At 50.1% G+C, this 71,699-nt stretch overlaps 2 long non-coding RNA genes across 2 annotated transcripts; both read right to left on the reverse strand.

Moving 5' to 3' along the window:
• Positions 1–23,874: 23,874 nt before the first annotated feature.
• Positions 23,875–25,820, reverse strand: LOC114814692. Its single transcript, XR_003762466.2, has 3 exons — positions 25,669–25,820; positions 25,107–25,178; positions 23,875–23,992 (listed from the first exon to the last, which is right to left on the reverse strand). It is a non-coding gene; the product is annotated as an uncharacterized LOC114814692 (long non-coding RNA).
• A 21,424-nt stretch (positions 25,821–47,244) lies between these two features.
• On the reverse strand, positions 47,245–50,538 carry LOC114814691. Its single transcript, XR_005660467.1, has 3 exons — positions 50,398–50,538; positions 49,833–49,904; positions 47,245–47,371 (listed from the first exon to the last, which is right to left on the reverse strand). It is a non-coding gene; the product is annotated as an uncharacterized LOC114814691 (long non-coding RNA).
• Between the last annotated feature and the right edge of the window lie 21,161 nt (positions 50,539–71,699).

Genomic DNA, 71,699 nt, shown 5'->3' on the forward strand with positions numbered 1-71,699 from the left:
GAGAAGCCCAGGTCCCATCACCTTCCTCCTGTCCTGACATGGGGTGACACCTTTCAGAAGGGGATGAGATGTGTTTGCGGGGTGAGGGCAGTGCGGACAGGATGGGCAGGGCCTGAACCAGGCAGAACCCAGTAGGGGGTCATCGAGAAGGCAATCACAGGGGCCCCCTTGAGGGAGGTCTTTCTCTGCTGGACATTTCGCTGCCGGCGCTGGACCTCAATGGTGATGCTTGGTCCCCACTGCTAGCCAGCGATGGTGGCACAGGCTTCTGGAGGTGCCATGATAAATGGACTCCACTCTCCTCCTGCCCTACCCAGCGATGTCCATCAAGAGGGGAGCGGTATCCATTTTCTTTTTTGGGGGTAGTATGAGCGGGTTCCAGAAAGGGTTCACGGAGGGGGCAATCGTCTAGGCAACACATAGAGTGTCGGGGGCCTCGGTGTAGTGGGCATCGGTGACAAGGTCAGTCATGGTTGGGGAGGGGCAGCGATGAGGCCAGGGTAAGGATGGGATGAGGCCTGTAGGGGCGAGTCAGGTAAGGAGCAGGTTGCGGAGGGGGCTCTTAGTCGGGACACACCTCATGACCCTCCGGTCTCCCAGTGCAGTGGGTTTGTTTCCTCAAGACTGGTGAAGCCGACGATCCTAGGCTGACTAGGCCCCGTCTGGCAACGGGAGGACCTCGAGCCCAGGCCGCGCCCAATCCTCCCCAGCCCTCTTCCCTTCCACCCCACTCCCTCTCCGGCCAAGTTTCCTCCTGCTCCACTCTTCCCGTCACCTGATTTTTCCACAGACTGAGTGTCCCCTCAGAGTCCTCCCAGCTGTGATCGCCAGGGGGTGGGCAGGGCCTTAGAACAGTGCTCTGCAGCTCAGTATATAAACATACAGATATATTTCATGGTGTTTCATCAGCAGTTACTATGTGCCAGGAACTGAACCCTGGGATTAGACGCAAACTAGTCAGATTGGACGCAGTCCCAGTTTTACATGGAACTCATAGCTTTAATCCCCATTTAACAGATAAGGTAAATGAGGCCCAGAGAAGTTAAGTGACTTTCCCAAAGTCTACGACTACTACTAATAATAAAGAAATTTGTTAAGTGCTTACCATGTGACAAGCACCGTTGTAAACTTGGAACAGCTAAAATGGAGAACTTTGAAGATGGGTTGGGACTGAGTTCTGGAAGAAATTGTGGTATGGCAGGGAAGAGGAGGAAATAGCATGAGTAAGGGATAGGTGGTGCGCAAGATGTGGGGTGGCAGTTAGGAGAAACTGCATGCATCTTATGTATGCATCTTAATACGTATAAACACTTGTAATGTGCAGAGTGCTTTACTGAGTTCTGGCTAAGAATGCACAGGTGGTTAGTAGACATGGCTCCTGGCCTTCTGTGGGAGGTGCGCTTGAAGAGTGGAGGTGGAAAGAGGTGGGTGAAGTACAAGACGGTGGAAGGCCTTGAAGCTCTCCTACTTCATTTGAGATCGCCGAGTCAGTCTGTGGTGATTTGGGGATAAGGAGAGATTCCTGTGAGTCGTCCATTTCATTCATTCCACCGTGAGGTAGTCATGCTGGGAAGGACGCTAAAACCTGGGAGTGGACCTGTCCACAGGTTCATCGAAAGATAATAATAATAGTGGTATTTTTATGGTATCTGTTAAGCACTTCCTATCTTCCAGGCATTGTTCTAAGCACTGGGGTAGATACAAGGTAATCAGGTTGGACACAGTTGATGTCCGACATGAGGCTCATAGTCATTCATTCATTCCTTCAATGGTATTTATTGAGCGCTTACTATGTGCAGAGCACTGTACTGAGCACTTGCAATGCTCTTAATCCCCATTCTACAGATCAGGTAACTGAGGCAGAGAGAAGTAAAGTGATTTGCCCAAGATCACAGAGCAGACCAATGACACTGCTTCAACTACAATTTCTATGCAGATGATACCCAAATCTACAACTCCTCCTCCGGGAGGCAATGGGAACGGAGCCAGAGGCATCGTGCAGTGAGCGAGGCTTGAGGAGAAACCCCGTGTGGGGCTCGGGGCCCAGATCGGAGGTGGCATCCTGACCCCTTGGCATCGGACATCCGTGAAAGGGGCGGTGGTCCTGGGTCCCTGGAGCTGATCTGATCAGGCAGTCGGGCCTGGGACTTGTGGGTCCTGGGGGGGTCACTGCGAAGAGGCTGGGGGTCTGGGTGCTCTGGGATGAATCTCTGTAGGAGCAGCAGCTCCGTGTGAAGGCCTTTCGGGGGTGCTGCACATAGGCGAGCAGGGGGAATAGTGGAGCGGGGGGACGATGATACAGCTACCCCGATGACATGGGTATCAGCGGGGAGAAGAGAGGGATGAGGAGATGGACATGGCAGCTCGTGGTTGTAGGGCTGTCCCCGGAGAGAAGACAGGGGTGAGGAAGATGTCCTACGCAGGCAAGGACCACCCTGTGGCAACAGCAACTATCTATACATGAGGCTCCGTGGCCCCGAGGTGACAAGCGAATCCTAGGCTGCAGGGTGTCCGCGGACCCGGGTTCCCCTCGAGGAAGGCGAGTGCAGCAGCAGTGCTGCCAGGGGTTGGATGCCGGAAGGAAAGGCCAGGAGGAACTACCTGGTCGGATTCTGGGGGAACCGGGACACGATACCTAGCTGTTTCCCGAATGCAGGACACTCACTCCCGGTCCCAGGGCTGCACCTTGTTCTTCCGCTGGAAGGGATTTTTCATCCACTTCCAGATTCTCAATATGCAGGTCCTCTTTTGTCTCATTGGTCTGCCACCTACTCCCTCTTGGGCCATATTAAATCTCGCCTGAGGATGAGAGCGCCCAACCCGCAGTACATGGATGTGGGCATGGGGACTGTAAGGGAGGGCATGCTGGGTGGCTCCATCTCCAATTTCTCATCGTCGTCGTCCTCGTCGTCGTCGTCCTCCTCCTCCTTCTTCCTCTTCTCCTCTGTTTCCTCTTCCTCCTTACACTCCTGCTTCTTCTGCTCCTCCACCTTCCTCTCCATCTTTTCTTTCCTCTCCACCTCCTCCTCCCTCTCCACCTCCTCCTCTTTCTCTTCCTCCTTCCGCTCTTCCTCCTCCTCCTCCTCCACTTTCTTCTCTTCCTCCTTCTGCTCTTCCCCCTCCTCCTCTGGTTTCTGTTGCTCCTCCTCCACATTCTTCTCTTCCTCCTCTTTCTGATCTTCCCCTTCCTTCTCCTCCTCCTTTTCTTCCTCCTTCTGCTCTTTCCCCTCCTTCTCCTCCTCCTTCTGCTCGTCCTCCTCCTCATTCTTCTCTTCCTCTTTTTGCTCTTCCTCCTTCTCCTCCAGTCTCTTCATTCTTCAGCTCCTCCTCTTTTTTCTCTTCCTCCTTCTGCTCTTCCTCCTTCTCCTCTTTCTTTTCTTCCTCCTTCTGCTTTTCCTCCTCCTTTTCCTCCTATTTCTTCTCTTCCTCCTTCTCCCCATCCTCCTCATTCTCCTTTTCCTTCCTCTTCCCCTCATTTTCCACTTCCTCCTTAAACTCCTCCTGCTCTTTCTCCTCCTCCTCCTCCCTCTCCTTCTCCTCCTCCCTCTCCACCTCCCTCTCCACCTCCTCCAAATTCTCCTCCTCTCTCTCCTCTTCCTCCTTTGTCTCTTCCTCCTTCTCCTCTTTCCTCTCTTCCTCCCTCTGCTCTCCCTCCTTTCCTACTTCTTTCTTCTCTTCCTCCTTCTTCTCTCCTTCCTTCTCCTCTTTCCTCTCTTCCTCCCTCTGTTCTCCCTCCTTTCCCACTTCTTTCTTCTCTTTCTCCTTCTCTCCTTCCTTCTCCTCCTCCTTCCCCTTCTTCTCCTCCTTCTCCAGCTTGTCCTCTTCCTTGTCCACATCCTCCAATTTCTCTTTCTCCTCCACCTTTTCTTCTTTTCCTTCACCTCATTCCTTCTCCATTCCACTCCCTCCTCCACCATCTCTTTCTCCTCCTCTGCCTCCTCCTCCTCCACCTATCCCTCTTTTGTCTTCTCCTCCTCCGCTGGTACAATTCGGCATATTCCAAAGTTTTGATTTACATTCCTCATGGCCGCCAGACGATGGAAACTGAGGAGGCTGAAAGAATGGAGAATTAGGTTCCAGGGTCCATAGTAAGCCTTAACCAATTCCAACATTATTATTACTATTAAAGTCAAAAACAGTCAATCGATCAATGATATTGAACGCCTACCAGGTGCAACGTACTGTACTAAGCCATTAGAAGAGTACAATATGACAGACTTGGCAGACATATTCACTGTCCAAAATGAGCTTAGAGGCTCGATGGGGAAAAAGACATTAATTATGAAAAAATAAGTAAATTATGATATATAATTTAATATGCATGCATAACTTAAATATAGACAAAATCCTTGCCCTTGAGGTGCTTAAAATTTCACAGGGGAAACAGCATTATAAAATAATACACAGGTCGGGGGACGAGACATTGCTGAGAGAAGGCGAAAAAGGACCAGTGGACTCTCTTAGAGCCGTCAGAGAAGGGGGCTTCTCCCAATCGGGATACAGGAGCAATAGTGAAACCTGCCAATTAACCTCATATGCCTGAAACATTATTCCTGATGGTTCAGGGTTCCACATTTAGGAGACAGACTGACTGATCAAGGATGCTTTCTGAGTAACGAGGATATATATGCAGTCACAGACAAATGATCAAAAATGAAGCACCTACAGTTCAGTTATTAGGAGATGTGAACAGTTTGTTCAAACGTCAACAATATTTGACCAATCATCAGGTAGAAAAAGTCAAAAAGTCCAAGCCCACTTTCCATCGGTGATATTCCGCTCCCCTCCAATGGATTGATCGGGCTGCCCAATTGCTAGAGCTCTCTGATTTCTCTGCCCCTGGCCATTTGGAGCAAGTGCCTGAAAGATCTTGGAAATCTGTGGCTGAAGTCAGATCTAGACCAGGCGAATTGGCATCCAACTCTATTGTTTGTGGATATGCCATCAACAGACGGGTAACCCTAGAGATTGATGGTGCCAAAATATTGACAAGGACTGTAATGATCAGTGGCCACATCCGCCAGTTGGAGAGAGAATTAACTAAGAATGGGCAGGTCTGCTTCGCTGAAGGTGTGGATTCTATGAAATGTCTATTGATACACCCTATGAAACTGAATTCAGTTTTTGACATTTAATTATTGACTTTTCATTGGGAAGTTTCTCAGCAAAATCTTTGGGAATGGGGATTCTAGGGAAGCAGCATAGCTTGGTGGAAATAACACGTACTTGGGAGTCAGAGGATGTGGGTTCTAATCCCGGCCCTGCCACTTGTCTACTGTGTGACCTTGGGCAAGTCGCTTCACTTCTCTGGGCCTCGGTTACCTCATCTGTAAAATGAGGATATGAGTGCGAGCCCACGGGGGACAACCTGATTGCCCTGTATCTCCCCCGGTGCTTAGAACAGTGGCTAGACACACTGTAAATGCTGAAACAAATACCGTAATCATTATTATACACTTCTTAAAAATGAGTGGCTTGGGAAATGAAATCAGCAGACATGACCATGTCACATTCCTCCTGTGTAGTCTTCCCAGCCACTTAAGAAAGTGTTCTGTACACAGCAAATACTTAATAATTACTATCACGTTTTCTGTTACAGAAACATTTTTGAAGATGAGTAGATTTTTCCATCAAACCCATCTTCAAAGACTGAATGGACTTTTATCAAATTGGCCATTTTTGAGGTCTCCGGTGTTCTAGAAGTACTAATGGCATTTATTGAACACCCACTGATCACAGTGTGCTGTATTGAACACTTGGGCATGTCCAAAAGATCCAAAGGAGCTTTTACTCTAATGGGGAAAGTAGGTATACAGATATTTATACAGACTCAGGCTAATTAATTGAAAGTACCATTCATTTTACATGCATATAAAAGTGCTGAGCAGAGATATAAATGTATATGTTGCATATATGTGCATATATCTGTATGTACACCTATATGTGTGTGTATATGTACATAGTGTGTGTGTATATATGTATATTATATATATATATATGTGTGTGTGTTTGAAACACCTCCTCTAGACTGTAAGCAAAAACTCCTCACTCCTGGCTCAAAGCTCTCCCTCACCTTGCCCCCTCCTTTCCTCACCTTGCTTCTCTCCTTCTCCATCTCAGCCCACACACTCGGCTCCTCTGCTGCTGCTAACCTTGCACTGTGCCTTGACCTCACCTATCCAGCCGTTGACCCTGGCCCACGTCCTACCTCTGACCTGGAACGCCCTCCTTCCTCAAATCCTCCAATCACATCTTTACCACCTCAAAGCCCTACTGAAGGCTCACCCTCCTCCAGGAGGTCTTCCCAGAATAAGTCCCCCTTTTCTCTATTCCCTCACCCCTCCCCATCACCCCAACTTGCTCCCTTTGCTCTACCCCCCCTCCCAGCCCTCACAGCACTTGTGTATATATGTGTATATTCATAATTATAATTCTATTCATTTTTATTAATGATGTGCCTAGATCTATAATTCTATTTATTTATAATGATGCTACTGATTTTCATTCACTTTTTTTGATGTCTGCCTCCCGCCTTCCAAACTATGAGTTTATTTCGCAGTTGTATGGCTTTTACCTCCTCTCTTGACTTAATTTGCTTCATTCCCATCTTTCATTACGTGTAGGTCTTGATCACACTTTCTCCCTGCCTAGAAGTCCTTGCCACTTCACTCAGCCAGACCACAGCTCTCTCCATCTTTAAAGCCTTCTGAAATCACATCTCTTCAAGACAGCCTATTGATTAATTTCTAATCCTCTAACATTTATCCCCCAACTGTCAGAGTACTTGAATCACCTTGCCCCTCCTACCTCTCCCACTACCCTCCTACTACATCCAGCCTGTGCATTTTGCTCACCTAATGCTAAAAGCTAACCTCTCTGGGCCTTGATCTCGTCTATCTCACCATCGTCCTCTTGCCCACATCCTCCCTCTGGCCTTGATCCCCCTCCTTCCTAAAATCTGAGAGACAGTTACTCTCCCCAACTTCAAAGCCTGATTGAAGGCACATCTCCTCCAAAAGGTCTAAGTCCTAAGTCCCCCTTTCTGCTTCTCCTACACCCTTCTTTATCGCCCTTACTTGTTCCCTTTGTTCATCCCTCTTCCCAGCCTGCGATCTTATGTACATACCTGAAATTTGTTTATTTGTATTAATATCTGCCTCCCCCCCATAAACTCATTGTTGGCATGAAATGTGTCTGTTTACTGTAGTATTGTACACAGTAAAACACATGTAAATGACATGAATAAATTAAGCACTTCTGTACCACTTAGGCATCAATGTACTGATATCCTCCCAAAATACTAATCGGACACATCTTCAAACCCTGATGACCTCAGCAGTAACTCAATTGCAATTGCCCTTTTCCTTCTTTGTCAGTCAATCAGTGCTATTTACTGAACATTTCAAGTTTGCAGAGCGCTGTACGGAGCACTTTTCATTCATTCATTCATTCAATTGTAATGAGCACTTAATATGTGCAGAGCACAGTACTAAACACATCATTAAGTGCCGTCAAGTTATTTTCCGATCCATAGTGCTCCATGGAAATACTTTTTCCGGAACGTCCTGTCTCTGCCATAATCGGCATCTTTCTAACCGTTTTTCCGTTATAGCCGTAACGGTCTCTAGCCATCCAACTGCCGGTCTGTCTCTTCCAAATTTTCCCTGGACTTTTCCTAGTGTTAGTGTCTCCTCCAGAGAATCGGTCCTCCCGATTATGTGTCCAACATATGCTAATCTAAGTCGAGTCATTTGGCCTTTGAAAGATCACTTTGGTTTAATTTGCTCCAAAATCCTTTTTTTTTTTATAGGTAATCCGTGGTATTCGCAAAAGCCTTCTCCAAAACCGCATTTCAAAATAATCGATATTCTTTCTTTCCTGTTTCTTCACTGTCCAGCTTTCAGATCCATACATTGTTAGGGGAAACACCTTAGAGTTGACAATTTGTATTTTTGTGGCAATTGTTACATCAGCACATCTCATAACTTTTTCCAGGCTCTTTGTAGCGAGTCTCCCTTACCTTAATCTTGGGCGTATTTCTTGGTTCCTAGTTTCTTTATTATTGATTATCGATCCCAGGATAGAAAAAATGTCATCTATTTCAAGCTCCTCTCCATCGACTCCCAATGTCTTCAAAGTGGCAGTTGTCATAATTTTTGTTTTCCTGACATTCAAATATAGCCCCATCTTTTTGCTCCATTCCCAACTTTTAATATAAGCCGGCTTCTCTCATTCGGTATTCAGTGTTTAAAGGATGAACAGAAAAGGCGTGGAGATACATCCTTGCTTACAGCCTTACTGATGGGAAACCAATCTGTTTCTCCATATTCTGGTTTTATTGTAGCCCTCCTGTTTGACATACAAGTCCGTTTAAATGCGATTAAATGGTCTGGTATGCCCACTACCCAAAATGTGCCCCAGAGTTTCTCTTGATCCACGGAGTCAAAGGCCTTACTGTAATCAATAAAGCACACGCTGACTTCCTTTTGATATTCAATATATTCCAAATATATTGGAATTTTCACTTCAGTTATCCAACGGACCTCAGCAAAACATCTCACGTCCCTGTCTTTTTCCGGAATCCCGCTGAACATCTGGCAGTTGGGGTTCCCTGTAGACCTCCATTTGACGCTGTATAACATTTAGTTGTACACTGCAGGCATGGAGGTTCTTGAGAAGTGAAGAACCATGGGCAGAACATTTCTGTAGAAAAATGATCGGGGCAGCAGAGTGACCTATGGACTGGAGAGAGGAGAGACCGGAGGCAGGGAGGTCAACGAGGAGGGTGATATAGTAATTAAGGCAGGACAGGATAAATGCCTGGATTAATGTGGTAGCCATCCAGAACAAGTTTGTAACCTTCATTTTACAGATGAGGAGACTGAGGCATGGAAAAGTTACGGGGCTTGCCCAAGGACACACAACAGACAGGTACTCACCCATGTGCTGAGCACTGTGTTCTGCACAGACAGCAGATTGTCAGCTCCTTGAGGACAGGGATCTTGTCTAATCTCTAGCTCAGTGATCACCAGGCTTGGTGATTCCCATTTGCTGACTTTCCTCCTGCCCGGTCATTTCCTCTGCCCTATGGAATGGGAAATGAGTAAGGGGAAGGGGTAAAATCAATCTATCAATCTCATTTATTCAACACTTACTATTTGCAGAGTGCTATACTAAGCACTCAGGAGAGTAATGATAATAATAATAGTGCTATTTCCTAAGAGCTTACTATGTGCCAAGCACTATACTAATTGCAGGGGATGATACAAGTTTATCAGGTTGTCCCAAGTGGGGCTCACAGTCTTCATTCCTATTTTACAGATGGGGTAACTGAGACACGAAGTTAAGTGACTTGCCCAAAGTCGCACAGCTGACAAGTGGCAGAGCCGGGAGTAGAACCCATGACCTCTGACGCCCTAGCCCGAGATCTTTCCACTAAGCCACGCAGCTTCTCTACTAGGGCTTAGTACAGTGCCTGGACATAGTAAACACTTAATGAATTATTACTATTATTATTATTACACGTGGACCACGCCCGTATGAGTCACTACAGAATTCAGATCTGGTGTCCATCGGGACCATGGTCGGCCCAGAGGGTGGGTGTGGTCAGGAGCAGAAATCCCTATCCTGGGACTGGACATCACCCAGCGGGTAGGCTGGAGTCTTGGCTCCAATGGCAGTGGTCCTCTGGTCTCTGCACCGGTGGAAGGGTGAGCCTGTAAACTGCGATACTGTGGACCTTGTGACGTGTCATCTCGTTCTCGTATTAATTATTCCAGGGCGACGGAAGGGTCCTTTCCCTTTCCTAGGGATGTTCTCTAATCAGGAATGCCTCTGGCTACTGATGGGAGGTGGTTGCTGGCTATGCTGGGAGTCACAGGACCTGGGTTCTATATCTGCCTTTACAACTTGCCAACTGTAGGACTTCAAGGTTTAGCTTCTCTGGGCCTCAGTTTCCTCACCTGTATGAATGGATGAGTGAATTAGCTCTCCTCCCTTTCAAGTAGACTGTGAGAGCCATGTGGGATGGGGACTGTAGGTAATCCTGAAATAAATCTTCTCTACTCCTGCATTCAGTACAAGCATGAGACACTTAGGAAAGTGCCGAACAAATGCCACATTGTATTATTTTCAATATATTTTGAATGACGATCATTTCATGTAAATGATTGCATGTTTAAACAACATTGTAAGGACACGGAGGAGCGGTTCAGTTTAGCTGCCGTAGGACTTTGGTGAACCCAGGTCTCTTATTCAATAGCCCATCTGTATAATGATGAAGACGGAATGGCACGGCCGGCTCGGATGACCACAGGGCTCTTTGTTCTAGGACTCATCAGTGGGACTGGCCTCGGTCCGGGCCGAAGATCAAAGTGATGAGGCGGGAACTTAAGCAGGAAAGGAGGTGGGGTCACTGGGGATCATCGCAGATCTGGGAGAGGTGTTTTGGATGGTTGGACCGTGAGGCAGGGCAGGCCGTGCCTTGGGCAGGAGGCAGGGAAGATGGGGCCAGGGGTCAGGGCAAGAGGATCTCTCCCATGTGATGATGAGGGGTCCAGAAGTGTCCTGTGGTGGCAGCAGCTTGAGGAGATGACGTAGGGGAGGCTCTATGGTTGGTGTAGGGATCACATGGAGGTCTCTCAGCATCACGGGTGTGCAGAAGTCGCGGTTGTCCTGGGATGCTGGAGCCGGTCTGACCGGAAAGTTCGGCCTGGAGCCCGTGGTAGAGTGGGAGGCTGGGTGGGAAGCCGAGAGGTGTTGCACATGGGCTGTGGGTCCAGCGCCCTGGAGAGAGTCTCCATAGGGCCAGCTGCTCCGGTGTGAGGCCCATAAGGATTGGTATAGAAGAGTAGGGCAGAGGAATGGGGAGCCAGCAACAGAACACAGGGACAAGGATGCAGTACAGGGTCCCCACACATGGCGAAGTCCCACCTAGCCCACTGGGACAAACCAGGAGGAAAAGAGGGAGGTAAGGAAGATGGCAGCCACTGCTCAGCACCAAAGGGATGATGCCAGGATTAAGAAGGGGGTGAGGAGGATGTCAGTGAGTTTGACGAGAAGAGCTGGTCTGACCAGAAAGTCCAGTCTGGGACTTGTGGGGTCCTGGGGGGGCACAGAAAAGAGGCTTGGGGCCCGGTGCCCTGGGTTGAATCTCTGTAGGGGCAGCAGCTCTGTGTGAGAGGCCTTTTGGGTGACGCCGCAGATAGGGGAGCAGGAGGAGTAGGGAAGAAAGGGGATGTGGATACAGCACATTGCCCCTGCCTATGGCGGGGCTCACGCTGGGCCACGGGGGCAGTGTGAAGAAGAAAGGAAGGGTCGGGAAGCTGGCAGTCACCACGCGGCACCACTGGGACACACCAGGGAAAAGAACTGGGCCAGGAAGATGGCAGTTGTTACTACCCTTGGCCAAAGGGATAACACCGGGGAGAAGGGAGGGGTCAGGGTGAAGGCAGCCACCACCCTCGGTGACAAGGGTGACATCAGAGAGAAGAGAGGGATGAGGAGATGGATATGGCAGCTCGAGGTTTTAGGGATGTCACTGGGGAGAAGAAAGGGGTGAGGAAGATGGCCTAGGCAGGCAAGGACCACCCTGTGGCAACAGCGATTATCGATACCCGAGGCATCGTGGCCCTGAGGTGACAGCAGAGTCCGGTGTAGGCTCCAGTGTGTCTGTGGCCCTGGGTTCCCCTCGATCTGAGTCCGAGGAAGGCGAGAGCAGCAGCAGTGCTGCCAGGGGTCGGATTCCGGGAGCAAAGGCCAGGAGGGCTGCCTGAAGTCAGATCCTGAGGGAGCCAGGACACGATCCCTGGATGTTCCCCGGTTCTAGGACACTCACTTCCGGCCCCAGGGCTGCACCTTGTTCTTTCTTTGGAAAGGATTTCGCATCTACTTCCAGAGTCTGGATATGCAACAGATCTCCTTTGTCTCATGGGGCCTTCCGCCTGCTCCCTCTTGGGGCCATATAAATGCTCGCCTGAGGATGAGAGCGCCCAGCCTGCAGTACATTGATTTGGGCATGGGGACCCTAAGGGGGGTCATGCTGGGTGGATCCATTTCCAATTTGTTGCCGTCGTCCTCCTTCTCCCCCTTCTCTTCTTTTGCCTTCTCCTCCTCCTCCATTGGCAGAAGCAGACAAATTCAAAAAAACTGATTTTGATTCCTCATGGCCGCCAGATGATGGAAACTGTGGAGGCCCAAAGAACAGAGAATTAGGTTCCAGGGTCTCATGGGTTGTCTTCTCCCCATCCCTCCGCCCCTGGCTCCAGCCTGATCTGGGCAGGGTCTCTGACCAGCTCAAGGACCATCGGACTGCACCTCTGCCAGCCCCCCAATACATCCCCATCCTGTGCCCCCTTGAGGGAGGTCTTTCTCTGTGGGACATTTCGCTGCAGGCACTCGGCCCCCACATTGCTGCTATGTCCCCATTGAGAGTTGGCCATGGCGGCACAGGCATCTGGAGGTGCCATGTTAAATGGACTCCACCCTTCTCCTCCCTAACCCTACCCAGTGGTGTCCATCAAAAGGGGAGGGGTACCCATTTTTTTGTCAGGGGGTGGTATGGACAGGGCCCAGAAAAGGTTCACGGAGGGGGCAATCATAGAGGCAACACGCAGTGTCAGGGGCATCGGTGTAGGGGGCATCGGTGACAAGGTCAGTCACGGCTCGGGAGGGGCAGCGATGAGGCCGGGCTAAGGATGTGATGAGGCCTGTTGGGGCGAGTCAGGTAGAGAGCAGGTCGCAGAGGGGGCTCTTAGTATGGAAAAAACCTACTATCATTGGGATGGCGGTGGGCCCTTAGTCTCCTCCACTTTTTGTCTCTCTGCTGTCCGCCGACCCCAGCCCACTGATCAGCCTCCACCAGGGCTGCCCTGTGTTTGTGTTTTATCATTGCATCGCTCCAGAGTGTCTGCCCCAGGCCTTGCCCCCACTGACACACTGTAGACAAGGAGATTCTGGGGGGAGATTGCTAGACCTGATTCCCAGCTGGAAGAGCTCTCTTAGAACTCAGTACAGTGCTTTGTTCACAGGAAGGGCTCAGTCAATGCCCTCCCCATCCTGCCACTCCTGCAATGGGATCACTGGCCTTGGGAAAACCCGTCAGGTCTCTGGACCCTTTTCTGAGCTTACATCCTCCATTTCCATCCTCCCCACGGGCCCCCCTCCTCCCTGGGGGATGCCCCCGTCCACATGGTCACAGAGACTCCCTTCACCTGGGGGACAGAGACACGGTCACGGACACTCTGAAGGAACTTTGAGGACTTCTCACGCAGTTTGCCTATTCAAATGATTGAGGTCTTGGAAACAACCTCTTGCATCCTTGGGTCCTCGGGGTCAGACAGGGTCCAGGGGGGAGGGGCCAATGTGGAGATCTCAGTTGCCATGGAGACGACTGTTGCTGAGAAGGTTGTTGGGGTAGGGTCGCATCTTGGGGGAGATATTCTGAAGGGGTGGAGCTCGTCATGACGTGAGTGGCCTCAGGCTAGCTTGGCTTGGAAGGGGCCATGGACATCACCCACCCAGGGCTCTGTGAGGAGAATGTAGAATTCCCCGTCTTTGTCCCTATGTCCTCTCTCTTTTTTCTGATTGGTAATTTTAAGCTATTTCTATGTTGCGGGGCGATATTCTACCCACTGATGTAGAAACAACTGATTGGCGTTGGACCCATTTAAACCCCATTTTACCGATGAAGTAACTGAGGCCCAGAGGAAATGAAGTGATTTGCCCAAGGTCACACCAGCGGACAAGTGGGCAGAGCTGGGGTTAGAGGCCAGGTCTTTCGGCCTCCTAGGCCTGTGCTTTATCCACTAGTCATGCTGGCCTTCATTCATTTATTCAATTGTATTTTATCCAGCACTTAATGTGGGCAGAGTACTGTACTAAAAGCGTTTCCCCAACCTCCCATCCACACCCCACTGCTCAGAATATACAAAAGATCAAAGCACAAACAATCGTTATATCTTGTGGGGGTTGGTAAACTCTTACAGGGTGCTGCATACTGCACTAAAATTGCTAGGGCAGATGATAATAATAGTAATGAGGGTATTTGTTAAAAACTTACTATGTGCGAAGCATAGTGATAGGAATTGCGGCATTTGTTAAATGTTTTACTGTGTGCCAGTCATTGCTCTCAGAAACGGGGGTAGATATAGGCAAATCGGGGTGGACCCAATCCCTGTCCAAAATGGGGGCTCGCAATCTTAATCCCTGTTTTCGGATGAAGTAAGCGAGGCACAGAGAAGCCAAGTGACTTATTCAAGGCCACAGAGTAGACAAGGGGTACAGCCGGGATCAGAATCCCCATTCCTCCTGACTGCCCAAGCCCAGGGTTTATCCGCCAAGCCGTGCTGCTTTAACAGTAATATGGGTTGGCTGTTCCCATGAAGGATTATCACATTTTGAGCTACTACCTATCGGGCCGAAATCTTCAAAATGATCCTACGTGTGTCTGCTGTAGCTCAGCATCTCATCCATCGTCTCATTGGTTAAAATTGTTCTTCTCCCTGTCAGGGTGGAAAGAGCCGGTACTGGGGATGAGGGAAGGGGCCCAATTCATGTGATCCCTGCTTCTTAGACTGTAAGCTCACTGTGTGCAGGAAATGTCTGTTTATTTTTATACTGTACTGTCCCAAGCATCAATACAGTGCTCTGCACACAGTCAGTGGCTCAATAAATCCAATCAACTGACTGACCAACCGAGTCCTCCCTCAGTGACTCGGCGCCCTCTAGTCCCCCCGTCTCCTCGCTGTTCATTGGAGGGGCGGGATGCAGGGGGCCGGGAGCACGGGGATAGACAGACCCCCTCCAGAGGAGTCAGAGCACTGTACTAAACACTTATTTTAAGTGCTATCAAGTCGTTTCTGATTCGTGTCGAACTCCATGGAAATACTTTTTCCAGAATGTCCTGTCCTCTGCCATAATCCCTAATCTTTCTAATGGGTTTTCTGTTATTGTTGTTATGGTCTCCAGCCATCCAACTGCCATTCTGCCTCTTCCACATTTTCCCTGGACGTTTCCTGACATTAGGGTCTTCTCCAGAGAATCAGTCCTCCTGATTACGTGCTCAATGTACTCTAATCTCAGGTGAGTTTATTTGGCCTTCCAAAGAACCACTTTGGTTTAATTTGCTCCAAAGTCCATCTGTTTTTGTTTTTTAACAGGCAGTCCTGGTATTCACAAAAAGTCTTTCTCCAACACCACATTTCAAAGAATCATTGTTCTTTCTATCCTGTTTATTCAACTGCCCAGCTTTCAGATCCGTATATTGTCACTGGAAACACTATAGAGTTGACAATTTGTACTTTTTCCAGGTTCTTCATAGTGAGTCTCCCTAACCTTAATCTTTGGTGTATTTTGTGGCTTCTAGTTCCTTTATTATTGATTATCGATCCCAGGAGAGATAAATTGCCAACTATTTCATCCTCTCCATCCTCTACGAATGAGTTCAAAGTTCCAGTTGTCATGATCTTTGTTTTGCTGACATTGAAATATAGCCCCATCTTTTGCTCTGCTCCTTAACTTTTAATATTAAGCCCTTCAAATCTTCCTCTCTCTCTGGTAGTAGGGTTTGTATCATCAGCATAACGAAGGCTGTTATAGTCCTTCCTCCAATCGTTATTCCACGTTCATCTTCATCCAATCCGGCTTCTCTCATTAGGTATTAGATGAAAGGATGAAGGAATAAGTGATGAGATACATCCTTACCTTAAACCCTTTCTGATGGGAGCCCAATATGTTTCTCCACATACATGGACAGAAACATTTCTGTAGAAAAATGCTCCAGGCAGCAGAATGACCTATGGACCGGAGTGGGGAGAGACCAGAGGCAGGAAGGTCAGCGAGGAGGCTGATAGAGTAATTAAGGCAGGATAGGATAAATGCTTGGATTAACGTGGTAGCAGCATGGAGGCTGGAGAAATTAAGGAGTTTGGCCAAGGTCACACTGCAGAGAAAGCAGCAGATTCGATTAGAATCCAGGTCTCTGGACTCCCAGACCCTTGCTCTTTCTGCTAGGTCATGCTATTCCTAGAAAAAGAAGCCGAAACCCCCAAGAGATTAACAAAATTCATTCAATCGTATTTATTGAGCGCTCCCTGTGTGCAGAGCATTGTACTATGCAATTGGAAAGTACAATTTGACAACTGATAGAGACAATCCCTACCCAACAATGGACTCGCAGTCCAGAGGGGGGAGACAGACAACAAAACAATACAAGTAGACAGGCATCAATACTATCAAAATGAATAAATAGAATCATAGATATATACACACCATTAATAAAATGAATAGAATAATAAATATGCACATATATACGTAAGTGCTGTGGGGCAGGGACAGGGGATGACCAGAGGGAAGGAGTAGGGGCGATGGGGAGAGGAGGAGGCGTAGAAGAAAATCAACCTCCTATAGGTGGACAGATAGACTACCCAGGTGAGATGGTTGCTTAGCTACTATGAAAATGTTTGAAAATATAACAAAAATGGTAAGATTATGGCAGTTCCATTTAACTAGTGTCATCAGTTCAACTAATAGTCACAGGAGAAGAAAGGCATCAGAATGGGACAAGGACAAAAATTGGATTTGCCTATCCCTGTCCTAGAGAGAGAAGCAGTGTGGCTGAAGCAATACATCAATAATATTCACTGAGCACATGCACTGTGTTAACCGAACCCCTAAATCTGCCCATTCCCCTCGACCCTAACTGCTACTGTGTTAATCCAAGCAATTATCCTACCCTGCCTTGATTACTCTCCTCTCAGGACCACATGCAGAGTTTCCAGTACTCTTTCATTCTCAGATACAAGAGGGAGAGTCAAGCAGGGGCCAACCCATTCCACTTCTAACTTGGGCAGTGGCTAAAGAGTGGAAGGCAATCAGCTACAAGTCAAAACTCACCAGGGCTGGGCCACAGCGGCATGGGAGAGAGTTGAGGGTGGAGAGTCATGTAGTGGATAGAGCATGGGCCTGGGAGTCAGGTCATGTGTTCTAATCCCTGCTGCGCTACTCGTTTGCTGTGTGAGCTTTGGCAAGTCACTTCACTTCTCTGTGCTTCAGTTACCTCATCTGTAAAATGGGTAATTGATAAAGTGAGCCCCAAGTGGGACAAGTGAGAGTGTTCAATTCGATTTGCTTTAATCCATCCCAGTGCTTAGTACTGTGCCCAGCCCTTAGTAAGTGCTTAACCAATACTATCATTATTATTATGGTTATTATTACTACTGCCCAGAAGAAGGCAAAGGTAAACCATTGCCAGAAGGATTGCACATGGAGGTAGGATGTTATAGGAGAGATGTGTCCATGAAGCTGCTGTTGGTTGGAGATGACTCGACAGCATAAGACTACTTGATTACTGCTTCAGCCTCCTTGTTGACCTCCCTGCCTCCGGTCTTTCCCCATATCAGTCCACGTTCCCTGACTCCTCAAGAAGCTCCAGTGGGTTTGCCCATCCACCTCTGCATCCGACAGAAATATTCTTACCATTATCGTGAAAGCAGCACTCAATCACCTTGCCCTCTCCTAGCTAACCTTGCTTCTCTCCTACTGCAATCCAACCCGTCTGCACTTTGCTCCTCTAATGCCCAATTACTCACTGTACCCCAATCTCATCAATTTGCTGCGGATCCTTCCCCTCTGGCCTGGAATTCCCTCCCCGTTCATATCCAACAGATTATCACACTCCTCACCTTCAAAGCCTCACTGAAGACGCATCTCCTTCGAGAGGCCTCTCCCAACTAAGTTCTTATTTCCTCTTCTCCCACTTCCTTCTGCGTCTCCCATGTACTTGGTTTTGTTCCCAGTGAGGGGAGAGTCCCGGACGTGAGGGGTGGAGAAGTCCTCCAGACCCTGTACTCCATCTCTTGGTGAAAATCCCTGCTGTGGGAAGCCAAGTGAGAGCTGAGGGAGAGGGCCCCAGGGAACCCAGCTCCAACCTTGTGTCACAGCAACCTCCACCAAGGGGACTCAATTGTTTTGACTTCTGGAGAGGGAAGGTGCTCCGAATAGGGCCGTTTTAGGTGACTCACCGTATTGTTCTGTTGGGATTGAATTTATTGACGGTGACTCATTCTGCCCAATTGCCAACCTAACTGCTTCAGCACTTGGGATGAGAGAACGAGTGAGCCATCATCTGCCGAGCCCAGGAGTGATGAGGTTTGAGGGGCCGGTCCCGGACTGGCGTTGGTCCTGGGCCCTGAGATGACCCTTCCCTCCAGGCCCGAGGGGTGGGCTTGTGTGGGGCACAGTCAGCGCCCCGTGGGTTTCCAGATGAGGCAACTGAGGCACAGAGAAGTTGGGCAGCTTGTCCAAGGTCACACAGCGTGCTTGTGTTCTGCACAGGTAGTAGATTTTCAGCTCCTTGAGGACAGGGATCTTAGCTAATCTCTAGCTCAGGGGTCTCCAGACTTGGTGATATCCAGTTAATGGCTTTCCCTCCTGCCCGGTCATGTCTTCTGCCCCAAGGAATCTTGCCAGGGGAATGGGGAATGAGGAAGGAGAAGGTGGAAAATCAATCAATCAATCTCATTTACTGATCACTTACTATGTGCAGAATGCTATACTAAGCACTTAGGAGAGTGATAATAATGAAAATGACGGTATTGGTTAAGTGCTTACTATGTGCCAAACACTGTTCTAAGCCCATGGGGAGATACAAGTTTATCAAGTTATCTCAAGTGGGGCACAGTCTTAATTCCCATTTTACGGATGAAGGAGCTAAAGTACAGAGCAGTGAAATGACTTGCCCGAAGTCACACAGCTGACAAGTGGTGGAGCCGGGAGTAGAACCCACGACCTCTGACTCCCAAGACCATGCTCTTTCCACTAAGCCATGCTGCATCTCTACTGGGGCTTAGTACAATGCCTGGCACATAGTAAGTGCTTAACAGATTATTACAATTCATCAGAATTAGCAGACATATTCCCTGCCCATGATGAGATAGCACGCTAGTTGGGAGACAGACATTCTTGTCCTGTCTTATGCTGCCGAGTCATCTCTGACCCAAGTGGTGCCAGGGTCATATCTCTCCCATAACGCCCCACCTCCATCTGCCATCGTTCTGGTACCAGATCCATAGAATTTTCTTGGTAAAGATCCAAAAATGGTTTCCCGGTGCCTCCGTCTGAGCAGTCAACTTGAGTCTCTGCCCTCAACTCTTTCCCACGCCACTGCAGCCCAGCGTAGGGGAGTATTGACTTGTAGCAGATTGCCTTCCACTCACGACCCAGTGACCAAGTTAGGAATGGAACAGGTAGGCCTCTGCTTGACTCTCCTTCCCTTAGTCAGAATGGTGGCGTACTGGGACCTCTCCAGATGCGACCCCAGGAGGGGAGACAGACATTAATATGAATAAATAATGAATTCATAATATATGGGGGCAAGGGGAGCAGAAAAGAGAAGGAAAAAATGAAACATGGTCGGAATCCACTCGTCCCTGCAACGGTGTATGGGTGAGCCAGTAAACTGCAACACAGTGGACCTTGTGACGTGTCATCTCGTTCTTGAATTGGTAATTGTTCCAGGGTGATGGATGCGTCCTTTCCCTTTCCTAGGGATGTTTTCTAATAGGAATGCCTCTGTGCTGCTGATGGGAGGTGGTTGTTGGCCAAACTGGCAGTCAGAGGACCTGGGTTCCATATCTGCCTCTACAACTTGCCAACTGTAGGATTTCAGGCAAGGGGTTTTGCTTCCCTGGAACTCACTTCCCTCACCTGTAAAATGGAGGGTTGAATTAGCTCTCCTCCCTCCCAACTAGACTGTAAGACCCCATGTGGGATGGGGACTGTAGGTAATCTGAATAAATCTTCTCTACTCCTGCATTCGGGGCAGCATGAGACGTGTAGGAAAGTGCCAAACAAATACCACAAGTATTATTTTCAATATATTTGAAGAGCATTGATTTGGAGTAAATCATTAAATTTTTAAACAACATTGTAAGGACATGGAGGAGCATTGCAGCTTAGCTGACGTAGGACTTTGGTTAACCCAGATCTCTTATTCCATAGCCCATGTGTATAATGACAAAGACGGAATGGAGCGGCCGGCTCAGATGACCACAGTTGTCTTGGTCCTGGAACTCGTCAGCGGGACCAACCTCAGTCCGGGCCGAAGATCAAACGTGACTAGGTGGGACCTAAGGCAGGAAAGGAGGTGGAGTCACTGGGGGTCATGCCAGATCAAAGTTCTACGGTCTCTTGAATGGTGGGGCCATGAGTCAGGCCATGCCCCGGGCAAGAAGCAGGAATGACTGGGGCTGAGGGTCAGGGCAAGAGGATGTCTCGCATGTGGTGATGAGGGGTTCGGCAGTGTCCCGTGGTGGCAGCGGCTTGAGATGCCATAGCGGGGGGTTCTGTGCTTGGTGCGCGGGCCACATGGAGGTCTCTCAGCATCGCGGGTGTGCAGAGGTTGCGGTGGTCCTGGGCTACTGGAGCGGGTCTATGCAGAGTTGGGCCTGGAGCCCGTGGTCGAGTGGGAGGCCGGGTCGGGGGTCGAGAGGTGTTGCCCATGGGCTGGGGGTCCAGCGCCCTGGAGAGAGTCTCCATAGGGCCAGCTGCTCTAGTGTGAGCCCCATAAGGATTGCTATAGAAGAGTTGGGCAGCCAGCAACAGAACACAGGGACAAGGATGTAGTACAGTGTCCCCACACATGGCAAACTCCGCCCTGGCCCACTGGAACAAACCCAGAGGAAAAGAGAGAAGGAAGGAAGATGGAAGCCACTGCTCTGCACTAAAGGGTTGATGTTAGGATTAAGAAGGGGGTGAGGAGAATGGGGATGTCAGCGAGTGTGACAAGAAGGGCGAGGACGATGGCACCTGCTGCACCGCATCACGTGGCCGATGCAAGAGAGAGGTATGGGGCGAGGAAGAAGGCTGCAGGCACCGGAGACAGTAGAGACAATGCCGGAAGATGGTCTTTAATGCCCTCTACCACTGGGATGATATGAGGGAGAGGAGGGCTGAGGAAGGCGGCCTTGGCGGCCCAAATCCGACAGGTGTAGGGTCCTGTGGCTCCCGGGAGACAGGGGCAGGAGGGTGGGGGACAGATCCCAGGTCATCTCCAATGTGGGAGCAGCACGGTGCTCACCTCTCTGCCCCGCGGCCCGAACCCGAGGAAAATGAGCCTAGCATCTGTGTGGCTTGAGGTGGGATTCTGGGGGTGATCACTGGGAATGCAGGCTGAGGTCAGATGTGGCAGAAATGGCAACGGAGGGGCTGGCTGGGGGTGATGGCCAGGAGGTCTGGCTCTAGTCATATCTTGAAGCAAGGTCAGGCATGGCAGGCTGTCGTCGGATCACAAGGCGATGACCAGGATGGGAGGCCGAGGCTGGGACTTGGGGCGATGGCAGGGAGAGCAGGATCATGTTGGATCCTGGAGGTGCTCCCTGGAAAGGCCTGTTCGGCAAAGGTGGTGGGATGGGCCTTCCCGGCGGTCAAGGGACATGGGGTGTGGATGGGGCATCGGCAGGGACCCTGGTGCTCCCATGAGAGTTCTGGATTGTATTGACTTTCTGCCCTTGAAGTGAATCCTGGTCTCCCCACAGAGGCAATTTCCAAAATATCATCGGGAACTGTTCACCCATACGGATACCACTCTCTTCTGCCTCTGCCCACCATTCTCTTCCCCTTTGCCAAACCTTCCCTGACCACAGAAACAGGGTCCCCATTCCACAGAGAATCAGTAGCACTTCTGGGACCAAAGCCCCCGTCCCTCCACCTTCCTCCAGCCCCAAGGGAGGACATCTGTCAGGAGAGGATGAGACGTGATTGTGGGAAGACGGCGAAGCGGGCGAGATGGGCCAGAACCGGTAGGGGGTCATCGAGGAGGCCATCACAGTCTCCTGTTGAGTTGCACGGAAGCTGAATGACGGCGACATTTTTGGGGGTCTGGCTGGATTGACTCCAGTATCCTTGGGCTGGGCTGACCTCTATCGGGGCTTAATGTCCAATGTGGTGATGTGGGACTTTGCGTGGGAAGGCAGACGGCATCCCTGGGATTCGTCCCGGATCGGGGATCTGTCGGGCGGTGGGGCCACAGGGCAGAGTAGGAAGAACTCGTGGTGGGAGGCAGGCAAATTTGGTGCCAGGGGTCAGGGCCGGAGGACCACTAGGTTCCCTTCCGGGAGGCAATGGGAACGGAGCCAGGGGCATCATGCAGTGAGCGAGGCTTGAGGAGAAGCCCCGAGTGCGGCTTGGGGCCCAGATCAGGGGCGGCATCCTGACCCCTTGGCATCGGGCATATGTGAAAGGGGCGGTGGTCCTGGGCCCCTGGAGCTGATCTGACCAGGCAGTCAGGCCTAGGACTCTTGGGTCCTGGGGGTGGGGGTCACTGCGAAGAAGCTGGGGGTCTGGGTGCTCTGGGATGAATCTCTGTAGGAGCAGCAGCTCCGTGTGAGAGGCCTTTCGGGGGGCGCGGCATATAGGCGAGGAGGGGGAATAGTGGAGCGTGGGACGATGATACAGCCACCCTCGATGACGGGGTGTCAGCGGGGAGAAGAGAGGGATGAGGAGATGCACATGGCAGCTCGTGGTTGTAGGGATGTCGCCGGGGAGAAGAAAGGGGTGAGGAAGATGTCCTATGCAGACAAGGACCACCCTGTGGCAACAGCGACTATCTATACATGAGGCACCGTGGCCCTGAGGTGACAAGCGAATCCTAGGCTCCAGGGTGTCCGCGGCCCCGGGTTCCCCTCGAGGAAGGCGAGCGCATCAACAGTGCTGCCAGGGGTCGGTTGCCGGGAGGAAAGGCCAGGAGGACTGCCTGGTCGGATTCTGGGGGAACCAGGACATGATACCTAGCTGTTTCCCGAATGCAGGACACTCACTCCCGGTCCCAGGGCTGCACCTTGTTCTTTCGCTGGAAGGGATTTTTCATCCACTTCCAGATTCTCAATATGCAGCATGTCCTCTTCTGTCTCATTGGTCTGCCACCTGCTCCCTCTTGGGGCCATATTAAATCTCGCCTGAGGATGAGAGTGCCCAACCCGCAGTACATGGATGTGGGCATGGGGACTGAAACAGGGGGCATGCTGGGTAGCTCCATCTCCAATTCCTCATCGTCGTCGTCCTTGTCATCCTCCTCCTCCTCCTTCTTCCTCTTCTCCTCCGTTTCCTCTTCCTCCTTACACTCCTGCTTCTTCTGCTCCTCCTCCTTCCTCTCCATCTTTTCTTTCCTCTCCACCTCCTCCTCCCTCTCCACCTCCTCCTCCTTCTCTTCCTCCTTCCGCTCTTCCTCCTCCTCCTCCTCCAATTTCTTCGCTTCCTCTTTCTGCTCTCCCCCGTCCTCCTCTGGTTTCCGTTCTCCTCCACATTCTTCTCTTCCTCCTCTTTCTGCTCTTCCACCTCCTTCTCCTCCTCCTTCTGCTCTTCCTCCTCCTCATTTTTCTCTTCTTCTTTTTGTTCTTCCTCCTTCTCCTCCAGTCTCTTCAATTCATCCTTCAGCTCCTCCTCCTCTTTCTTCTCTTCCTCCTCCCCGTCCTCCTCGTTCTCCTCCTCCTTCTTCTTCCCCTCATTTTCCACTTCCCCCTTAAACTCCTCCTTCTCCTTCTCCTCCTCCTCCTCCTGCTTCTCCTTCTCCTCCTCCCTCTCCACCTCCTCCAAATTCTCCTCCTCTCTCTCCTCTTCCTCCTTTGCCTCTTCCTCCTTCTCCTCTTTCCTCTCTTCCTCCCTCTGCTCTCCCTCCTTTCCCACTTCTTTCTTCTCTTCCTCCTTCTTCTCTCCTTCCTTCTCCTCCTCCTTCCCCTTCTTCTCCTCCTTCTCCAGCTTGTCCTCTTCCTTGTCCAGATCCTCCAATTTCTCTTCCTCCCCCACCTTTTCTTCTTTCTCCTCCACCTCATTCCTTCTCCATTCCACTCCCTGCTCCACCATCTCTTTCTCCTCCTCTGCCTCCTCCTCCACCATCTCCTCTTGTGTCTTCTCCTCCTCCTCCGCTGGTACAATTCGACATATTCCAAAGTTTTGATTTACATTCCTCATGGCTGCTAGACGATGGAAACTGTGGAGGCTGAAAGAACGGAGAATTAGGTTCCAGGGTCTCCTGGTTCGTCTCCTCCCCATGCCGCTGCCCCTGACTCCAGGCTGACCTGAGCAGGGTCTCTGACAAGCCCAAGGACCATCGCACAGCACCTCTGCCTGCCCCCCACTACATCCCTCACCCTGAGCCCCCTTGAGGGAGGTCTTTCTCCGTGGGACATTTCGCTGCAGGCGCTCGTCCCCAACGTTGCTGCCATGTCCTGATGGATAGCCGGCCATGGTGGCACAGGCTTGTGGAGGTGCCATGTTAAATGGACTCCACCCTCCTCCTCCCCTCGGAAGGGTAAATCATCGAGGCAACGCTCAGAGTGTTGGGGGGATTGGTGATGAGGTCAGTCACGGCTGGGGAGGGTCAGCGATGGGGGCCGAATAAGGATGGGATGAGGTCTATGAAGGCGATTCAGGTAGAGTGCAGTTCACAGAGGGGGCTCTGAGTGGGGACACACTTCATGACCCTACGGTCCCCCAGTGCAGTCAGTTTGTTTCCTCTGGACCGGTGAAGCCGACGATCCAGGGCTGACTCGGCCCCGTCTGGGCCCCGGAGGGCCTCGAGCCCAGACCTCCCATCGATTCTCCCCGCCGGGTCCACTCCCCACCGGCCCTATCCCTTTCAACCCACTCCCCCTCCGGCCCAGTTCCCTTGTGGTCCACTCTTCCCGTCACCTGATTTTTCCTGCAGACTGACTGTCCCCTCAGATTCCTCCCGGCTGAGGCCACCAGGGAGTGGAGCGGGGCACAAAACTGAGCTCCTCATCTTCCCTCCCAAGCCTTGTCCTCTTCCTGACTTCCCTGTCGCCGTGGATGGTACTACCATCCTTCCCGTCTCTCAGGCCTGCAACCTCGGTGTCATCTTTGACTCGTCTCTCTCTTTCACCCCATACATCCAATCCGTTCCCAAAACCTGCCGGTCTCACCTTGATAATATCGCCAAGACCTGCCCTTTCCTCTCCACCCAAACGGCTACCTTACTGCTACAGGCTCTAGTAATATCCCGACTAGATTACTGTGTCAGCCTTCTCTCTGATCTCCCTCCCTCCCTCCCTCCCTCCATTACAGGCCTTCCTTCTCTTTCCCCTCATACTTACAGTGCTCTGCGCAGACCCTTCCAGAATCCCCTCTGGGTGGGAGGCTGCCTGCTCCCCTCTGCCATGGTGGCTCTGAAAAGAAAGCCATTGGGCAGGAAAACTACAGTCAATGAGGATGGCCGTCCCCCTCAGTCTCCTCCGCTTATCTCTCCCCCGGCCCCAGCCCCCGCCCACCGCATCGGGGGGCTACCTGTGTTGTGTTTTATCATTTGGTCACTCCCGACGTGTCTGCCCCAGGCTTTGGCCCACTGAGCAGAGATCCTGAGGGGTGACCTGATTCCCAGCTCGGGGAGCTTTCCCAGAACTCACTACATTGGTCTGTCCACAGGTGGTGCTCAGTCTATACCCCTCCCATCTTACCACTCCTGCAGTGGGATCACTGACCTTGGAAAACACACCGCAGCATTTCAGGGAGTGAGACCATTCCTCTCCCTCCCTTTGCTGGGCGGGTCTGGCCTCTAGGACCATTAACTGAGCTTGTGTCCTCAATTTAGAGCCTCCCCGTAACCCATTTCTCCCTGGGGGATTCCCCTGTCCTAATGCCCACGGAGACTCCCCTCACCCAGGGGGCGGCAGCAGGTCACAGATGCTCTGCCTGCAGTCAGGACGTCTCACACAGGTTTGGCCGATTCACACGTTTGGGGTCTGGAGAATAACCTCTGGCTTGGTTGGTCCTCGGGATCAGACAGGGACCCGGGGGAGGAAAGGGCCAATGTGGTTATCGCAGTTGCCATGGAGATGACTGTTGCGTAAGGAGATGGGTAAGGTGGGGGCCGGGCCCAGGGGACCTATTCTGAAGGGGCGGAGCTTGTCTTGATCGGGTGGCCTCACGCTAGCGTGGCCTGAGAAGGGGCCATGGACATCACCCAGCCACTGTCGAATTCCCTCCTGGTCCCTTTGTCCTCTCTCTTTCTTCTGATGGTATTTTTAAGCTATTTCTATGTGTCAGACGATGTTCTTACCGCTGGGGTAGATATAAGCTGATCGGGTTGGACCCGTTTAAACCTTATTTTACCAATAAGGAAACTGAGGCCCAGTGAAGTGACTTGCCCAAGGTCACACAGCACACAAGTGGCAGGGCCGGGATTAGAGACCAGGTCATTCGGGCTCCTAGGCCTGTGCTCTATCCACTAGGTCATGCTACCCTTCATTCATTCATTCAATCATATTTAGTGAGTGCTTACTGTGTTCAGAGCACTATACTAAGCGTACTTCTCTCCCCAACTTCCCGTCCACATCCACTACTCAGAATACAGAAAAGATCAAAGGACCAAAGAATCGTTATAATATCTGGGGGATTTGGTAAACTCTTACAGTGTGCCCAACGCTGCACTAAAAGTCCCAGGGTAGGTAATAATGATAGTGCTGGTGGTATTGGTTAAGCGCTTACTATGTGCAAAGCATAATGATGGTAACTGTGGCATTTGTTAAATGCTTACTATGTGCTGGGCACTGCTCTCACAACAGGGGTAGATACAGGCAAATCGGGTTGGACACAGACCCTGTCCAACATGGGGCTCACAATCTTAATCCCCATTTACAGCTGAAGTAACTGAGGCACAAAGAATTCAATCGACTTGCCCGAGATCACAGAGCAGACGGGTGACAGAGTAGGGATTAGAACCCACGAACCTCTGATTCCCAGACCCGAGCTTTATCCACTACACCACGCAGAAAGCAATCAATCCATCAATGGTATACGTTAAGCGCTCATCTGGACCGCAGGAGCCAAACGCCTGAAGGAATGATCGGGGTTTCCCTTTCTATAGCCTTTGCTTGATTTCCAAAGCCTTTTGCAGCTTTGGCATCCATTTGACCTGGAGGTGAAACATGAATGTGCCCAGATTTGGCCTTTGCTGATGGGATATCCATCACTTCATTATTTTCATTTCTATCTCCCCTTCTTAACTGTAAGCACAGTGTGAGCAGGGAATGTGTTAGCCAACTCTCTTGTAGAGTACTCACCCAATTGCTTAATTCAGTACTCTGCAGGCAAGAGGCACTTAACAAACAGCATTGATTGATCCATTGATTAATATTGATGGGTGGGTCCAATATCCTTTTCTTATCTTTGACTCCACTCTCACGCGTTCCCTCGGAATAACCTGCTTCTCATTCAGATGGCATTTGACTCCTTCTGGGAATCCCAAGATCTTCCTAACCTCAATGCCACTGGATCTAGATGGGATTCAGTCTGGCCTAGTGCAAACTGCCCTGGCCTGGGAGTCAGAAGGACCTGTGCGGCGATCGTCGTTCCACCACTTGATCGTTGTGTGACCTTGGGCAACTCACTTCTCTCCCCTATGCCTCAATACCCTCAACTGCAAAATGAGGATTCAGTATCTGTTGGGCCTCCTTCTTAGACTGTGAGACCCATGTGGGACCTGCTTATCTTGTATCTACCATAGCACTTAGTACTGTACTGTAGAGCAAGTAGTGCAGTCTTTGGAATATAGAAGGAGTTTAACAAATACAATTTTTATTATTATCATCAGTATTATAATTAATTTTTGACTTCGTTCCATGTGAACAGGCCCTTTCCTGAACCCTATCCGATTGCATTTATCGGTCTTATCATTGTAATGTGATGGCCAAGGCCAGTGGAGTTAGTAGCCATGACCCCTGCCCTCAGGCCACTTGCAGTGTACTATGTAGACTGTGCTTAGTACTGTGCTCTGCACACAGTAAATGCTCGATAAATACGATTGAATGAATATGTAGAGGGTCCAGGTCTGATGTACTCACTCCACCCTCAGCCCCACAGCTCTTATGTAACATGGCATAGTGTATAGAGCATGGACCTGGGAATCGAAAGGTAATGGATTCCAATCCTGGCTCCTCCTCTTGTCTGCTGTGTGACCTTGCGCCAGTCACTTAACTTATCTGTGCCTCGGTTACCTCATCTGTAAATGGGAATTGAGACTGTGAGTCCCATGTGGGATGATGGATGGCTTGTCATTCATTCATTCATTCAATAGTATTTATTGAGCGCTTACTATGTGCAGAGCACTGTACTAAGCGCTTGGGATGAACAAGTCGGCAACAGATAGAGACAGTCCCTGCCGTTTGACGGGCTTACAGTCTAATCGGGGGAGACGGACAGACAAGAACAATGGCACTAAACAGCCTCAAGGGGAAGAACATCTCGTAAAAACAATGGCAACTAAATAGAATCAAGGCGATGTACAATTCATTAACAAAATAAATAGGGTAACGAAAATATATACAGTTGAGCGGACAAGTACAGTGCTGTGGGGATGGGAAGGGAGAGGTGGAGGAGCAGAGGGAAAAGGGGAAAATGAGGTTTTAGCTGCGGAGAGGTAAAGGGGGGATGGCAGAGGGAGTAGAGGGGGAAGAGGAGCTCAGTCTGGGAACGCCTCTTGGAGGAGGTGATTTTTAAGTAAGGTTTTGAAGAGGGAAAGAGAATCAGTTTGGCGGAGGTTAGGAGGGAGGGCATTCCAGGACCGCGGGAGGACGTGACCCAGGGGTCGACGGTGGGATAGGCGAGACCGAGGGACGGTGAGGAGGTGGGCGGCAGAGGAGCGGAGCGTGCGGGGTGGGCGGTAGAAAGAGAGAAGGGAGGAGAGGTATGAAGGGGCAAGGTGATGGAGAGCCTTGAAGCCTAGAGTGAGGAGTTTTTGTTTGGAGCGGAGGTCGATAGGCAACCACTGGAGTTGTTTAAGAAGGGGAGTGACATGCCCAGATCGTTTCTGCAGGAAGATGAGCCGGGCAGCGGAGTGAAGAATAGACCGGAGCGGGGCGAGAGAGGAGGAAGGGAGGTCAGAGAGAAGGCTGACACAGTAGTCTAGCCGGGATATAACGAGAGCCCGTAATAGTAAGGTAGCCGTTTGGGTGGAGAGGAAAGGGCGGATCTTGGCGATATTGTAGAGGTGAAACCGGCAGGTCTCGGTAACGGATAGGATGTGTGGGGTGAACGAGAGGGACGAGTCAAGGATGACACCGAGATTGCGGGCCTGCGGGACGGGAAGGATGGTCGTGCCATCCACGGTGATAGAGAAGTCTGGGAGAGGACCGGGTTTGGGAGGGAAGATGAGGAGCTCAGTCTTGCTCATGTTGAGTTTTAGGTGGCGGGCCGACATCCAGGTGGAGACGTCCCGGAGGCAGGAGGAGATGCGAGCCTGAAGGGAGGGGGAGAGGACAGGGGCGGAGATGTAGATCTGCGTGTCATCTGCGTAGAGATGGTAGTCAAAGCCGTGAGAGCGGATGAGTTCACCGAGGGAGTGAGTGTAAATGGAGAACAGAAGAGGGCCAAGAACTGACCCTTCACTCCAGCGCTTAGCCCAGTGCTTGGGAGGTAGTAAGCGCTTAAGAGATACCATCGTTATTATCATTCTAAAGATAAACAAATATATTTAGGAGCAAATTAAACCAAAGTCTTCGCAAGGCCAAATGACTTGATTTTGATTAATGTATTTTGGACACAGTCAAGATGACTGATTCTCTGGAGAAGACACTAATACTAGAAAAAATCCAGGGAAAAGATGGAAGAGGCCGGCCTACAGCTAGATGGATAGAGACCGTAATAACGATAACGGAATAACCGTTAGGTTGTAGATTTTGGTAGAGAACAGGGCCCCCTGGAGAATATATATCCATGGAGTCGCTATGAATGGAACCCGACTCGGCGTCACTTAAGAATTATTATTATCTGTGATTCGTTCACTTATACTAATATCTGTTTGCCCCTCTAGACTGGAAGCTTGTTGTGGGTAGGGAATGTGTCTGTTATATTGTTACAGTGTACCTTCCCAAGCGCTAAGTACAGTGCTTTCCATACCGTAAGCATTCCATAAATAGGATTGACTGGCTGACTGACTGACAGAAGAGGAATCGGGTGGAGAGATGATTGAGCTTATCTCCAGGATTCCGTGATCTTGGCTCTCTCTTCTCCTTGCCTGCCATCGGCTAGACAGCCATCTACTCTGGACAGAGAGTGAGGCACAGTTGCCTACAGAGGACAGGTCTATGCTGAACTAGTGGGGAGATAACATCTTGGGGCTCTACAGGATGGACCACACTGCCTTGTGAAAAAGAACCATCGCCATTGTAATCCATGTCAAGTAATAATAATAATGATATTAATAATAATACTTGTGGTATTTATTAAGTGCCTACTCTGTGCCAGGCACTCAATCAGTCATTCGATCTCTGCTAGTTACTACGTGCCCAGCACTGTGCTGTGTGAGGGAGTTCAGTAGGGTTAGGAAGCACGATCCCTGCCCTAAAGAAATTTACGGTCTATTGTGTGCGGACCACCATGCCAAACGCTTGGGACGATCCTGTGGGGTTGGTAGACATGATCCCTGCCCTCAGGGAACTAACAGGCATCTGTGTGGCCTGAGTTGGGATTCTGGGCATGATTGCTAATAAGGCAGGCTGAGGTCAGGGCAGATCCCGGGACAATGACCGGGAGGGCAGGCCCTGGTCGCTTCTTGGAGCGAGGTCCCGCAAGGCAGGCTGTGGTCGGATAGCGGGGCGATGGTCAGAAGGGAAAGCTGAGGTTAGGTTTTGGTGCAAGGGCAGGGAGGGCAGGCTGAGTTGGGGTCCTGGAGGTGCTCCCTGGGAAGGCCGGTTTGGGGAAGGTGGCAGGTGGGCCTTCCTGGCAGTCGAGAAGAGGGGGCATGGGGTGTGGGCCGGGTAATGGCAGGGACCCTGGCGCTTCCAGGAGATGTATGGATTGTGTTCACTTGCTGCCCTGGAATTGAATCCTTTGCCATACCTTCCCTGACCTCAGGAACAGGGTCCCCACTCCACAGAGGATCAGTAGCAGTCTTGCGAGCGAAGCCCAGGTCCCATCACCTTCCTCCTTTCCTGACACGAGGTGACACCTGTCAGAAGGGGATGAGACTTGTTTGCGGGGCGAGGGCAGTGCGGGCAGGATGGGCAGGGCCTGTACAAGGCAGAACCCAGTAGGGGGTCATCGAGGAGGCAATCACAGGGGCCCCCTTGAGGGAGGTCTTTCTCTGCTGGACATTTCGCTGCCGGCGCTGGACCTCAATGGTGATGCCGTGTCCCCACTGCTAGCCAGCGATGGTGGCACGGGCTTCTGGAGGTGCCATGATAAATGGATTCCACTCTCCTCCTGCCCTACCCAGCGATGTCCACCAAGAGGGGAGGGGTACCCATTTTCTTGTCAGGGGGTGGCATGGGCGGGGCCCAGAAAGGGTTCACGGAGGGGGAAATCATCGAGGCAACACACAGAGTGTCGGGGGCCTCGGTGTAGGGGGCATCGGTGACAAGGTCAGTCATGGTTGGGGAGGGGCAGCGATGAGGCCAGGGTAAGGATGGGATGAGGCCTGTAGGGGCGAGTCAGGTAGGGAGCAGGTTGCGGAAGGGGCTCTTAGTCGGGACACACCTCATGACCCTCCGGTCTCCCAGTGCAGTGGGTTTGTTTCCTCAAGACTGGTGAAGCCGACGATCCTAGGCTGACTAGGCCCCGTCTGGCAACGGGAGGACCTCGAGCCCAGGCCGCGCCCAATCCTCCCCAGCCCTCTTCCCTTCCACCCCACTCCCTCTCCGGCCAAGTTTCCTCCTGCTCCACTCTTCCCGTCACCTGATTTTTCCACAGACTGAGTGTCCCCTCAGAGTCCTCCCAGCTGTGATCGCCAGGGGGTGGGCAGGGCCTTAGAACAGTGCTCTGCAGCTCAGTATATAAACATACAGATATATTTCATGGTGTTTCATCAGCAGTTACTATGTGCCAGGAACTGAACCCTGGGATTAGACGCAAACTAGTCAGATTGGACGCAGTCCCAGTTTTACATGGAACTCATAGCTTTAATCCCCATTTAACAGATAAGGTAAATGAGGCCCAGAGAAGTTAAGTGACTTTCCCAAAGTCTACGACTACTACTAATAATAAAGAAATTTGTTAAGTGCTTACCATGTGACAAGCACCGTTGTAAACTTGGAACAGCTAAAATGGAGAACTTTGAAGATGGGTTGGGACTGAGTTCTGGAAGAATTGTGTATGGCAGGGAAGAGGAGGAAATAGCATGAGTAAGGGATAGGTGGTGCGCAAGATGTGGGTGGCAGTTAGGAGAAACTGCATGCATCTTATGTATGCATCTTAATACGTATAAACACTTGTAATGTGCAGAGTGCTTTACTGAGTTCTGGCTAAGAATGCACAGGTGGTTAGTAGACATGGCTCCTGGCCTTCTGTGGGAGGTGAGCTTGAAGAGTGGAGGTGGAAAGAGGTGGGTGAAGTACAAGACGGTGGAAGGCCTTGAAGCTCTCCTACTTCATTTGAGATCGCCGAGTCAGTCTGTGGTGATTTGGGGATAAGGAGAGATTCCTGTGAGTCGTCCATTTCATTCATTCCACCGTGAGGTAGTCATGCTGGGAAGGACGCTAAAACCTGGGAGTGGACCTGTCCACAGGTTCATCGAAAGATAATAATAATAGTGGTATTTTTATGGTATCTGTTAAGCACTTCCTATCTTCCAGGCATTTTTCTAAGCACTGGGGTAGATACAAGGTAATCAGGTTGGACAAAGTCGATGTCCCACATGAGGCTCATAGTCATTCATTCATTCAATGGTATTTATTGAGTGCTTATTATGTGCAGAGCACTGTACTGAGCACTTGCAATGCTCTCAATCCCCATTGTACAGATGAGGTAACTGAGGCACAGAGAAGTAAAGTGACTTGCCCAAGATCACACAGCAGAGCAGTGACACTGCTTAACTACAATTTCTATGCCGATGATACCCAAATCTACATCTCCTTCCCTGAGCTCTCTCCCTTTCTCTAGGCTTACATCTCCTCCTGCCTACAAGACATCTCTACTTGGATGTCCTCCTGTCACGTCAAACTTAACGTGTCCAAAACAGAGCTCCTTATCTTCCCCCCCAAACCCTGTCTTCTCCCGGACTTTCCCATCACTCTAAATGGCACCATCATCCTTCCCATCTACCGCGGCCATAACCTTGGTGTTATTCTTGACTTCTCTGTCTCATTCAACTTATATACTTAATATCACCAAATCCTGTTGTTCCCAGCCTTCACAACATCCCTAAAATGTGCCCTTTCCTCTCCATCCAAACTGCTTCTGGGTTGCTACAATCACTCATATCACGCCACCTACATTACTGCATCAACCTTCTTGCTGACCTCCTAACCTCAAGCTTCTTGCCACTCCAGTCCATACTTCATTCTACTGCCTGGATCATCTTTCTACAGAATCGTCGAGGGCATATCAACCCGCTCCTCAAAACTCTCAAGTGGTTGCCTATCCACCTCTGAATCAAACAAAAACTCCTTGCCATTAGCTTAACATCTCTTCATTATCTTGCCCCCTCCTACTTCACCTCATTTCTCTCCTTCAACAACCCAGCCCGCACACTTCATTCCTCTGGTGCTAACCTTCTCACTCTGCCTTGTTCTCACCTGTCTCACTGCCAATCCCTGGCATACATCCTACTTCTGGTCTGGAACGCCCTCCCTCCTCAAATCTGCCATAAAATTACTCTCCCCCGTTCAAAGCCTAATTGAAAGCACATCACCTCCAACAGTCCTTTCCAGACTAAGCCCCACTTTTCTCCATCACCTATTCCCTACTGAGTCACCCTGGCTTGCTCCCTCTGCTCTTCCACCTCTCTCCCTACCTCACAACACTTTTGTATATATCTGAAATTATATTTATTTATACTGATGTCTTTTTATTTGCATTGAAGTCTAACCCCGCCCCTCGCCTCCCCAGCCCCTGGATTGTAACTCGTGGAGGACAGGGATTGTCACCCTTTTTTTCTGTGTTGTAGTTTCCCAAGCAGTTAGTACAGTGGTCTGCACATAATAAATACATTTGCATGAATGAATGAATGAATGAAATGACCTAAGCAGTAACTCAAGTGCAAATTCCCTTTTCCTTCTTTATGAATCAATCAATGGTATTTACTGAAGACTTCAAGTGTCCAGAGTGCTTTATATTCATTCAATTAATTCAGTTGTATTGAGCTCTTAATGTATGCAGAGCACTGTATTAAACACTTATTTTAAAGTGCAGTCAAGTCCTTTCTGATTCGTCGACTCCATGGAAATATTTTTTCCAGAACGTCCTGTCCTCTGCCATAATCCGTAATCTTTCTAATGGGTTTTCTGTTATTGTTCTTATGGTCTCCAGCCATCCAACTGCCATTCTGTCTCTTCCCCATTTTCCCTGGACGTTTCCCGGCATTAGTGTCTTCTCCAGAGAATCAGTCCTTCTGATTATGTGTCCAACTAATCTTAGTTGAGTTTATTTGGCCTTCCAAAGACCACTTTGGTTTAATTTGCTTGAAAGTCCATTTGTTTTTTGTTTTTTTTAACAGACAGTCCTGGTATTCACAAAAGTCTTCATCTGAACCACATTTCAAAGAATCACTGTTCTTTCTATCCTGTTTATTCACTGTCCAGCTTTCAGATCCGTACATTGTCACTGGAAACACTATAGAGTTGACAATTTGTATTTTTGTGGTAATTGTTACATCAGCACACCTGATGACTTTTTCCAGGCTCTTCATAGCGAGTCTCCCTAACGTTAATCTTTGGTGTATTTCTTGGCTACTAGTTCCTTTCTTATTGATTATCGATCCCAGGAGAGAAAAATTGTCATCTATTTCATCCTCTCCATCCTCTACAAATGAGTTCAAAGTTCCAGTTGTCATGATCTTTGTTTTGCTGACACTGAAATATAGCCCCATCTTTTTGCTCTGCTCCTTAACTTATAATAATAAACCCTTCAAATCTTCCTCTCACTCTGGTAGTAGGATTGTATCATCAGCATAACGAAGGCTGTTTATAGACCTTCTTCCAATCTTTGCTCCTCCTTCATCTTCATCCAATCCGGCTTCTCTCATTAGGTATTAGGTGTAAAGGATGAAGAAATAAGGTGATGAGATACATCCTTGCCTTAACCCCTTTCTGATGGGAACCCAATATGTTTCTCCATATACATGGACAGAACATTTCTGTGGAAAAACACTCCAGGCAGCAGAATGACCTAATTGAACGGAGTGGGGAGAGACCGGAGGCAGTGAGGTCAGCGAGGAGGCTGATAGAGTAATTAAGGCAGGATAGGATAAATGCTTGGATTAACGTGGTAGCAGGCCAGAATAAGTTTGTAACCTTCATTTTACGCATGAGGGGATTGAGCAATGGAGAATTAAGGGGCTTGGCCAAGGTCACACTGCAGGGAAAGCAGCAGAGTTTATTAGAATCCAGGTCTCTGGACTCCCAGACCCGTGCTCTTTCTGCTAGGTCATGCTATTCCTAGAAAAAGAAGTCGAGACCCCCCAAGAGATTAACAAAATTCATTCAGTTGTATTTATTGAGCACTCCCTGTGTGCAGAGCATTGTACTATGCAATTGGAAAGTACAATTTGACAACTTATAGAGACAATCCCTACCCACCAATGGACTCGCAGTCCAGAGGGGGGAGACAGACAACAAAACAATACAAGTAGACAGGCATCAATACTATCAAGATGAATAAATAGAATCAGATATATACACATCATTAATAAAATGAATAGAACAATAAATGTGTACATATATACCTAAGTGCTGTGTGGCCGGGACAGGGGATGACCAGAGGGAAGGAGTAGGGGCGATGGGGAGAGGAGGAGGAGTAGAGGAAAATCAACCTGCTGTAGGTGGACAAGATACTTAGACTACGGGTGAGATGGTTGCTTACTTACTATGAAAATACTTGAAAATATAACAAAAATGGTAAGATTATGGCAGTTCCATTTAACTAGTGTCATCAGTTCAACTAATAGTCACAGGAGAAGAAAGGCATCAGAATGGGACAAGGACAAAAATTGGATTTGCCTATCCCTGTCCTAGAGAGAGAAGCAGTGAGACTGAAGCAATACATCAATAATATTCACTGAGCACATGCACTGTGTTAACCGAACCCCTAAATCTGCCCATTCCCCTCGACCCTAACTGCTACTGTGTTAATCCAAGTATTTATCCTACCCTGCCTTGATTACTCTCCTCTCAGGACCACATGCAGAGTTTCCAATACTCTTTCATTCTCAGATACAAGAGGGAGAGTCAAGCAGGGGCCAACCATTCCACTCCTAGCTTGGGCATTGTCTAGAGAGTGGAAGGCAATCAGCTACAAGTCAAAACTCACCAGGGCTGGGCAGCAGCGGCATGGGAGAGAGTTGAGGGTGGAGAGTCATGTAGTGGATAGAGCATGGGCCTGGGAGTCAGAAGGTCATGGGTTCTAATCCCTGCTGCACTGCTCATTTGCTGTGTGAGCTTGGGCAAGTCACTTCACTTCTCTGTGCTTCAGTTACCTCATCTGTAAAATGGGTAATTGATACAGTGAACCCCAAGTGGGACAAGTGAGAGTGTTCAATTCGATTTGCTTTAATCCATCCCAGTGTTTAATACTGTGCCCAGCCCTTAGGAAGTGCTTAACAAATACTATCATTTTAATTATTATTATTACTACTGCCCAGAAGAAGGCAAAGGCAAACCTGTATTTTTATCAGGAAAATTCCATGGATACACTGCCAGAAGGATTGCACATGGAGGTGGGATGTTCTAGGAGAGATGTGTCCATGAAGCTGCTGTCGGTTGGAGATGACTCGACAGCATAAGACAAGACTTGATTACTGCTTCAACCTCCTTGTTGACCTCTCTACCTCCGGTCTTTCCCCATATCAGTCCACGTTCCCCGACTCCTCAAGAAGCTCCAGTGGTTTTGCCCATCCACCTCTGCATCAGACAGAAATATTCTTACCATTATCATGAAAGCAGCACTCAATCACCTTGCCCTCTCCTAGCTAACCTCGCTTCTCTCCTACCACAATCCAGCCCGTCTGCACTTTGCTCCTCTAATGCCAAACTACTCACTGTACCTCAATCTCATCAATTTTGCCGCCGAACCTTCCCCTCTGGCCTGGAATTCCCTCCCTGATCATATCCAACAGATGATCACTCTCCTCACCTTCAAAGCCTCAATGAAGGCGCATCTCCTTCGAGAGGCCTCTCCCCACTAAGTTCTTATTTCCTCTTCTCCCACTTCCTTCTGTGTCTCCCATGCACTTGGTTTTGTTCCCAATGAGGGGAGAGTCCCAGACGCGAGAGGCAGAGAATTCTTCCAGACCCTGTACTCCATCTCTTGGTGAAAATCCCCGCTATGGGAAGCCAAGTGAGAGCTGAGGGAGAGGGCCCCAGGGAATCCAGCTCCAACCTTGGATCACAGGAACCTCCACCAAGGGGACTCAATTGTTTTGACTTCTGGAGAGGGAAGGTGCTCCAAATAGGGCAGTCTTTAGGTGACTCACCGTATTGTTCTGTTGGGATTGAATTTATTGACGGTGACTCATTCTGCCCAATTGCCAACCTAACTGCTCCAGCACTTGGAATGAGAGAACGAGTGAGCCACCATCTGCCGAGCCCAGGGGTGACGAGGTTTGAGGGGCCGGTCTTGGACTGGAGTTGGTCCTGGGCCCTGAGACGACCCTTCCCTCCAGGCCCGAGGGGTGGACTTGTGCGGCCATGGTCAGCGCTCGCTGGGTCCCAGAATGGCCATGGCAGACATGGTGGGTCCCGCGTCGGCCAGATGCACTGTCGCTGAGGGCGGAGGCTGGTGGGGAACCCGGTGACCGGGCCCTGGTCTGACGAGGCCTTGGGCGGTGGTCCCGAAGAACTGTCCCGGGCCGCGGACCGCAGGGCAGTTTGAGGCATCTGGCCCTCTTGTGGATTAGGTTGGCCTGTTACTATATGTCCTCTCCTAAGTGCTCAGTATAGTGCTCTGTAGGCAGTAGATTGTCAGCTCCTTGCAGAAAGGAATGGTATCCTTTAACTCTATTGTACTTTCCTAAATGTTGGATACGGCGTTCTGCACACAGCAGACTCTAATGTCTTAGAGGGAAAGGATCATGCCTACTATCTCTACCATAATCTCCCAAATGCTTAGTACAGAGTTTTTCAGCCACTAGACTATAGGCTCCTTGAGAAGCAGCACGGCATAGTGGATGGAGTCAAAAGGTCATGAGTTCTAATCCCGACTCCACCAGTGGTCTTCTGTGTAGCCTTGGGCAATCAGTTCACTTCTCTGGGCCTCAGTTCCCTTATCTGTAAAATGGAGATTAAGATTCATTTATTCAATAGTATTTATTGAGGGTCCTCTATGTGCAGAGCACTTTACTAAGCACTTGAGTCCTAAGATGATGAGTCCTAGGTGGAACAGGGACTGTCTCCAGCCCTATTTCCTTGCATCCTCCCTAGTGCTAAATACAATTCTTAGCGCATAGTAAGCGCTTAACATATACTACAATTTTCATTATCAATTATTGATGAAAAGGGTCATGTTTTTTAACTCTATTGTGATAATGATAATAATGATAATTACGGTATTAGTTAAGTGTCTACTATGTGCCAAGCACTGTTTTAAGCACTGGGGTAGATACAGGGCATTCAGGTGGTCCCATTCATTTATTCATTCAATAGTATTTATTGAGCGCTTACTATGTGCAGAGCACTGTACTAAGCGCTTGGAATGAACAAGTCGGCAACAGATAGAGACAGTCCCTGCTGTTTGACGGGCTTACAGTCTAATCGGGGGAGACGGACAGACGAGAACAATGGCAGTAAATAGAGTCGAGGGGAAGAACATCTCGTAAAAACAATGGCAACTAAATAGAATCAAGGCAATGTACAATTCATTAACAAAATAAATAGGGTAATGGAAATATATACAGTTGAGCGGACGAGTACAGTGCTGTGGGGATGGGAAGGGAGGGGGGAGGAACAGAGGGAAAGGGGGAAAAGAGGGTTTAGCTGCAGAGAGGTAAAGGGGGGGTGGTAGAGGGAGTAGAGGGAGAAGAGGAGCTCAGTCTGGGAAGGCCTCTTGGAGGGGGTGAGTTTTAAGTAGGGTTTTGAAGAGGGGAAGAGAATCAGTTTGGAAGAGGTGAGGAGGGAGGGCGTTCCAGGACCGCGGGAGGACGTGGCCCGGGGGTGGACGGTGGGATAGGCGAGACCGAGGGACGGTGAGGAGGTGGGCGGCAGAGGAGCAGAGCGTGCGGGGTGGGGGGTAGAAAGAGAGAAGGGAGGAGAGGTAAGAAGGGGCAAGGTGATGTAGAGCCTTGAAGCCTAGAGTGAGGAGTTTTTGTTTGGAGCGGAGGTTGATAGGCAACCACTGGAGTTGTTTAAGAGGGGGAGTGACATGTCCAGATCGTTTCTGCAGGAAGATGAGCCGGGCAGCGGAGTGAAGAATAGACTGGAGCGGGGCGAGAGAGGAGGAAGGGAGGTCAGAGAGAAGGCTGACACAGTAGTCTAGCCGGGATATAACGAGAGCCTGTAACAGTAAGGTAGCCGTTTGGGTGGAGAGGAATGGGCGGATCTTGGCGATATTGTAAAGGTGAAACCGGCAGCTCTCGGTAACAGATAGGATGTGTGGGGTGAACGAGAGAGACGAGTCAAGGATGACACCAAGATCGCGGGCCTGAGAGACGGGAAGGATGGTCGTGCCATCCACGGTGATAGGGAAGTCTGGGAGAGGACCGGGTTTGGGAGGGAAGATGAGGAGCTCAGTCTTGCTCATGTTGAGTTTTAGGTGGCGGGCCGACATCCAGGTGGAGACGTCCTGGAGGCAGGAGGAGATGCGAGCCTGAAGGGCGGGGGAGAGGACAGGGGCAGAGATGTAGATCTGCGTGTCATCTGCGTAGAGATGGTAGTCAAAGCCGTGAGAGCGAATGAGTTCAACGAGGGAGTGAGTGTAAATGGAGAACAGAAGAGGGCCAAGAACTGACCCTTGAGGAACTCCAACAGTTCATTCATTCATTCATTCATTCAATAGTATTTATTGAGCGCTTACTATGTGCAGAGCATTGTACTAAGCGCTTGGGATGAACAAGTCGGCAACAGATAGAGACAGTCCCTGCCGTTTGACGGGCTTACAGTCTATTCGGGGGAGACGGACAGACAAGAACAATGGCAATAAACAGCGTCAAGGGGAAGAACATCTCGTAAAAACAATGGCAACTAAATAGAATCAAGGCGATGTACAATTCATTAACAAAATAAATAGGGTAACGAAAATATATACAGTTGAGCGGACGAGTACAGTGCTGTGGGGATGGGAAGGGAGAACAGTTAAAGGATGGGAGGGGGAGGAGGCGCCAGCAAAGGAGACCGAGAGTGACCGGCCAGAGAGGTAAGAGGAGAGCCAGGAGAGGACGGAGTCCGTGAAGTCAAGGTGAGATAAGGTATGGAGGAGGAGGGGATGGTCGACAGTGTCAAAGGCAGCAGAGAGGTCAAGGAGGATCAGAATGGAGTAGGAGCCATTGAATTTGGCAAAAAGGAGGTCATGGGTGACCTTAGAGAGAGCAGTCTTGGTACAGTGGAGGGGACGGAAGCCAGTTTGGAGAGGGTCTAGGAGAGAATGGGAGTTCCATCCCACATGGGGCTCACAGTCTTAATCCCCATTTTCCAGATGAGGCAACTGAGGCACAGAGAAGTTGGGCAGCTTGCCCAAGGTCACACAACGTACCTGTATTCTGCACAGACAGTAGATTGTCAGCTCCTTGAGGACAGGGATCTTATTTAATCTCTACCTCATCGGTCTCCAGACTTGGTGATATCCAGTTATTGGTCATGTCCTCTGCCCGAAGGAATCTTGCCAGGGGAATGGGGAATGAGGAAGGAGAAGGGGGAAAATCAATCAATCAATCTCATTTACTGATCACTTACTATGTGCAGAATGCTATACTAAGCACTTAGGAGCGTAATAATAATAATGAAAATGACGGTATTGGTTAAGTGCTTACTCCCAAGCACTGTCCTAAGCCCATGGGGAGATACAAGTTTATCAAGTTGTCTCAAGTGGGACACAGTCTTAATTCCCTTTTTACACATGAGGCAGCTGAGGCACAGAGCAGTGAAGTGACTTGCCCGAAGTCACACAGCTGACAAGTGGTGGAGCCGGGAGTAGAACCCACGACTTCTGATTCCCAAGACCATGCTCTTTCCACTAAGCCACGCTGCATCTCTACTGGGGCTTAGTAATGATAATAATGTTGGTATTTGTTAAGCGCTTACTATGTGCAAAGCACTGTTCTCAGCGCTGGGGTAGACACAAGGGAATCAGGTTGTCCCACGTGAGGCTCACAGTTAATCCCCATTTTACAGATGAGGTCACTGAGGCACAGTGAAGTGACTTGCCCACAGTCACACCACTGACAAGCGGCAGAGCTGGGATTTGAACTCACGACCTCTGACTCCAAAGCCCTGGCTCTTTCCACTGAGCCACGCTGCTTCTCTACAGTGCCTGGCACATAGTAAGTGCTTAACGGATTATTACAATTCATTAGAATTAGCAGGCATATTCCCTGACCATAATGAGATTGCACGCTAGTTGGGAGACAGACATTCTTGTCCTGTCTTATGCCGCCAAGTCATCTCTGACCCAAGTGGCGCCAGGGTCATATCTCTCCCATAGCGCTCCACCTCCATCTGCCATCGTTCTGGTACCGGATCCATAAAATTTTCTTGGTAAAGATCCAAAAATGGTTTCCCAGTGCCTCCTTCAGAGCAGTCAACTTGAGTCTCTGCCCTCAACTCTCTCCCATGCTGCTGCAGCCCAGCGTAGGGGAGTATTGACTTGTGGCAGATTGCCATCCACTCACGACCCAGTGACCAAGTTAGGAATGGAACAGGTAGGCCTCTGCTTGACTCTCCTTCCCTTAGTCAGAATGGTGGCGTACTGGGACCTCTCCAGATGCGACCCCAGGAGGGGTGACAGACATTAATATGAATAAATAATGAATTCATAATATATGGGGGAAAGGGGAGCAGGCAAGAGAAGGAAAAAATGAAACATTAAAAAGGAGGGTCATGAAGAGGATAGGGGCCTTGATGTCCCCTGGAGGCAAAGGGCAGTTATCGGGTTTGATGCCTTGCATAAAATTCAGTTCCACCTTGTCTGCCCTCTTCCAAGGCCGGATAGGATGCCAGACATTTCATACCTGGTGTTTTCTCCAATCAGACCCAGCCCCAGCTGCCGGGATCTGCGGTTCAACCCCAACAGGCATTTTCAGTATGACCAGGGAGGGATGTGACTGGAGAAGAAGAGAGGTGTGGACCCCTCCCCCTCCCCCCAAACCCAGCCCCACAGAGAAATGGGTTACATTGGGCGGAGCCAGGGTATTCCATCTGTCTGTCGCCCCACGTAGCTGGCACCGGTATGTGTCATTATGGAAGTCAGATCTGGTGTCCACCGGGACCATGGTGGTCCCAGTGGGCTGGGTGTGGTCAGGCAGAGAAATCCCTACCCCGGGCCTGGGCATCTCCCCAGCGGGGTAGCCTAGAGTCTTTGCTCTGCGGGTCGGAGTCCACTCGTCCCTGCAACGGTGTATGGGTGAGCCAGTAAACTGCAACACAGTGGACCTTGTGACATGTCATCTCGTTCTCGAATTGGTAATTGTTCCAGGGCGATGGATGCATCCTTTCCCTTTCCTAGGGATGTTCTCGAATAGGAATGCCTCTGCGCTGCTGATGGGAGGTGGTTGTTGGCCAAACTGCCAGTCAGAGGACCTGGGTTCTATATCTGCCTCTACAACTTGCCAACTGTAGGACTTCAGGCAAGTGGTTTTTGCTTCTTTGGGCCTCACTTCCCTCACCTGTAAAATGGAGGGTTGAATTAGCTCTCCTCCCTCCCAACTAGACTGAGACCCATGTGGGATGGGGACTGTAGGTAATCTGAATAAATCTTCTCTACTCCTGCATTCGGGGCAGCATGAGACGTGTAGGAAAGTGCCAAACAAATACCACAAGTATTATTTTCAATATATTTGAAGAGCATTGATTTGGAGTAAATCATTAAATTTTTAAACAACACTGTAAGGACATGGAGGAGCATTGCAGCTTAGTTGACGTAGGACTTTGGTTAACCCAGATCTCTTATTCCATAGCCCATGTGTATAATGACAAAGACGGAATGGAGCAGCTGGCTTGGATGACTACAGTTGTCTTGGTCCTGGGACTCATCAGCGGGACCAACCTCAGTCTGGGCCAAAGATCAAATGTGACTAGGCGGGACCTAAGGCAGGAAAGCAGGTGGAGTCAGTGGGGGTCGTCCTGGATTGAAGATCGGAGGTCTCATGAATGGTGGGGCCATGAGTCACGCCGTGCCTCGGGCAGGAAGCAGGAACGCCTGGAACTGGGCGTCAGGGCAAGAGGATCTCTCGCATGTGGTGATGAGGGGTCCGGAAGTGTCCTGTGATGGCAGCGGCTTGAGGTGATGCCATAGCGGGGGGTTCTGAGGTTGGTGTGGGGGCCACATGGAGGTCTCTCATCATCACGGGTGTGCAGAAGTTGTGGTGGTCCTGGGCTACTGGAGCGGGTCTATGCAGAATTGGCCCTGGAGCCCGTGGTCGAGTGGGAGGCCGGATCGGGGGCTGAGAGGTGTTGCCCATGGGCTGGGGGTCCAGCACCCTGGAGTCTCCATAGGGCCAGCTGCTCCAGTGTGAGCCCCATAAGGATAATAATAATAATAATGTTGGTATTTGTTAAGCGCTTACTATGTGCCGAGCACTGTTCTAAGCGCTGGGGTAGACATAGGGGAATCAGGTTGTCCCACGTGGGGCTCACAGTCTTAATCCCCATTTTACAGATGAGGGAACTGAGGCACAGAGAAGTTAAGTGACTTGCCCACAGTCACACAGCCGACAAGTGCCAGAGCTGGGATTCGAACTCATGAGCCCTGACTCCAAAGCCCGTGCTCTTTCCACTGAGCCACGCTGCTTCACTATAGCATTCTAAGGATGCTATAGAAGAGTTGGGCAAAGGAATGGGCAGCCAGCAACAGAACACAGGGACAAGGATGTAGTACAGTGTCCCCACACATGGCAAAGTCCGCCCTGGCCCACTGGAACAAACCCAGAGGAAAAGAGAGAAGGAAGATGGCAGCCACTGCTCTGCACTAAAGGGTTGATGCCAGGATTAAGAAGGGGGTGAGGAGAATGGGGATGTCAGCGAGCGTGACAAGAAGGGTGAGGATGATGGCACCTGCTGCACCGCATCACGTGGCCGATGCCAGGGAGAGGTATGGGGCGAGGAAGAAGGCTGCAGGCACCGTAGACAGTAGAGACAATGCCGGAAGATGGTCCTTAATGCCCTCTACCACTGGGATGATATGAGGGAGAGGAGGGCTGAGGAAGGCGGCCTTGGCAGCCCAGATCCGACAGGTGTAGGGTCCTGTGGCTCCCGGGAGACAGGGGCAGGAGGGTGGGGAACAGATCCTGGGTCATCTTCAATGTGGGAGCGGTACGGTGCTCACCTCTCTGCCCCGCGGCCCGAACCCGAGGAAAATGAGCCTAGCATGTGTGTGGCTTGAGGTGGGTTTCTGGGGGTGATCACTGCGAATGCAGGCTGATGTCAGATGTGGCAGAAATGGCAGCAGAGGGGCTGGCTGGGGGTGATGGCCAGGAGGTCTGGCTCTAGTCACATCTCGAAGCAAGGTCAGGCATGGCAGGCTGAGGTCGGATCATGAGGCGATGGCCAGGATGGGAGGCCGAGGCTGGGTCTTGGGGCGAGGGCAGGGAGAGCAGGATGAGGTCGGATCCTTGAGGTGGTCCCTGGAAAGGCCTGTTCGGGGAAGGTGGTGGGATGGGCCTTCCAGGGAGTCGAGAAAACGGGACATGGGGTGTGGACGGGGCATCGGCAGGGACCCAGGTGCTCCCATGAGAGTTCTGGATTGTATTGACTTTCTGCCCTTGAAGTGAATCCTGGTCTCCCCACAGAGGCAATTTCCAAAATATCATCGGGAACTGTTCACCCATACGGATACCACTCTCTTCTGCCTCTGCCCACCATTCTCTTCCCCTTTGCCAAACCTTCCCTGACCACAGAAACAGGGTCCCCATTCCACAGAGAATCAGTAGCACTTCTGGGAACAAAGCCCCCGTCCCTCCACCTTCCTCCAGCCCCAAGGGAGGACATCTGTCAGGAGGGGATGAGACGTGATTGTGGGAAGAAGGTGAAGCGGGCGAGATGAGCCAGAACCGGTAGGGGGTCATCGAGGAGGCCATCACAGTCTCCTGTTGAGTTGCACGGAAGCTGAATGATGGCGACATTTTTGGGGGTCTGGCTGGGTTGACTCCAGTACCCTTGGGCTGGGCTGACCTCTATCGGGACTTAATGTCCAATGTGGTGATGTGGGACTTTGCGTGGGAAGGCAGACGGCATCCCTGGGATTCGTCCCGGATCGGGGATCTGTCAGGCGGTGGGGCCACAGGGCAGAGTAGGAAGAACTCGTGGTAGGAGGCAGGCAAATTTGGTGCCGGGAGTCAGGGCCAGAGGACCGCTAGGGTCCCTTCCGGGAGGCAATGGGGAGCCAGAGGTATGGTGCAGTGAGCAAGGCTTGAGAAGCCCTATGTGGGGCTCGGGGCCCAGATCGCGGGCGGCATCCTTACCCCTTGGCATTGGGCATCTGTGAAAGGGGAGGTGGTCCTGGTCCCCTGGAGCCGATCTGACCAGCCAGTTGGGCCTAGGACCCGTGGATCTTGGCGGGGGTGGTCACTGCGAAGAGGCTGAGGGTCAGGGTGCACTGGGATGAATCTCTGTAGAGGCAGCAGCTCCGTGTGAGAGGCCTCTTGGGGAGTGCTGCAGATAGGCGAGCAGGGGGAAATAGTGGAGCGGGGGGATGATGATACAGCCACCCTCGATGACAGGGGTGTCAGTGGGGAGAAGAAGAGGGATGAGGAGATGCACATGGCAGCTCGTGGTTGTAGGGATGTCGCCGGGGAGAAGAAAGGGGAGAGGAAGATGGCCTAAGCAGGCAAGGACCACCCTGTGGCAACAGCGACTATCTATACATGAGGCACCGTGGCCCTGAGGTGACAAGCGAATCCTAGGCTCCAGGGTGTCCGCGGCCCCGGGTTCCCCTCGAGGAAGGCGAGCGCATCAACAGTGCTGCCAGGGGTCGGTTGCCGGGAGGAAAGGCCAGGAGGACTGCCTGGTCGGATTCTGGGGGAACCAGGACACGATACCTAGCTGTTTCCCGAATGCAGGACACTCACTCCCGGTCCCAGGGCTGCACCTTGTTCTTTCGCTGGAAGGGATTTTTCATCCACTTCCAGATTCTCAATATGCAGCATGTCCTCTTTTGTCTCATTGGTCTTCCACCTGCTCTGTCTTGGGGCCATATTAAATTTCGCCTGAGGATGAGAGCGCCCAACCCGCAGTACATGGATGTGGGCATGGGGACTGTAAGGGGGGGCATGCTGGGTGGCTCCATCTCCAATTCCTCATCGTCGTCGTCCTCGTCATCCTCCTCCTCCTCCTTCTTCCTCTTCTCCTCCGTTTCCTCTTCCTCCTTACACTCCTGCTTCTTCTGCCCCTCCTCCTTCCTCTCCATCTTTTCTTTCCTCTCCACCGCCTCCTCCCTTTCCACCTCCTCCTCCTTCTCTTCCTCCTTCTGCTCTTCCTCCTCCTCCTCCTCCTCCACTTTCTTCTCTTCCTCCTTCTGCTCTTCCCCCTCCTCCTCTGGTTTCCGTTCCTCCTCCTCCATATTCTTCTCTTCCTCCTCTTTCTGATCTTCCCCTTCCTTCTCCTCCTCCTTTTCTTCCTCCTTCTGCTCTTCCTCTTCCTTCTCCTCCTCCTTCTGCTCTTCCTCCTTCTCATTCTTCTCTTCCTCTTTTTGCTCTTCCTCCTTCTCCTCCAGTCTCTTCTCTTCATCCTTCAGCTCCTCCTCCTCTTTCTTCTCTTCCTCCTTCTCCCCGTCCTCCTTGTTCTCCTCCTCCTTCCTCTTCCCCTCATTTTCCACTTCCTCCTCAAACTCCTCCTTCTCCTCCTCCTCCTCCTGCTTCTCCTTCTCCTCCTCCCTCTCCACCTCCTCCAAATTCTCCTCCTCTCTCTCCTCTTCCTCCTTCGCCTCTTCCTCCTCCTCTTTTCTCTCTTCCTCCCTCTGCTCTCCCTCCTTTCCCACTTCTTTCTTCTCTTCCTCCTTCTTCTCTCTTTCCTTCTGCTCCTCCTTCCCCTTCTTCTCCTCCTTCTCCAGCTTGTCCTCTTCCTTGTCCAGATCCTCCAATTTCTCTTCCTCCTCCACCTTTTCTTCTTTCTCCTCCACCTCATTCCTTTTCCATTCCACTCCCTGCTCCACCATCTCTTTCTCCTCCTCTGCCTCCACCTCCTCCACCTTCTCCTCTTTTGTCTTCTCCTCCTCCTCCACTGGTACAATTCGACATATTCCAAAGTTTTGATTTACATTCCTCATGGCCGCCAGACGTTGGAAACTGTGGAGGCTGAAAGAATGGAGAATTAGGTTCCAGATCTCCTGGTTCGCCTCCTCCCCATTCCGCTGCCCCTGGCTCCAGGCTGACCTGAGCAGAGTCTCTGACAAGCCTAAGGACCATCGGACAGCACCTCTGCCTGTCCCCCACTACATCCTTCACCCTGAGCCCCCTTGAGAGAGGTCTTTCTCTGTGGGACATTTCACTGCAGGTGCTCGTCCCCAACGTTGCTGCCATGTCCCGGTGGATAGCTGGCCATGGTGGTACAGGCTTGTGGAGGTGTCATGTTAAATGGACTCCATCCACCCTCCTCCTCCTCTCGGAAGGGTAAATCATCGAGGCAACGCTCAGAGTGTCGGGGGGATCGGTGATGAGGTCAGTCACGGCTGGGGTGGGGCAGCGTTGGGGGTGGGGTAAGGATGGGATGAGGTCTGTGAAGGCGAGTCAGGTAGAGTGCAGTTCACAGAGGGGGCTCTGAGTGGGGACACACTTCATGACCCTCCGGTACCCCAGTGCAGTGGGTTTGTTTCCTCTGGACCGGTGAAGCAGATGATCCAGGGCTGACTGGGACCCGTCTGGGACCCGGAGGGCCTTGAGCCCAGACCTCCTGGCGATTCTCCCTGCCGGGTCCACTCTCCACCGGCCCTATCCCATTCAACCCACTCCCCCTCTGGCCCAGTTCCCTTGTGGTCCATTCTTCCCGTCACCTGATTTTTCCTGCAGACTGACTGTCCCCTCAGAGTCCTCCCAGCTGAGGCCACCAGGGCGTGGACCGGGGCACAAAACTGAGCTCCTCATCTTCCCTCCCAAGCCTTGTCCTCTTCCTGACTTCCCTATAGCCGTGGATGGTACGAACATCCTTCCCGTCTCTCAAGCCCGCAACCTCGGTGTCATCTTTGACTCGGCTCTCTCTTTCACCCCCCACATCCAATCCGTTCCCAAAACCTGCCGGTCTCACCTTTATAATATCGCCAAGATCCACCCTTTCCTCTCCACCCAAATGGCTACCTTACTGCTACAGGCTATAGTAATACCCCGGCTAGATTACTGTGTCAGCCTTCTCTCTGATCTCCCTTCCTCCTCTCTCTCTCCGCTCCAGTCTATTCTTCACTCCGCTGCCCGCCGGGCTCATCTTCCTGCAGAAACGCTCTGAGCATGTCACTCCCCTTCTTAAAAACCTCCAGTGGTTCCCTATCAAACTCCGCCCAAAACAAAAACTTCTTACCCTAGGCTTCGAGGTTCTCCATCCCCTTACCCCCTCCTACCTCTCCTCCCTTCTCTCTTTCTACTGCCCACCCCGCACACTCCTCTCCACTGCCACCCACCTCCTCACCGTCCCCCGTTCTCGCATATCCCGCCATCTTCCCCGGGCCATGTCCTCCCGTGGTCCTGGAATGCCCTCCCTCCTCACCTCCGCCAAACTAATTCTCTTCCCCTCTTCAAAACCCTACTTAAAGCTCACCTCCTCCAAGAGGCCTTCCCAGACTGAGCTCCCCTTTTCCCTCTGCTCCCTCTACCCGCGCCTTCACCTCTCCGCAGCTAAACCCTCTTCTCCGCCCCCTCCCTCCGCTCCTCCCCCTTTCCCGTCCCATCCCCTCAGCACTGTACCCGTCCGCTCAACTGTATATATCTTCATTACCCTATTTACTTTGTTAATGAGATGTACATCTCCCTGATTCTATTTATTTGCTATTGTTTTAATGAGATGTTCTTCCCCTTGATTCTATTTATTGCCATTGTTCTTGTCTGTCCGTCACCCCCATCCAAGGGCAGGGACTGTCTCTATCTGTTACCAATTTGTACATTCCAAGCGCTTAGTACAGTGCTCTGCACATAGTAAGCGCTCAATACATACAATTGAATGAATGAACAAAACAATGCTCTGCAGTCAGTATTTGCTCAATCTATTTCATGGTGTTTGATTGACAGTTACTATGTGCCAGCCCCTGCACTGAGCACTGGGATTGGATGCAAACTCATCCGATCGGAGGCAGTCCATGTCTTACATGGGACTCATAGCCTTCATCCCCATTTTACAGATAAGCTTACTAAGGCCCAGAGAAGTTAATTGACTTTCCCAAAGACAAAGGGCAGATAAGCAGCAGAAATTGGAGTGGAACTGGATTCTCTGCCTCCCAGGCCCATGCTCTATCCCCAAAATTACACGGCTTTTATTTATTTTAACTGATGACTGTTTACTTGTATCGATGTCTGCCTTCCCGCGCTCTAGACTGTGAGCTCGTTGTGAGCAGTGATCTACTCTCTTTATTGCTGTATTGAACTTTCCTAAGCACTTAGTACGGTGCTCTGCAAATAGTAAGCACTCGATCACTATGATTGAATGAATGAAAATAAGGGAAGAAAGTGAAGCCATCCCCCTTGACGCTCTCTTTCCCCCTCATCTCCCCGCCACGTCCTTTCCTCCCTCCCTCTCTCCATTCCAGGCCTTCCTTCTCTTTCCCCTCATACTTACAGTGCTCTGCGCAGACCCTCCCAGAATCCCCTCTGGGTGGGAGGCTGCCTGCTCCCCTCTGCCATGGTGGCTCTGAAAAGAAAATCACTGGGCGGGAAAACCTACAGTCAATGGGGATGGCAGTGACCCCTCAGTCTCCTCTGCTTTTTCTCTCCCCCGGCCCCAACCCCCACCCACCGCATTAGGGGGCTACCTGTGTTGTGTTTTATCATTTCATCACTCCCGACGTGTCTGCCCCAGGCTTTGGCCCACTGAGCGGAGATCCGGAGGGGAGACCTGATTCCCAGCTAGGGGAGCTTTCCCAGAACTCACTACATTGGTCTGTCCACAGGTGGTGCTCAGTCTATGCCCCTCCCATCTTACCACTCCTGCAGTGTGATCACTGGCCTTGGAAAACACACCGCAGCATTTCAGGGAGTGAGACTGTTCCTCTCCCTCCCTTTGCTGGGCGGGTCTGGCCTCTAGGACCATTAACTGAGCTTGTGTCTTCAATTTAGAGCCTCCCCGTAACCCATTTCTCCCTGGGGGATTCCCCTGTCCAAATGCCCACGGAGACTCCCCTCACCCAGGGGGCGGCAGCAGGTCACAGATGCTCTGCCTGCAGTCAGGACGTCTCACACAGGTTTGGCTAATTCAAGCGTTTGGGGTCTGGAGAACAACCTCTTGCTTGGTTGGTCCTCGGGATCAGACAGGGACCCGGGTGAGGAAGGGGCCAATGGGGTTATCGCAGTTGCCATGGAGATGACTGTTGCGTAAGGAGATTGGTAAAGTGGGGGTGGGTCCCGGGGGACCTATTCTGAAGGGGCGGAGCTTGTCTTGATTGGGTGGCCTCACGCTAGCGTGGCCTGGGAAGGGGCCATGGACATCACCCAGCCACTGTTGAATTCCCTCCCGGTCCCTCTGTCCTTTCTCTTTTTTCTGATAGTACTTTTAAGCTATTTCTATGTGTCAGGCGATGTTCTTACCCCTGGGGTAGATATAAGCTGATCGGGTCGGACCCGTTTAAACCTTATTTTACCGATAAGGTAACTGAGGCCCAGTGAAGTGACTTGCCCAAGGTCACACAGCACACAAGTGGCAGGGCCGGGATTAGAGGCCAGGTCATTCGGGCTCCTAGGCCTGTGCTCTATCCACTAGGTCATGCTACCCTTCATTCATTCATTCAATCATATTTAGTGAGTGCTTACTGTGTTCAGAGCACTATACTAAGCGTGCTTCTCTCCCCAACTTCCCGTCCACATCCACTACTCAGAATACAGAAAAGATCAAAGGACCAAAGAATCGTTATAATATCTGGGGGATTTGGTAAACTCTTACAGTGTGCCCAACGCTGCACTAAAAGTCCCAGGGTAGGTAATAATGATAGTGCTGGTGGTATTGGTTAAGCGCTTACTATGTGCAAAGTATAATGATGGTAATTGTGGCATTTGTTAAATGCTTACTATGTGCTGGGCACTGCTCTCACAACAGGGGTAGATACAGGCAAATCGGGTTGGACACAGATCCTGTCCAACATGGGGCTCACAATCTTAATCCCCATTTACAGCTGAAGTAACTGAGGCACAAAGAATTCAATCGACTTGCCTGAGATCACAGAGCAGACGGGTGACAGAGTAGGGATTAGAACCCACGAACCTCTGATTCCCAGACCCGAGCTTTATCCACTACACCACGCAGAAAGCAATCAATCCATCAATGGTATACGTTAAGCGCTCATCTGGACCGCAGGAGCCAAACGCCTGAAGGAATGATCGGGGTTTCCCTTTCTATAGCCTTTGCTTGATTTCCAAAGCCTTTTGCAGCTTTGGCATCCATTTGACCTGGAGGTGAAACATGAATGTGCCCAGATTTGGCCTTTGCTGATGGGATATCCATCACTTCATTATTTTCATTTCTATCTCCCCTTCTTAACTGTAAGCACAGTGTGAGCAGGGAATGTGTTAGCCAACTCTCTTGTAGGGTACTCACCCAATTGCTTAATTCAGTACTCTGCAGGCAAGAGGCACTTAACAAACAGCATTGATTGATCCATTGATTAATATTGATGGGTGGGTCCAATATCCTTTTCTTATCTTTGACTCCACTCTCACGCGTTCCCTCGGAATAACCTGCTTCTCATTCAGATGGCATTTGACTCCTTCTGGGAATCCCAAGATCTTCCTAACCTCAATGCCACTGGATCTAGGCCTTGATGGGATTCAGTCTGGCTTGGGAGTCAGAAGGACCTGTGTTGCGATCTTCGTTCCACCACTTGATCGTTGTGTGACCTTGGGCAAGTCACTTCACTCCCCTGTGCCTCAATACCCTCAACTCCAAATGAGGATTCAGTATCTGTTGGGCCTCCTTCTTAGACTGTGAGACCCATGTGGGACCTGTTTATCTTGTATCTACCATAGCACTTAGTACTGTACTGCAGAGCATGTAGTACAGTCTTTGGAATATAGAAGGAACTTAACAAATACAATTTTTATTATTATCATCAGTATTATCAATAATTTTTGACTTCGTTCCATGTGAACAGGCCCTTGCGCGAATCCTCTCCGATTGCATTTATTGGTCTTGCCATTGTAATGTGATGGCAAATCCAGGGGAGTTGGCAGTCATGATCCCTACTCTCAGCCAACTTGCAGTCTACTATCTAGACTGCACTTAGTACAGTGCTCTGCACACAGTAAGTGCTCAATAAATATGATTGAACGAATATTTAGAGGGTACAGGTCTGATTTATTCACTCCACCCTCAACCTCACAGCAGTTATGCAGCATGGCGTAGTTTATAGAGCTTTGCCCTGGGAATCATAAGGTATTGGGTTCCAGAAGCAGCGTGGCTCAGTGGAAAGAGCACGGGCTTCAGAGTCAGAGGTCATGGGTTCGAATCCCAGCTCAGCCACTAATCAGCTGTGTGACTTTGGGCAAGTCACTTAACTTCTCGGTGCCTCAGTTCCCTCATCTGTAAAATGGGGATGAAGACTGTGAGCCCCACGTGGGACAAACTGATTCCCCTGTGTCTACCCCAGCGCTTAGAACAGTGCTCGGCACATAGTAAGTGCTTAACAAATACCAACATTATTATTATTATTATTAGACCTGGCCCCTCCACTTGCCTGCTGTGTAACCTTGGGCCAGTCACAATTTATCTGTGCCTCTTTACCTCATCTGTGAAATGGGGATTGAGACTGTGAACCCCACATGGGACGAAAGACTGCTTGTCTTCAGTCCAGCGCTTAGCCCAGTGCTTGGGATGTAGTAAGTGCTTAAGAAATACCACCATTATTATCATTCTTAAGACAAACAAATGGATTTTGGAGCAAATTAAATCAAAGTGGTCTTCGGAAGGCCAAATGACTCGACTTAGATTTAGCTTACTTTGGACACATAGTCAGGAGGACTGATTCTCTGGAGAAGACACTAACGCTCGGTAAAGTCCAGGGAAACAATGGAAGAGACAGGCCTGCAGCTAGATGGATAGAGACCATAATAACGATAACGGAAAAACCGTTAGTAAGGTTTCGGAGTATGACCGAGGACAGGGCGCTCTGGAAAAAATATATCCATGGAATCGCTATGAATTGGAAACGACTTGGCGTCACTTGAGAATTATTATTATTATCTGTGATTCATTCATTTCTATTAATATGTTTCCCCCTCTAGACTGGAATCTTGTTGTGGGTAGGGAATGGTCTGTTATATTGCTTCAGTGTACCTTCCCAAGCACTTAGTACAGTGCTATGCACACAGTAAGCATTCCATAAATAGGATTGGCTGACTGACTGACTGAGAGAAGAGGAATCGGGTGGAGAGATGATTGAGCTTATCTCCAGGATTCCGTGATCTTTGCTCTCTCTCTTCTGCGCCTGCCATCTGCTGGACCGCCATCTACTCTGGGCAGAGAGTGAGGCACAGTTGCCTGCAGAGGACAAGTCTATGCCGAACTAGTGGGGAGATAAAATCTTGGGGCTCTACAGGATGGACCACACTGCCTTGTGAAAAAGAACCATTGCCATTGCAATCCATGTCACATAATAATAATAATAATACTTGTGATATTTATTAAGTGCTTCCTATTCATTCATTCAATAGTATTTATTGAGCGCTTACTATGTGCAGAGCACTGTACTAAGCGCTTGGGATGAACAAGTCGGCAACAGATAGAGACAGTCCCTGCTGTTTATCGGGCTTACAGTCTAATCCGGGGAGACGGACAGACAAGAACAATGGCAATAAACAGTGTCAAGGGGAAGACATCTCGTAAAAACAATGGCAACTAAATAGAATCAAGGCGATGTACAATTCATTAACAAAATAAATAGGGTAACGAAAATATATACAGTTGAGCGGACGAGTACAGTGCTGTGGGGATGGGAAGGGAGAGGTGGAGGAGCAGAGAGAAAAGGGGAAAATGAGGCTTTAGCTGCAGAGAGGTAAAGGGGGGATGGCAGAGGGAGTAGAGGGGGAAGAGGAGCTCAGTCTGGGAACGCCTCTTGGAGGAGGTGATTTTTAAGTAAGGTTTTGAAGAGGGAAAGAAAATCAGTTTGGCAGAGGTGAGGAGGGAGGGCGTTCCAGGACCGCGGGAGGACGTGACCCAGGGGTCGACGGCGGGATAGGCGAGACCGAGGGACGGTGAGGAGGTGGGCGGCAGAGGAGCGGAGCGTGCTGGGTGGGCGGTAGAAAGAGAGAAGGGAGGAGAGGTAGGAAGGGGCAAGGTGATGGAGAGCCTTGAAGCCTAGAGTGAGGAGTTTTTGTTTGGAGCGGAGGTCGATAGGCAACCACTGGAGTTGTTTAAGAAGGGGAGTGACATGCCCAGATCGTTTCTGCAGGAAGATGAGCCGGGCAGCGGAGTGAAGAATAGACCGGAGCGGGGCGAGAGAGGAGGAAGGGAGGTCAGAGAGAAGGCTGACACAGTAGTCTAGCCGGGATATAACGAGAGCCCGTAATAGTAAGGTAGCCGTTTGGGTGGAGAGGAAAGGGCGGATCTTGGCGATATTGTAGAGGTGAAACCGGCAGGTCTTGGTAACGGATAGGATGTGTGGGGTGAACGAGAGGGACGAGTCAAGGATGACACCGAGATTGCGGGCCTGCGGGACGGGAAGGATGGTCGTGCCATCCACGGTGATAGAGAAGTCTGGGAGAGGACCGGGTTTGGGAGGGAAGATGAGGAGCTCAGTCTTGCTCATGTTGAGTTTTAGGTGGCGGGCCGACATCCAGGTGGAGACGTCCCGGAGGCAGGAGGAGATGCGAGCCTGAAGGGAGGGGGAGAGGACAGGGGTGGAGATGTAGATCTGCGTGTCATCTTCGTAGAGATGGTAGTCAAAGCCGTGAGAGCGAATGAGTTCACCGAGCGAATGAGTTCCTATGTGCCAGGCCCTGTAATCAATCAATCATTCCATCACTGCTAGTTACTATGTGCCCAGCACTGTGCTATGTGAGGGAGTACAATCCCTGCCCAAAAGAAATTTCTGGTCAATTGTGTGTGGAATACCATACAAAGTGCTAGGGAAGCTCCCGGGGAGTTGGTAGAAATGATCCCTTCCCTCAAGGAACTAACAGCTTGGCTCAATGGAAATAGCATGGGCTTCGGAGTCGGAGGACTTGGGTTCTGGTCCTGTCTCTGCCACTTGTCTGTTGTGTGACCTTGGCCAAGCCACTTAACTTCTCTGTACCTCAGTTACCTCATCGTAAAATGGGAATTAAGACTGTGAGTCTCACGTGGGACAAAATGATTACCCTGTAACTACCCCAGTGGTTAGAACAGTGTTTGGCACATAGTAAGCACATAGCAAATACCATAATGATAATAATAGTTATTAGCACAGTACTGATTTATTCACTCCATCCTCAGCCCTACAATCGTTATGTACATATCTGCAGTTTATGAATTCATATTAACATCCGTTTCCCCTCTACACTTTCAATTCACTGTGGGCAGGGAACATGCCTATCAATCTCTCATATTACACTCTATCAGAGATTTAGTACAATGTTCTGAAAACGGTAAGCCATAAAAATATTATCGATTGATTGATTGCCCACAGTATAAAGGACTCTGGCTTAGTGGAAAGTGCCCGGGCCTGGGAGTCAGAGGTCATGGGATCTAATCCCTGCTCTGCCACTTGCCATCTGTGTGACTATGGGCAAGTCCCTTAACTTCTCTGTGCCTCAATTACCTCATCTGTAAAATGGGGATTAACTGGGAGCCTCACATGGGGCAACCTGATTACCCTGCATCTATGCCTGCACTTAGAACAGTGTTCTGCACATAGTAAGCCTTAACCAATTCCAACATTATCATTACTATTAAAGTCAAAAACAGTCGATCGATCAATGATATTTATTGAAGGCCTACCAGGTGCAGCGCACTGTACTAAGCCATTAGCAGAATACAATATGACAGACTTGGCAGACATATTCACTGCCCAAAATGAGCATAGAGCCTCGATGGGGAGAAAGACATTAATAAGAAACAATAAGTAAATTATGATATATAATTCAAATATGCATGCATAACTTAAATATAGACAAAATCCTTGCCCTTGAGGTGCTTAAAATCTCACAGGGGAGACAGTATTATAAAATAATACACAGGTTGGGGGAAGAGACGTGGCTGAGAGAAGGCAAAAAAGGACCAGTGGACTCTCTTAGAGCCTTCAGAGAAGAGGGCTTCTGCCAATCGGGATACAGGAGCAATAGTGAAACCTGCCAATTAACCTCATATGCCTGAAACATTATTCCTGATGGTTCAGGGTTCCACATTTAGGAGACAGACTGACTGATCAAGGATGCTTTCTGAGTAGCCAGGATATATATGCAGTCACAGACAAATGATCAAAAATGAAGCACCTACAGTTCAATTATTAGGAGATTCGAACAGTTGTTCAAAACGTCAACAATATTTGACCAATCATCAGGTAGAAAAAGTCAAAAAATCCAAGCCCACTTTCCATCGGTGATATTCCGCTCCCCTCTGACGGATTGATCAGGCTGCCCAATTGCTAGAGCTCTCTGATTTCTCTGCCCCTGGCCATTTGGAGCGAGTGCCTGAAAGATCTTGGAAATCTGTGGCTGAAGTCAGATCTAGAGAAGCAGCGTGGCTCAGTGGAAAGAGCATGGGCTTTGGAGTCAGAAGGTCATGAGTTCAAATCCCAGCTCGGCCATTTGTCAGCTGTGTGACTTTGGGCAAGTCACTTAACTTCTCGGTGCCTCAGTTACCTCATCTGTAAAATGGGGATTAAGACTGTGAGCCCCAAGTGGGACAACCTGATTCCCTTGTGTCTACCCCAGCGCTTAGAACAGTGCTCGGCACATAGTAAGCGCTTAACAAATACCAACATTATTATTATTATCTAGTCCAGGCTAATTGGCATCCAACTCTATTGTTTGTGGATATGCCATCAACAGACTGGTAACGCTAGAGATTGACGGTTGCCAAAATATTGACAAGAACTGTAATGATCAGTGGCCACATCCGCCAGTTGGAGAGAGAATTAACTAAGAATGGACAGGTCTGCTTCGCTGAAGGTGTGGATTCTATGAAATGTCTATTGATACACTCTATGACAACTGAATTCAGTTTTTTACATTTAATTATTGACTTTTCATTGGGAAGTTTCTCAGCAAAACCTTTGGGAATGGGGATTCTAGGGAAGCAGCATGGCTTGGTGGAAAGAGCACGTACTTGGGGGTCAGAGGATGTGGGTTCTAATCGCGGCCCTGCCATTTGTCTGCTGTGTGACCTTGGGCATGTCGCTTCACTTTTCTGGACCTCGGTTACCTCATCTGCAAAATGAGGATTATGAGTGCGAGCCCCATGGGGGACAACCTGATTGCCCTATATTTCCCCCATTGCTTAGAACAGTGCTAGACATACTGTAAACGCTAAACAAATACCATAATTATTATTACAAATCTCAAAGATGAGTGGCTTAGGAAATGAAATCAGCAGACATGACCATGTCACATTCCCTCCTGTGTAGTCTTCCCCAGCACTTAAGACAGTGTTCTGTACACAACAAATACTTAATAATTACTATCACGTCTACTGCTACAGAAACATTTTTGAGGATTAGTAGATTTGTCCATCAAACTCATCTCAAAGACTGGAATGGACTTTTATCAAATTGGCCATTTTTGAGGTCTCCGGTGTTCTAGAAGTACTAATGGTATTTATTGAACACCCACTGATCGCAGTGTGCTGTATTAAACACTTGGGCATGTCCAAAAGATCCAAAAGTAGCTTTTACTCTAATGGGGAAAGTAGGTATACAAATATTTAAACAGACTCAGGCTAATTAATTGAAAGTACCATTCATTTTACATGTATATAAAAGTGCTGAGCAGAGATATAAATGTATATGTGCATATATATGCATATATCTGTATGTACACCTATATGTGTGTGTATATGTACATATGTGTGTGTATATATATGTATATTTATTATATATATATATATATATGTGTGTGTGCTTGAAACACCTCCTCTAGACTGTAAGCAAAAACTCATTCCTGGCTTCAAAGCTCTCCCTCACCTTGCCCCCTCCTTCCTCACCTTGCTTCTCTCCTTCTCCATCTCAGCCCACACACTCGGCTCCTCTGCTGCTGCTAACCTTGTCACTGTGCCTTGACCTCACCTATCCCGCCGTTGACCCCTGGCCCATGTCCTACCTCTGACCTGGAACGCCCTCCTTCCTCAAATCCACCAATCACTCTTACCACCTTCAAAGCCCGGCAAGGTGAGGAGAGATGCTTTTGGAAAGACGGATGGGATCAAGAGAGAGGAGGTCTCTGTGGGGCAGTAGCGAAGATTTGCAGGGGGAGGGAGTGTTTCCACTTCCTCCTGAAACTCTTCCTGCTCCTTCTGCTCCTCCTTCTCCTCCTCTTCCCTCTCCACCTCCTCCAAATTCTCCCCCTCTTTCTCCTCTTCCTCTTTTGGGTCTTCCTGCTTCTCTTTCCTCTCTTCGTTCCTCTGCTTTCCCTCCTTTCCCACCTCTTTCTTCTCCTCCTCATTCTTCTCTTCATCCTTCTCCTCCTCCTTCCCCTTCTTCTCCTCCTTCTCCAGCTTGTCCTCTTCCTTGTCCAGATCCTCCAATTTCTCTTCCTCCTCCACCTTTTCTTCCTTCTCCTCCACCTTGTTCCTTCTCCATTTCACTCCCTGCTCCACCCTCTCTCTCTCCTCCTCTGCCTCCTCCTCCACCTTCTCTTCTTTTGCCTCCTCCTCCTCCTCCGCTGGTAAGATTTGTCAAATTCTAAAGAATTGATTTTGATTCCTCATGGCTGCCAGATGATGGAAACTGTGGAGGCCAAAAGAACAGAGAATTAGATTCCAGCTCCTGGGTCATCTCCTCCCCATCCCATGGCCCCTGGATCCAGCCTGACCTGAGCAGTGTCTCTGACCAGTCCAAGGACCATTGGACTGCCCCTCTGCCTGCCCCCCACTATATCTCTGCCCTGAGCCCCGTCGAGGGAGGTCTTTCTCTGTGGGACATTTCACTGCAGGCGCTTGTCCCCAACGTTGCTGCCATGTCCCCATTGATAGCCGACCTTGGCGGCACAGGCTTCTGGAGGTGCCTTGTTAAACGGTCTCCACCCTCCTCTTCCCCTACCTAGTGGTGTCCATCAGGAGTGGAGAGATACCCATTTTTTTGTGTGGGGGGTGGTTTTGAGTGGGGCCCCGAAGGCGGTCTTGGAGGTGTTAATCACTGAGGCAACCCTCAGAGTGTTGGGGCCATTCGTGACGAGGTCAGTCATGATTGGGAAGGGGCATTGATGGGAGCGTAGTAAGGATGGGATGAGGACTGTGAGGGTGAGTTAGAGTGCAGGTCACAGAGGGGACTCTGAGAGGGGACACACCTCATGACCCTTCGGTCCCCCAGTGCATTGGGTTTGTTTCTTCTGAACTGGTGAAGTCAATGATCCTAGGCTGATTAGGCCCTGTCTGGCCCCCGGAGGGCCTTGAGCCCAGAGTTCCTGTCGATACTTCCCACTGGCCCCACCCCATTCCCACTCCAGCCAAGTTCCTTCCTGGTCCACTCTTCCTGTCACCTGATTTTTCCTGCAGACTGACTGTCCCCTCAGAGTCCTCCCAGATGAGGCTGCCAGGGAGTGGACAAGGGCTCAGAACAATGCTCTGCAGTCAGTATTTGCTCCATTTATAAATATATATCTGTGTATATATATATATACACATATATATATATATACATATATATTTCATAGTGTTTGATCAGCAGTTACTATGTGGCAGCCACTGTACTGAGCACTGGGTTTGGATGCAAACTCTTCAGATCGGATGCAGTCCATGTCTTACACGGGACTCATAGCCTTAATCCCCATTTTACAGATAAGCTAACTGAGGCCCAGAGAAATTAATTGACTTTCCCAAAGTCAAAGGGTAGACAAGTGGCAGAGGAGGTAGTGGAACTGGGTTCTCTGACTCCCGGGCTCGTGCTCTATTCTCTAAGTTACACTGCTTTTATTTCTTTTGATTGATATCTGTTTACTTGTATTAATGTCTGCATTCCCCACCTCTAAACTGTGAGCTCGTTGTGAGCAGGGATGGTTTCTCTTTATTGCTGTATTGAACTTTCCTAAGCGCTTAGTACGGTGCTCTGCAAATAGTAAGCGCTCGATAAATATGATTGAATGAATGAAAAAAAGGGAAGAATGTGAGGCCATCCCCCTTGTCTCTTTCTTTCCCCCTCCCCTCCCCACCATTTCCTTCCCTCCTGGCTGCCCATTCCAGTGGCCCATTCCAGGTCTTCCTTCTCTTTCCCCTCATACTTACAGTGCTCTCTGCAGACCCTTCTAGAATCCTCTCTGGTTGTGAGGCTGCCTTCTCCCATCTGCCATGGTGGCTTTGAAAAGAAAACCATTGAGCCGGAAAACCTATAGTCAGTGGGGATGGCGGTGACCCCTCATTCTCCTCCGCTTTTTCTCTCTCCCGGCCCCACCCCCTCGCACCACATCGGTCCCCTGCCGGGGTTGCCTGTATTGTGTTTTTTATCACTTCGGTCACTCCCATATCTGCCCCAGGCTTTGCCACCCCTGAGACAAGGAGATCCTGAGGGGAGATTATCAGACCTGAATCCCAGCTGGGAGAGCTTTCCCAGAATTCAGTACAGTGCTCTGTCCACAGAAACTGCTCAGTCTATGCCCTTCCCATCCTACCACTCCTGCAGTGGGATCACTTGCCTTGGGAAAACCCACCCCAGAGTTTCAGGGAGCGAGACTATCTCCCTCCCTGCCTTCACTGGGCCGGTCCAGCCTCTAGGACCTTTCTCTGAGCTTGCGTCCTCAATTTTCAGCCTCCCCACTTCTGAGAAGTTGACCCACTTCTCCCTAGGGGATGCCTTGTCCAGATGCCCACGGAAACTCCCCTCATCCAGGGGGCAACAGCTGGTCATGGATGTTCTGCCCGAAGTCGGGACATCTCATGCGGGTTTGGCCAATTCAGATGTTAGGGGTCTGGAGAACAACCTCTTGCCTGGTTGGTCCTCGGGGTCAGACAGGGGCCCCAGGGGGAAGGGGCCAATGTAGTTATCTCAGTTGCCATGGAGACCACTGTTGTGTGAAAAGGTTGCCAAGGTGGGCGTGCGTCATTGGGTAGATATTCTGAAGGGGTGGAGCTTGTCTGCAGTGGGGGCCTCTGCCACCCTTGCCCGCATCTTCCCTCTGGCCTGGATCATGCCACTTCCTCAAATCTCAGAGACAGTTACTCTCCCCATTTCAAAGCCTGATTAAAGGCACATCTCTTCCAAAAGGTTTTTCCTAAGTCCCCTTTTCAGCTTCCTCATTTATCACCCTGACTTTCTCGCTTTATTCGTCCCTCATTCCAGCCCCATGGTCTTATGTACATATCTGTAATTTGTTTATTCATATTAATGTCTATCTCCCCCCAGACTATAAACTCACTGTGGGCATGGAATGTGTCTGTGTATTGTTGTATTGTACTCTCTCAAGTGCTTAGTAACAAAAACTCCTCACTCTAGGCTTCAAGGCTCTCCATCACCTTGCCCCTTCCTACCTCTCCTCCCTTCTCTCTTTCTACCGCCCACCCCGCACCCTCCGCTCCTCTGCCGCCCACCTCCTCGCCGTCCCTCGGTCTCACCTATCCCGCCGTCGACCCCCGGGTCACGTCCTCCCGCGGTCCTGGAATGCCCTCCCTCCTCACCTCCGCCAAACTGATTCTCTTTCCCTCTTCAAAACCTTACTTAAAAATCACCTCCTCCAAGAGGTCTTCCCAGACTGAGCTCCTCTTCCCCCTCTACTCCCTCTGCCATCCCCCCTTTACCTCTCCGCAGCTAAAGCCTCATTTTCCCCTTTTCCCTCTGCTCCTCCACCTCTCCCTTCCCATCCCCACAGCACTGTACTCGTCCGCTCAACTGTATATATTTTCGTTACCCTATTTATTTTGTTAATGAATTGTACATCGCCTTGATTCTATTTAGTTGCCATTGTTTTTACGAGATGTTCTTCCCCTTGACGCTGTTTAGTGCCATTGTTCTTGTCTGTCCGTCTCCCCCGATTAGACTGTAAGCCCGTCAAACGGCAGGGACTGTCTCTATCTGTTGCCGACTTGTTCATCCCAAGCGCTTAGTACAGTGCTCTGCACATAGTAAGCGCTCAATAAATACTATTGAATGAATATAGTGCTCTGCACACCATAAATACATTTGAATGAATGAATGAATAAATTCAGCACTTCTGTACCACTTAGGCACCAATGTACTGATATCCTCCCAGAATACTAATGGACATATCTTCAAGCCTGATGACCTAAGCAGTAACTCAAGTTACTCAAGTTCCCTTTTCCTTCTTTATCAGTCAAGCAGTGGTATTTACTGAGCACTTCAAGTATGCAGAGCGCTGAATGGAGCAGTTTTCATTCATTCATTTAATTAATTAAATTGTATTGAGCACTTAATGTGTGCAGTGCACTGTACTAAACACTTATTAGTAAGTGCCATGAAGTTGTTTCCGATCCATAGCAATTCCATGGAAATACTTTTTCCAGAACGTCCTGTTCTCTGCCAATCTTTAAGATTTAATCTTTAATCTTTTAAATCAGTAACGGTTTTTCTGTTATGGTCGTTATGGTCTCTAGCCATCTAACTGCTGGTCTGCCTCTTCCAAATTTTCCCTGGACTTTTCCTAGAGTTAGTGTCTTCTTCAAAGAATAAGTCCTGTTTATGTGTCCAGCATTTGCTAATCTAAGTCGAGTCATTTGGCCTTCCGAAGACCACTTTGGTTTAATTTGCTCCAAAATCCATTTGTTTTTTTTACAGGCAGTCTATGGTATTCACAAAAGCCTTCTCCAAAACCACATTTTAAAAGAATCGATGTTCTTTCTATCCTGTTTTTTCACTGTCCAGCTTTCAGATTCATACATTCTGACTGGAAACACCATAGAGTTGACAATTTGTATTTTTGTGGCAACTGCTACATCCACATCTCATGACTTTTTCCAGGCTCTTCATAGCAAGTCTCCTTAACATTCATTCATTCATTCATTCAATAGTATTTATTGAGCGCTTACTATGTGCAGAGCACTGTACTAAGCGCTTGGGATGAACAAGTCGGCAACAGATAGAGACAGTCCCTGCCGTTTGACGGGCTTACAGTCTAATCGGGGGAGACGGACAGACAAGAACAATGGCACTAAACAGCGTCAAGGGGAAGAACATCTCGTAAAAACAATGGCAACTAAATAGAATCAAGGCGATGTACAATTCATTAACAAAATAAATAGGGTAACGAAAATATATACAGTTGAGCGGACGAGTACAGTGCTGTGGGGATGGGAAGGGAGAGGTGGAGGAGCAGAGGGAAAAGGGGAAAATGAGGCTTTAGCTGCGGAGAGGTAAAGGGGGGATGGCAGAGGGAGTAGAGGGGGAAGAGGAGCTCAGTCTGGGAAGGCCTCTTGGAGGAGGTGATTTTTAAGTAAGGTTTTGAAGAGGGAAAGAGAATCAGTTTGGCGGAGGTGAGGAGGGAGGGCGTTCCAGGACCGCGGGAGGACGTGACCCGGGGGTCGACGGCGGGATAGGCGAGACCGAGGGACGGTGAGGAGGTGGGCGGCAGAGGAGCGGAGCGTGCGGGGTGGGCGGTAGAAAGAGAGAAGGGAGGAGAGGTAGGAAGGGGCAAGGTGATGGAGAGCCTTGAAGCCTAGAGTGAGGAGTTTTTGTTTGGAGCGGAGGTTGATAGGCAACCACTGGAGTTGTTTAAGAAGGGGAGTGACATGCCCAGATCGTTTCTGCAGGAAGATGAGCCGGGCAGCGGAGTGAAGAATAGACTGGAGCGGGGCGAGAGAGGAGGAAGGGAGGTCAGAGAGAAGGCTGACACAGTAGTCTAGCCGGGATATAACGAGAGCCCGTAATAGTAAGGTAGCCGTTTGGGTGGAGAGGAAAGGGCGGATCTTGGCGATATTGTAGAGGTGAAACCGGCAGGTCTTGGTAACGGATAGGCTGTGTGGGGTGAACGAGAGGGACGAGTCAAGGATGACACCGAGATTGCGGGCCTGCGGGACGGGAAGGATGGTCGTGCCATCCACGGTGATGGAGAAGTCTGGGAGCGGACCGGGCTTGGGAGGGAAGATGAGGAGCTCAGTCTTGCTCATGTTGAGTTTTAGGTGGCGGGCCGACATCCAGGTGGAGACGTCCCGGAGGCAGGAGGAGATGCGAGCCTGAAGGGAGGGGGAGAGGACAGGGGCGGAGATGTAGATCTGCGTGTCACCTGCGTAGAGATGGTAGTCAAAGCCGTGAGAGCGGATGAGTTCACCGAGGAAGTGAGTGTAAATGGAGAACAGAAGAGGGCCAAGAACTGACCCTTGAGGAACTCCAACAGTTAAAGGATGGGAGGGGGAGGAGGCTCCAGCGTAGGAGACTGAGAATGATCGGCCAGAGAGGTAAGAGGAGAACCAGGAGAGGACAGAGTCCGTGAAGCCAAGGTGAGATAAGGTATGGAGGAGGAGGGGATGGTCGACAGTGTCAAAGGCAGCAGAGAGGTCAAGGAGGATCAGAATGGAGTAGGAGCCATTGGATTTGGCAAGAAGGAGGTCATGGGTGACCTTAGAGAGAGCAGTCTCGGTAGAGTGGAGGGGACGGAAGCCAGATTGGAGGGGGTCTAGGAGAGAATGGGAGTTAAGGAATTCTAGGCATCGATTGTAGACGACTTGTTCTAAGATTTTGGAAAGGAAGGGTAGTAGGGAGATAGGACGATAACTGGAGGGGGAAGTGGGGTCAAGAGCGGGTTTTTTTAGGATGGGGGAGACGTGGGCATGTTTGAAGGCAGAGGGGAAGGAGCCCTTGGAGATTGAGTGGTTAAAAATAGAAGTTAAGGAAGGGAGGGGGGCAGGGGCGATGGTTTTAAGAAGGTGAGAGGGAATGGGGTCCGAGGCGCAGGTGGAGGGGGTGGCACTTGCGAGGAGGGAGGAGATCTCCTCTGAGGATACTGCAGGGAAGGATGGGAAAGTAGGGGAGGGGGTCGTTGGGGGGGAGGGGAGAGGCGGAGGGGTGACTTTGGGGAGCTCAGACCTGATCGTGTTGATTTTCGTGAGGAAATAGGTGGCCAGATCATTAGGGGTGAGAGATGGGGGAGGGGGAGGAACAGGGGGCCTAAGGAGAGAGTTAAAGGTCCGGAACAATCGGCGGGGGTGACGGGCATGGGTGTCGATGAGGGAGGAGAAGAAGCTTTGCCTGGCGGAGGAGAGGGCAGAGTTAAGGCAGGAAAGGATAAATTTGAAGTGTGTGAGGTCGGCTTGGTGCTTGGACTTTCGCCAGCAGCGCTCAGCAGCTCGAGCATAGGAGCGTAGGAGGCGGACGGAGGAGGTGATCCAGGGCTGTGGGTTAGTGGAGCGAGAGCGGCGGAGGGAAAGGGGGGCGAGAGAGTCGAGATGAGTAGAGAGGGTGGAGTTGAGAGCGGAGACCCGATCGTCGAGAGTGGGAAGAGAGGACAGGGCGGCAAGGTGAGGCGAGATGCTATTGGAAAGACGGATGGGATCGAGAGAGCGGAGGTCTCTGTGGGGCAGTAGCGAAGATTTGCATGGGGAGGGAGTGTGAGAGATGAGGCAGGTGAGAAGGTTATGGTCAGAGAGAGGGATTTCAGAGTTGGTGAGTGAGGAGATAGTGCAGCGGTAGGAGATGACGAGATCGAGGGTGTGACCGAGTCGGTGAGTGGGCGCAGTATGGTGGAGGAGGAGGTCGGCAGAGTCGAGGAGGGATAGCAGGCGGGCGGCAGAGGAGTCGTCGGGTACATCCATATGGATGTTGAAGTCTCCAAGGATCAGAGTGGGCAGAGAGAAGGAGAGGAGGAAGGTGAGAAAGGGGTCAAGGTGGTTGAAGAAGTCGGAGGTGGGACCGGGAGGGCGGTAGATGACGGCGACAAGTAACTGGAGTGGGTGGTAGAGGCAAATGATATGGGCTTCGAAGGAGGGGAAGGAGAGGGAGGGGGGAGGAGGGATAGTGCGGAAGCGGCATCGGGGCGAGAGGAGGAAGCCGACGCCTCCTCCCTTACCGGTGAGTCTGGGGGAGTGGGAGAAGGAGAGGCCTCCGCCGGAGAGAGCGGCGGCGGAGACCGTGTCTTCGGGAGAGAGCCACGTTTCCGAAAGGGCGAGGAGGAGGAGAGAGCGGGAGAGGAAAAGGTCATGGATGAAAGGTAGCTTGCCTGTAATAGAGCGGGGGTTCCAGAGGCCACACTTGAAAGTAGCTGTGGGTGCAAGGGGAGGAGGGGGGGGAAGGGCGGGGGGAGGGGAGGGTTTGGATGGGAAGGAGGTGGCGGGGCCCTGGACGAGGAGAGGGGGATGAGGGGTGGCGGTGGGACAAGAGGACTGGGATGGGGCGTGGGTGGGGAAGAGAGAAGGGGGGAGGGGGTGAAGAGGGGGTTAGGTGGGGGGAAGAGTAGGGGGAGGGGGAAGAGGGGTAGCGCTGGTAAAGTGGGGTTCTAGGGCGGGAGAGAGGAGGGGGGGAGGAGACAGAGGAGAGAGCGGGAAAGAGCTGAGCGAGAGAGGGGAAGGGGAAGGGGAAGGGGAGGATAGGAAGGGGCGGGAGGGGGGAGGGGGGGAGGAGGGACATGGCGAGGCCAGAGAGGTGGGTGGCAGCACTGACAACAATAAACAGTAATAAACGAAATCGGTAATATAGCAACATGATACAATATGATACAATACAGTGGTGCTAATATAGCAACATGATACAGTATGATACAATATAGTCGTGTTAATAAAAGGGGTGATGACCAGGGTCGGGGGTAGACTCGATTAAGGGGCGACCTGATCAAATTCAAAATCTGACGACAATAAACAATAAAAAGCGAGATCGCAAATACAGCAACATGCTACAGTAAGGCACACTACAATAGTGTTAATAAGCAGGCGATGACCAGGGTCGGGGGACGAGCCGACCCTACCCGATCAGACTCAAAGTCAAGCGGCCAGCGGCCGAGAGTGTCCCAGAGCTCATGACCAAATAACCCTGTGGCGGCGGGGGGGCCCTGAGGTTGTCCGGGGTGGGTGGCGGCCGTAGGCGGCGGCTAAGGCAAGGTAACATGGTGAGAACAAGGACGTCGTCGCCCGGGGCGGGGGCGGGAGGGATAAATCACCTCAAGAGGGAAGAGGGAGTGAGGCCTTCCCAAAATGGCCGCCTCAGGCAGAGTGGGGGCTTCCTAAAATGGCCGCCTCGGGCGGAGTGGGGGAGCGGTTGGGGAGCACAATGTCCCCGGGCCCGAGCAGGGGGACACAATGTCCCCCGAGGACACAATGTCCTTGGGGCCGAGAAGGGGAGCACAATGTCCCCAGGATCGAGAAGGGGAGAGCAATGTTCCCGGGCCCGAGCGGCGGGGGGGCGGGTGGACTGGAAGCTGGTGGCTGGGGGTCTGTGGGGGCGAAGATCCGTAGTGTCGGAGTTCCCGAGCGGGGGTGCGGAGATCCAGGTTGTGAAAGGCTGAGGCGGGCGTGGGTCCGGACGGTCCGAGGCTCAGCTCCCCGGTGGAGGCGGAGGAAGCGCAGATGAGTCAGCGAGCGGTAGGCGAAGGGGGGCTTGTCGGGAATCGGGGCAGGGGCCGGGTGGGCCGAGGCTGCGCCTCAGGGGAGCAGAGATCCCGAGCCCACGAGGTAATGGCTCCAAGGGTCCGGGCGATGACAAGGCTCAGCTTCCCGGGAGAGGGGGGGTGGTCTCGGCGTGGATGAGTCGGCGGTCGGCGGCCAAAAGGCCGCTAACGTCGGCGGTCGGTGACCAAAAGGCTGCTAAAGAGCTAGGCTGGAAACGGGGGCAGGCAGCCCAAGGAACCACCGCCTGGGAGGAGAGCTCCAGAGTCCATGTGGTGGTCGATTCGGCTGGGAAGAGGGGGCCCGGCGGTCTGAGACTTACCCCCAGGGGAGCAGAGATCCCGGGCCCACGTGGTAATGGCTCCAAGGCTCCAGGCGATGACAAGGCTCAGTTTCCCGGGAGAGGGGGGTGGTCTCAGCGTGGATGAGTCGGCGGTCGGCGGCCAAAAGCCGCTAAAGTCGGCGGTCGGTGGCCAAAAGGCTGCTAAAGAGCTAGGCTGGAAACGGGGGGCAGGCAGCCCAAGGAACCACCGCCTGGGAGGAGAGCTCCAGAGTCCATGTGGTGGTCGATTCGGCTGGGAAGAGGGGGCCCGGCGGTCTGAGACTTACCCCCAGGGGAGCAGAGATCCCGGGCCCACGTGGTAATGGCTCCAAGGCTCCGGGCCTTAACCTTCAGCGTATTTCTTGGCTAATAGTTCCTTTATCTTTGATTATCGATCCCAGGATAGAAAAATTGTCATCTATTTCCACCTCCTCTCCATCCAGTACAAATGTGTTGAAAGTTCCAGTTGTCATAATCTTTGTTTTCCTGACATTCAAATATAGCCCCATCTTTTTGCTCCGTTCCTTAACTTTTAATAATCAGCCCTTCAAATCTTCCTCTCTTTCTGGTAGTAGGGTTGTATCATCAGCATAATGAAGGTCGTTTATATTCCTTGCTCCAATCTTTACTCCCCATTCGTCTTCATCCAATCTGGCTTCTCTCATTAGATATTTGGTGTAATGGATGAACAGAAAAGGTGATGAGATACACCTTGCCTTACACCTTTTCTGATGGGAAACCAATCTGTTTCTACATATTCTGTTTTTATCGTAGCCTCCTGTTTGTCATACAGGTTCCATATAAATGCAATTAAAATGGTCCGGTATTCCCATTTTCCTTAATGTGCTCCAGAGTTTCTCATGATCCTTGCAGTCAAAGGCCTTACTTCAATCAATAAAGCACACTCTGACTTCTTTTTGACATTCAATATATTCAAAATATATTGGAATTTTCATTTCAATTATGGAACAGACCTCAGCAAAACATCTCACGTCTCTTGTCCTTTCAGGAATCCCTCTTGAACATCGGGCAATTTGCATTCCCTGTAGGCCTCCATTTGACACTGTATAACTCTTAGCTGTACATTGCAGGCATGTGATATCAAGGGAACTGTACGATAATTGTCATATTTAGTTGTATATCCTTTCTTCAGTATTGGAACATAAACTGATCTCTTCCAATCAGAGGTCACTGATATAGCCATATTAAGCACTTGAGATCATACAGTACAACAATAAATAGACATTCCCTTCCCGTAATGAGATTTCAGTCTAGAAAGGGAGAGACAGACATTAAAATAAATAAATTACAGAAAGGTAATGATAATGGTATTTGTTGTTTACTGTGTGCTAAGCACTGTACTAAGAGCTGTACATAAGTGTTGTGGGCTGGGAGAGGGGAAGAACAAGGGAATCAAGTCAGGGTGACTCAGAAGGGAGTGGGAGAAAAGGAAAAGAAAAAGGAGGCTTAGTCATGGAAGGCCTCCTGGAAAAGATGTGAGTCTTTTGAGTCTGTTTACCCTACTTGATTATGAACTCAAACTGTGAGCCTGTTGTTGGGCAGGGATTGTCTCTATCTGTTGCCGAATTGTACATTCCAAGCGCTTAGTACAATGCCATGCACATAGTAAGCACTCAGTAAATATTGAAAGAATGAATGAATATCTACTTAATCTATTGTACTCTCCCTAGTACTTAACACAGTGCATTTCATAGTAGGGATTTTATAAATACTATTGAGCTCCTTATATGGGGAATAACACATATCAACTCTATTGTGTTGTTCTCCCTCAAGTGCTAAGCGTACTGCACGTAGCTAATTCTCAATAAATAGCATTAATTGATTCAATGATTGAACTGTATTGAGGTGGATTGATCATAGACTCTAGAACAACTACAATAAAGTGCAAGAAAGATTCTGCAGCCCTAACAAGAAGGAAACCACTGTTATCAGAGCCGAGTTTAATTTTTCTACAACTTTTGTTTTAATAATAATAATAGTAATGATGATGGCATTTGTTAAGAGCTTACTATGTGCCAAGCACTGCTTTGAATGGCAAGGTTAATTCCCGTAAACCCAGAAACCCATATATACACATACACGCACACGTACACACATACACGGACATGCATGCACACGTGCACACGTACACACACATATGCACACAATCACTTTTCAAGCTGGTGTCTTGAGGTAGAAAATAGTTTCACTGTCTATCTGCTATGGTAACCCGTGGGAACTCAGGATAAAGTACAGAAGCAGCAGTTTTTGAAAGCTTGATACTTTTTGATAATGAGGGTATTTATTTAGCCCTTCAGAACTTTTTCCCTGGTACATTACACAGAATATTATCCACTTCATGCTCTTTCATCAGATAGTGCAGGTAGAGCCTATTTCTCTTGAAACAAATGAAAGAGAAGGTACTGAATGGGATACAGAGATGTACTTGATTTGTTTTTAAAGAAGGAATTTAAATTGCAGGCACTGGAAACAGGAATCTGTGCTCCTCTGACAGATGAGAATGAAAACCATCACTTGCAATTTGGGGTGGAATTTGTCAGAGGCAAAGTTCAAAAGGAGAAATGTAAGAGGCAAAAAATATCCTATTGTCAGTCACTATGAAAAAGGAGCTTTCTCAAGATTCTCTGTCGTCCAAATCAAAGGTCCGGAAAGAGGGATATATGAGACGATATAAAGGTTAGTAGGGTAGTTGTGGAAGTGCCGACATCATGTGCTCTGACATTTCATCTGCGGAGAAGTGCAAGGACTAAGTAATGGAGCATATGCAAGTGCATTTCTTACTTAAATGAAAATGAATGGCACGGAAAGTCAGGAAGGAGAACAGCCTCCAAAAGTGAACATGTTTTTTCCTGGCTGGGCGAGTGGAGAGTGACAGTTGATGTAATACAGTTCTCATGGAACGGCCTGATGTGAGCAGTGTGGAAATGAAATATGTTTTCACTCTAGAGACACACTCACAGGAGGATAGAGGCAAAGCAAGTTGGATAGAATAATTTAAGGAAGATAAAGAAAAGAGGTTTGGTTGAAATAGGCCCCATTTTATCCAAAATGTCTGTGAATTATTTTATATGGCCATCTAAGGCCTTGTACCATTTTCCTTATTCAATATAAGTCTAATAAAATATTGAGGGATTTCATTTTCTGACTTGTCGAATGGAAAACGTACCAGGTTTAAAGAATGGGCTATTGGTGGAGAGCCTGGAATCTGATGATCCAAAGTTTCTGTTACATGTGGAGAAAAGTGGAAGTTTTAGGAGGTTTTGGGTGGGGGTGGGGAAGGAAGCATTTAGAATGACTTTGTAGGCAGATTGTCAGGGCTGCAAAGTCAAGTAAGGGCTGAAAGGAGAAACTAGAGGCAGGAAGAACATTGCGGGTGAATGATGCAGACATATGGCTGGAAAATTACAAGCACCCTGACCAGGGAGAAGGAGATATTGTGGAGGAAAATCCAGTGTGAATTTAGATGAAGACAGAATGTGAGAGGTAAAAGACAG

The sequence above is a fragment of the Ornithorhynchus anatinus genome, chromosome 1 (genome assembly GCF_004115215.2).
Source record: "Ornithorhynchus anatinus isolate Pmale09 chromosome 1, mOrnAna1.pri.v4, whole genome shotgun sequence".
NCBI lineage: Eukaryota > Metazoa > Chordata > Mammalia > Monotremata > Ornithorhynchidae > Ornithorhynchus > Ornithorhynchus anatinus.